Here is a 72089-nt window from a genome sequence, read left to right on the forward strand (position 1 = left end):
GCCGACTCTGCAGAATTTTTTTTTTTTGTTCCTTCTCCTGCGACGTGTCTGCTTCCAGCCGTTTGTCCGTTTGCTTTCCTGCTGTTACAAAAAAAAGAGGAGTAACCCCCTTTCCTTTACTCCCTCACTTAATAACCTTTATTAATATGTTATTATTTTAATTTTATTATTAATTAAATTAATTAACAATTAATTAATAAATTGATAAAAATCAAAATAATATAATTTCTTAAATCAGGCAGTAGCAGAAAATTAATAGATCAGCCAGGGGTCCTTGTGCAAATTTTAATCATAATTATTCACATGCATAATTATTTCATGAATTTTAATTAAAACAATTTTAAAAAATTCATAACAAATAATCTACACATCACAAAATTATGAAAAAAATATACCTAGATGATCTACAACACTTGTAGAACCCAGATCGGTAGTCAAGATCTTATGCAAAAATTATTTCGAATTAATTCATAATTAAATCTAAATAAAATTGCAAAAATCATAACAAATCCATACATGCATTAAAAAATCTGAATTTTTTTATATGAATCTCTATATGCAGAACCAAGCTCTGATGCCAATGAAGGAATTTACGGATGAGCGGAAGCGTGATATAACAATTATTCCGTAAAAAAAACCATGTATCGCACATATAGAAAAATGTATAAATCAGAAAAATGGAGGAATCGTAACCATACCTTGAAAATCGAAGCTTTATAATTATGGTTGCTAGCAGTTGCTCCTCAGTGTGTGAAGCACTCTACCAGTATCCACCAAGAATGATCTTCTTCGATGAAACTTTTTATAAAACCAAACTTCTATAAAAATAGAGTTTGGGGGGAGAGAGAGAGAGGAAGAAGATGGAGGCTAGGGTTTTCACAAAACCAAGTATATCTATTTTAGAATGAGCCATCTCATTCTATTTATAGGGCTCTCCTAGGGTTTTTCATGATATATCAATATATATATATATATATATATATTAGCCCCACAATTTATCTTTATAAAATGCTCTAATAATAATTAAAACTATTTTAATCATTATTTCTTTTTCTAAACTATTTAGAAAATAATTCTCTCTCTCATTATTTCATCAAAGAAAATATTCTTTTATGGTATGACCCTGTAGGTTCAATATTATGTCGGTTGTAGAAATAAATAATAATAAACTTTTATTAATTATTTACATGAATACTAAAATTCACTAAATATAATTAACTTATTAATTATATTTATTCTACATCGTGAGTGATGCTTCTCAACATATCGCGACTATCCGGATAATATGAATTCACTGCTTAGAATACCAAGAACCTGTCAGTGACTAGTTACCGTACAATGAATTCCTTCTACCCTTACAATATCCCGATTAAATACAAGGCATGGATCTCGTGTCAGGCCTATCAAATTTAATCATATGATTTCTTATTCATAATGCAAAGTTCATATTAATGCAAATTAGAAACTCCTTTCTAATTTCATACACTCTGGCCAGAGATTCCAGAACTCGCATATTAAGAATAACATAGGATATTCTCTTCCTATATTAGAAGGGGTAGATTCTCTATTGACGTTAACTATCTCTATACACAAATCCCTATGCCCAAAATAGACCTGATGGATGTCCTTGAGACTAAGGACTAAACCAAAGCACAGTTCATTATATATAAGATAACTTTAGCGATCTCAAGTCTAAGGACACTTGTACAACTATCACTCAGTGAATAACTATTGACACATGAGTAATCTCCATTAGTTAGTTCAACTTATCGAGTCATGTTCAGTGAACTTATTCCCTAATAAGCACCTACATATTAGCTATAGTATCACCACACAAATGCCTATGAGAACAGACATCCTCCTGAAGGGAGCAAGCATAGTATGTACCAATCTTTGCGGATCCACTAACATCTGATTAGTTATCCTATGACCAGGAACTGTTTAAGTCTAGAGTTATCATCTTCTAGATCTCACTATTATAATCTCATTATATTTCTAGAAGCTTTATTCTAAACTATGGAGCATCTTATTTAAAATACTTTAAATAGATAAAGCCCATAATAAAAACATAATAAGTCTTTTATTATTTCAATGAAATCAAATAGGAATACAAGAAAGTTCTTCCTAACTCATCATACATGTTTGGATTTAGGACAAACACATTCAGTCTTTTCTTGCTTCTTCTTTCTTCTCCCCTTTTCTTGTCACCATCCTTCTTCTCATCCTCCTTTTTCTCTTCCTGCTTCTTGTCCTTGCTGCCAGTTGCTTTAGAAGATTGTCTTGGATTTGAGCCAGAAGGTTTTTGTTTGTCATCCTTCTGCTCATCATCATACATGTCTTTCCTTAAATTGTATTGAGTGTTTGGCAACATGGTGTCAGCATTTACAAGGTATCTATCCAGCATTTGTATCATCTCCACATCCTCATGCTTCTTATTCTTTTTGTACTTTAGATCAGACTGTAAAGTCATGATCAACCTCATATTTGATCTGACACAATGTTTAGGAACAAGGAGGTGTTTGGCTTATTTGGTTGTTGGACAGACATAAACTACTCCTTTGTTTGGATATAGATAGGCTTCAGGAAAAGCTGTTATCTGTGCCTTTTTGAGCTCTTGGAGAAGTTGAGTGTCTTCTGGAATAACTGGATTCACTCTGTCAATCATTACATCCAGTTCAGATGCTCTTAAAGTTTGAAGATTTGCAAGAGTCACCTGAAGACACCTGTCCACACCACCATCATTGATGTTCACCACAATCATTTTCTCCAAAAAGTCATCAATTTTAACAACCACTGCCATGATGAAGTTGATGTTCTTGGACAAAGATTTCTTTTAGGTCACATAGTTGTTTTGAAGAGACACTCTTAGTGCTGCAAGAAGTTCACTGAATTCCTGATCCTGATTGGGTCCTTCTGCAGCCTTTAGAAGTATTTCTTTTTCAACATCAACATGACAAGAGCTTTGACCAACCTGAATAGGCTCTTTAGATTTAGATTTTGCTTTAACATCCCTAGATTATTAAATCCTAGCCTCAATCGCCCCCTAGTCTTGATGACAAACATAAGTAGCAGAGTTGAAATTTCTGGCCTTATTTGTTCAGGTAGTGAGGGTAGTGGTATGTTGAGTTTCCCCATGATGACACCCAAAACAACAGAGTTTTGCATTTGGAGATGCTTGTGAGAGTCCACCAGGGTTTTGATGTCTGATTGTTGACTATGTACTAGAGAAGTCAAAGCCTGAACTTGAGCATAAGAGAGGTATTTGAGGTCTCTAGAGAAGCCACTTGTGTCTTGAGGTCTTGAAAGTCTTGTGGAGAGGAGCTTAAAGTAGAGATAGCAGCAGATGGTCCAAATATAGCTTGCACATGTTTTTGAATTTCATCCATAACCAAGGGTGAAGGATTGTATCTTGCAGTATGCATTTGATCCAGCTTCCACCTTGTGTCATTGGAATTTGTGATGTATTCTTGAACTACCTTGTGCAAAGCTACAAAGGAGTCTTTCAATTGTGTGACACTCTTATCAATCCCACTGAGATCATACCTTGACATTTGTTCTGAGAAGGTTTTAAATTAGTTTTTGATCTCAGTCTGAGAGGTGATGTTTTGATCCATCTTTTCCCTTACCATTCTCATAATCTTGTCTTGATGTCCATTCAATGTGATTTGAAGTGCTTTTCTAAAATTGTGGATAGCCTTGATTTGAGCTTTGTAGACATCATTGATGACATCATACACCTCTTGGGGAGTTAGAGATCTAGCATTGCTTCCCATAATGGTGATGCACTCCTCCCTGAACTTAGTTAGCACAACATCCATTTTAATAGTAAATTCCTTATCCAGCCAAGCATCACAGTTAGCATCCAGACCAGCTTTATCAACAAATTTTGCTTGATTTTATTCAACATCAGCCTGGTAGGTGAGCATGATAGCTTGGTAGTCCTGATTTGACATGTTGGATGTGAGTAGCTGTTGTGATATTTGTGCAAGGCCTCCAAGCTGATAAACCCTAAGATCTTCAATGGTAGAAGGTTGATTTTCAGTGTCTTGAAGCCATTGGGAGATTAAGTGTGGTTGATATGTTGAGGGTTGAGGATCAGAACCGCCTGTGACAGAAGTCACAGTTTTACTCACAGATTGCTCTGTGGTTATGACAAGCTGTTGTTCCACACTAGTTGTGGGAACCTCCAATTGAATTGGAGGGGATTTGACTGGGTTACTGTCATGTGCATCAGTCTCAAACCTTTGTGCTTCTTGCAAAGCACTATCACATGAATGTGACAAGTTTGCCTCTCCCATAGCAGGGTCATTGGCAATTGTACTTCTAGCATCTATTGCTAAAGCAATTTCTGCTGGGGTTTTGAGGGGAGTTATGCCTGGAACAGGAACCTCTAATTGAATTGGAGAGGATTTAGATAGCTCCCCCTCAGGAGTACTACCCTCAAACCTAACAGCTTGTGAAGGCTGATTTGCACATGAAGGTACATTTATGACATCCATGGGCTCTTCAGTAAAAACTGATGAATCACCCATAGTTTTGATGGTGTCATCAAGGTCTACCCCAACTTGTAGCCTCTCACCATCTGATTGTAGTGTTTGGGTGGTGAGCAAGGTTTCTTGAACCAAGTCACTTGAATGAGCTTGCACTTGAGGAATGAATTCAAGTGTTGTATGTTAAAAAGAAATTTGAGTGATTAAGATTTATTATTTAGTAGTGAGTGTTGGTAGTTCCCCTTGAATGGATGAGGGAGCTTTAATAGATGTGCTCTCACTGTGTGTGCCATCCTTATTTCTTCTACCATACACCTGAATTTGTTCAAGTGTTGGCTGTGTAGACTCCTTACAAGGTGCATTGGGGAGAATACTCTTTTCAATAGAAACACCCTATTGAGAGGATGCTTCTAGAGTCTGTTTAGGCCCTATTTTTACAACTACATCCTTTTGGGAGGATACAGAGGTGGTTTGAGTGGTCAGCTCAGATTCTTACTCTTCTTTGTCCTCTTGACCAATGGTGACTCAGCTTCTGTTTATTCCTCACCACTCTCATTCATAACATGTAAGTTTATCTCATTTCTCTTCTTTTTACTCACTTCACTCTTTTGGGAGGATGAAATAGTTGGTTTTCTAGATGCTAATGGTTGTGAAGAAATAGGCTCAACATGGATAGGTTTTTATGGGTGTGCCTGTGTTTGTGCTTCCATAGGCTCAAAAACCATTGTTGCACTAGGTTGGCTTGCACTTGTTCTCATGTTTGGTATATAATAAGGGTAGGTCTTAAATCTTTCAATAATGAAAGGTGTTAACTTAAGACCTACTGGAACCTTATTCTTAGTAAGAAGTTATCCAAATAGAATTTTAGATACTTGCTTACAGTTTTTAATTAGTGACCTATTTACTCCTTCAAGCATATGTATGTCATTGACTTTATGGTTTAAAGCAGACATAATAAATCTAGGTAGAAAAATTTCCTTACCTCTTGACTCTAATGGCATTGTTAGCCTGGGGCTCAATCCCTCCAGTATGTAGTTTAATACATTGATCTGTTTGTTGTGAGCGATTGAGTAGACCAGCTTTCGAACAACACTTGATATGTTGTCAAACCCTGACTTCCTGCAGGTGAAGTCCCTTATCACTGAATCAAAAAAGGACCATTCCATCCTTAGATGCTTCTTGTTCATGATGGCCATGTTGATCTTCTCAGAATAATTGATGAAGTCCATGAATTCATACAGCTCATCCTGAGTTGGAGCCTCCACCAGCTTGTCAGTAGGAATGCCCAATGCCAGATTGACATCATTTTTAGAGATCTCCACCTGTTGTCCCTTGATTGTGCAGGTTATCACAATTGATGCAGCCTGGTTCTCATACACAATTGTTCTTGTTATTGTTGTGTTCCAAAAGTCTCCTAACACATCCAAGTAAAGCACTGGATTAGCAGTTAGAGCCCTTACAAAGTAGGTCTCAGGCAAGAACTTGACAAAGCATTGAAAAGTTTCAGGTGCCTGTTTTGCATCTAAGAATGCAAGAAAGTTAGTCTCCTTTGGGATGAGAGGTACAATATTATTTGTTGCCATTGATGTGAGTGTTAAGTTTAATGGGTAAGAGAAATTATTGAGAAAGGAGTGAAAACGAGAGAGAAATCGGTTTTGGATTGAAAAGCTAGGTCACTTGAGTTCTCGAAGGTGTAAGTATGTATATGCATCGAGATGTCTGGGTATTTATAATATAAGCAAATAACTTATCGAGAAATCAAAAATAGACATTTGGAGTATACTTATCGAGAAGTCAATTTGAAAATGAATTACCTATCGAGAAGTCATTTTAAATTACTCTTTTAGAGAACTAAAAATTAACTTATCGAGATGTCAAATAAATACTCAGTTTGTCCAAAATGGACTGAATTGTTTCCAATTTTTATTTGAATAAATAAAAATTTCCAAAATAATTTATTGAATTAAATTATTTTAGTTTTATCTATAAGTCTAAAAAATACTTGTAGAGAACTCTGTAAGTTAGTACTTATAGAGAACTCTATAATGACTTATCGATAACTCATAATAAAGCTTATCAAGAAGTCACTCGAGAAGTCAGAAAATTGACTTATCGAGAACTCACTCGAGAAGTCTTAAAATGACTTGTTGATAAGTCAATTAGACTTATCGAGAACTCAGTTCTTTATATACTTTTGATCAACCTGATTCTGACTTGTGTTAATTTTTACATATTGAAGATGTAAATTAACATCCAAACAGTTTACTTAGAATTAGAAAAATTCCAAGCTGAATTTTTGTTTTTGAAAAATAAATATGCAGAGATTTCTGAAATATTTATAATTTATATTTCAGTTAATTTCCAATTAAATCAAATTAATTTTGATTTACTAGAAGTTAATCTGCCGCAACACATTAGCCTAGTTCTTATTCCAGTTTCACCTACAAGTCTAGTCAAAGTTGCTTCATCCAAAGATTTAGTAAAAATGTCAGCTAATTGTTTTTCTGTTGGAACAAAAATAAGCTCAATGGTACCATTTGCTGCATGTTCTCTAATAAAATGGTACCTTACATCTATGTGCTTTGTTCTAGAATGATTAATTGGATTAGCCACAATAGATATAGCACTAGTATTGTCACACATAATAGGAATTTTATGCAACACTAGGCCATAGTCCATTAGCTGATTTCTAATCCAAAGCACTTGAGCACAACAACTTCCAGCAGCTATGTATTCAGCTTCAGTTGTGGAAGTTGACACAAATTGTTGTTTCTTGCTATACCAGGATACAAGTCTTTGTCCAAGAAACTGACAGCTTCCACTAGTGCTTTTTCTGTCCACCCCGCATCCAGCAAAATCTGCATCTGTGTATCCAATAACTTCAAAACCAGTTCCCTTAGGATACCATAGTCCCAAGTTTGGAGTCCCCTTCAACTATCTAAAAATCCTTTTCACAGCCATCAAATGTGAAACTTTTGGATTGGATTAAAATCTTGCACATAGACATGTAGCAAACATAATGTCTGGTCTACTTGCAGTTAAGTAAAGCAGTGATCCAATCATCTCTCTATAGCTTGTAATATCTACACTCTTGCCCTTTTTATATTCATCCAACTTTGTTGCTGTAGACATAGGTGTAGAAGCAGGTAAACAATCAACCATACCAAACTTTTCAATAAATCTTTAACATACTTAGTTTGGCTGATGAAGATTTCATCACTTCTTTGACTGACTTGAAGTCCAAGAAAGTAACTTAATTCCCCCATCATACTCATTTCATATTCACTTTGCATAAGCTTAGAGAATCTTTGATACAGCTTCTCATTAGTAGAACCAAAAATGATATCATCCACATAAATCTGAACTAGGATCATATCACCACCATGCAGCTTATAGAAAAGTGTCTTGTCTATTGTTCCTCTAGTGAAACCATGTTTAAGTAGAAAATCTGTCAATGTGTCATACCAAGCTCTAGGTACCTGCTTGAGTCCATATAGAGCCTTGAGCAGCTTGTACATAAAATCTGGAAATTCTGAATCTTCAAAGTCAGGTGGTTGTTACACATAAACTTCTTCTTCTAATTCACCATTTAGGAAGGCACTCTTAACATCCATTTGATATACTTTAAAATTTGAATGTGCATCAAATGCTAGAAAAATCCTTCTTGCTTCAAGTCTTGCAACTGGAGCAAAAATTTCATCATAATCAATTCCTTCTTCTTGTGAATAGCCTTTTGCGACCAACCTTGCCTTGTTTCTGGTGATTATACCATTTTCATCCATCTTGTTCCTGAACACCCATTTTGTTCAAATTACACTTATGTTCTTTGGTGTAGGAACTAGCTCCCAAACTTTGTTTCTTTCAAACTGATTGAGCTCTTCTTGCATGGCAGATATCCAATCAGGATCCATTAGAGCTTCTTCAGTTTTCTTTGGCTCTACTTGAGACAGAAAGCATGCATATAGGCACTTATTAGCAGTTGCACTTCTAGTCCTTACACCAGTATTTGAATCACCAATTATTGAATTTGGATTGTGACTATCCTATTTTCTGGTGTGAGTTTGTTGACTAGCGCCTTCATCATTTCCTTCATTATTGGTATAACTAGTAGATTATTATTCTCTTTCCCCCTTGAGTTTGTGCTATCAAATTCAGGTGTTTGAGATGAACTTCCATTTCCATGATTTTCCTGTTCAATAGACTCTTCATTCATTATTTATTGTGCATTGACTTCACCTTCTTCATCAGACTCACTATTTATGTTGAGATTTTCAAATGCCAAGACTTCAACTTCATTATCATCAAGGCATTCCAAGCCTGTACACTTGTCATCATCAAAAGTCACATCTGTGCTCTCCATAATTTTCTTTTGATCAATTACATAAACCTTGTATGAAGTTTTCTCCAATGAATATCCTAAAAAATTGCTTCAAAAACCTTTGAGTCAAATTTTCCCACATATTCAGAGTTGTCTTTTAAAATGTAACACTTGCTTCCAAACATATGAAGATGCTTTATAGTAGGCTTTATTTTAGACATGATTGAGTAAGGTGATTTGTCATGTATCTTGTTAATGAGATATCTGTTTTGAGTGTAGCATGCAGTGTTAACACCTTCATCCCAAAAACTAGTTGGCAACTTGGCATCTTGTAGCATTGTCCTTACAGCTTCTATTAATGTTCTATTCTTTCTCTCAACTATTCCATTTTGTTGAGGTGTTCTAGCAGCAAAGAATTCTTGGAAAATGCCTTTTGCTTTTGCAGAATTCATTAAATATTGCATTTCTGAATTCTGTCCCATTATCACTTCTCAATCTTTTCACACAGTTTTGATCTTCAGCCTGTTTTTCTATCTTCTTTATGTGCTCAATTATGATGTGTGGAGTTTCATCTTTAGAGTGCATAAATTCTACCCAAAGTATATCTTGAGAAATCATCCACCATCACAAGTGCATATTTGTTCCTTGAAATTGACAAGACATTTACTGGCCCAAACAGGTCCATGTGAATAAGTTGCAATGATGCACTTATGGAATTTACAGTTTTTGACTTGTGACTTGATCTTTTCATTTTTCCTTTCTGACAAGCTTCACAAAATTCAATTTGAGCAAACTCTAGTTTTGGCATGTCTCTCACTAACTCTTTCTTGACCAAGATGTTGATTGCCTTGATGTTCAGATGTGAGATTTTCTTATGCCATAAGTTGCTTTGCTCCATAGATACCTTGGTGTGAAAGCAACAAATACCATCCTCATTTATTGAGTCCAAGTCTGCAACAAACAAGCTTCCTTTCCTTGCTCCTTTTAGAGCAACTTCATTGGTTTTCTTGCTGATGAAAATACATTCTTCTTTGTCAAATAAAACTTTAAAACCTTTGTCTGAAAACTGGTTGACACTGAGAAGATTTACATCAAGACCAGCTACCAATGCTACATCATCAATGACAATATTTTCAAAAACAATCTTGCCATATCCCATTGTGAATCATTTGTTGTTGTCTCCAAAGGTCACCAAGGGGTCAGCTTTCTCCACAAATTGTGATAGCAGGGCCTTATCACCTGTCATATGTCTGGAACATCCACTGTCTATGATCCATATGACCTTCTTCATTTTTTCCTACACACAATGAGTTTTAAGTGTGTTTAGCAACCCAAGCAGTGTTGGGCACTTTCTTCTTGTTAACTGATTTAATAGAAGTAGAATGAGTTATTTTAGATAAAATAGAATTCGTTGACTGTTGTGCATTTTCATGTCTGTTGTAGACCCAATTTTTATTTCTTTGAGGTCTACTCTCATCTTGTGGCAACTTTTTATTACTTTCAAGTTGCAAGGGATGCAATCAAACATGTCACAGAATGAGTAGGGATCATTTGCATCTGCTTCATTATACTTGCAGGCTCCTTCAGCTGGCTTGCTAACCACCTTTTTACAAAGGTGAGTTAGGTGATTTACAGAGCCACATTTCTCACATTTCTTTCTTGGAGCATCTGCAATATAAGCAAAATTGTTGCTTTTGTTTATTTCAATCTTCTCATTTCTATTTTTCTTCTTCTTTCTTGCATCTTCAATTTTCAGTTCCTTGACAGGTGTCTTGGAATCTTGGTTGGCCATGGGATTCTTTTCAGTTTTAGAATTTGGAGTTGTTTCTGCATTTTTCTTCTCATTGTCCACATCAGCAATTTCTTGCTTTATTATCAACTCTTTTTCACTGAAATTTGCTTCACATGCTTTGAACATAGGTGAACCAACCTTTTTCAGCATAGCTGGAACATTTTCATTTCCTTTTCCTTTTTCACCTGCATCTTTCTTCTTGTTGTTCAAGGAATCATAATCAAGACAAATAGAAATATTAGCACATGGCTTGTTCTTCTCATGGTATTGTCCAACCAACTCAGATGCATTTCTGAAAGATTTCAACTTGACTTCATTATTTTCTAGCTTTTCCCTTAACACTGCTTCAATCTCAATTGCACACTTGAGTTTGTTCTTTAGATATGCATTTTCTTGTTTCACAGCTTCAAGCTCCAATATCAACAACTCAGTTTCTTGCTTCTCATTTTCAAGTTTCTCATTTATCTTTGTTAATCTGCTAACCTCTTCATTAGCAGCAACCATGCTTGTGTGAATGTGAAATATTTCTGTGCTCATCCTTTCAACAATTTCCTTATATTGACTCACATTTAAATCAATGGTGGTAAGAGTTGGTACCTGTGTTTTTTATGAGGATGACTCTCTTTGATCCAAGGCCATAAGTGCATAATTTCTAACTTTCTCATCTTCATCATTATCGGAATCATCCCAACTCTTTTCCTCTATAATATAAGCTTTGCTTTGCTATTTCTTCAGAAGAGCTTCATAATTTGCTTCCAATTCAAGATAAACTTTGTTTTTCTTTGCTTTTTTGGTTTCCCTTCATTCTGTAGCAAAATGGCCTAACTCATCACAGTTATAGCATCTTATCTTTGATCTGTCAACGAATCCAGTTTTGTAACCATTTTTGCTATCAGATGTGTACTTCCATTTTCCTTTCCAACTGTTGTCTTTGTTGAATGATTGTCCTTTACCCTTGAAGAATCTTGGCCTCTTTACTCTAATGTTAGAGAACTTTCTTTCCAGATAGGCCATTGACTGATCTAGCTCATCAATTCATCTAGGGTGTAGAACTCATCTTCTTCCAATTCTAGTATGACTTGTTCTTGTGAATCATTATTTCTTTGCTCACTTGTTGATGTAACTGGAGCCTGGGATCTTGGCTCATCATTAGAGGTCCGGCCATCATTGACAATTAGAGCACTTGAACCATCTACAACATGCCATTGACCAGATCTTAATGATTTCCTTTGAATCATTTCTAATTTATATGTTTTTAAGATTCCATATAGAACTTCCAGAGTTATTCAGCTTAAATTTCTCCCTTCTCTGATTGCTGAGATTTTCTGTTCCAAATGATCAGGGAGCGTGAGCAAAAACTTCAAGTTCACTTCTTCAGCTTCATAATATTTATCATGCAGCTGCAAGTCATTAATCAACTTGTTAAACCTTTCAAACACATCAGTAATACTTTTTTTTAGCCATGAAACCCTCATACTGTGAAATCAGTATCCTTCTTTGATAAGATCTAACTTCCTCAGTTCCTTCACAGAGTATTTCAATCTTTTCCCAGATCTGCTTAGCAGTGTCACAGTTGACAATGTTATTGTACATTATATTGTCAAGTGACTCTATCAGTTTTAGGTCACACAACACTGTAGAAGGGGGTTGAATACAGTGTATAATACAATTAAATCAATTTTGAACACAAGTAACAGTAAACAAATATATTCAATATAATAAACTCGGTTACAATGGAACTGTTCTCTCTCAGTGATGAACAAATATCACTAAGAGCTGCTAGGTTACAATGTATGATCTTCTCGATAATGATAACACATCTAGTGTAAACCTATGTCTGTGTTTATATAGTACACAGTTACAAGATAACTTCTAATTGATATGGAATATAATTTTGTCTCCTAAAATATATCAATCAGATATCTTATACAAGTCTTCTTATCTTCTAACTCTTTCCATGCATATCTTCTTTTGTTTTAGTCTCGATCTTCTATCCTGTAAATCAGCTTCCTTCCTTAACTGTAAGTCCTCCCGCACTTAAGTTCTGACATAACCTTAAGTTCTGATATGACCTTAAGTTCTGACTTTCAGTAAGTACTGATATTTCCTGTTTGTTAAGATCTGAAAACTAAATATGAAATATATTAGACATGACATTTCAAATATATCTAACAATCAGGATTAGCTGCAAGCCACTATCTAGATAAACTTTTTCTTTCTCACGCTCAGTGTACTCAGAAGGGTCTTTAGGAGCATAATGAGCTGGGATGACCATGTCTCCATATGTAGATTCCTCAACTCTAACCATAGGAGTGAAAGGCCCATTTTTGAGAATCTGAATGTATAATGGATTAGCCATCCTGATAAACAACAACATTTTCTTCTTCCATAAAGTGTAGTTAGTCTTATCAAACGTAGGAATTTTGATGCTACTGATTTTCTGTGTATTCATTCTTCCAAGATCTTGAATTTGTTTGCTTTCAGATTTTGCTCTGATACCACTTATTAAATAATAAATTACACACAGAATGGGGGGGTGAATCTGTTTTTTTTTGTGCTTTTCTTGAAATGTTTATGGTTATGAACAAAGTAAATTCAATCTTGTAGTAAGTTGTGTTAATACTGAATTTAAACAATCAATAACGGTAAACACAAATCTTTCAAAACTTATTTAATTTTGTATTAAAATTAAGAATGTTTTGCTACAAAATTTCTAGGCTCTTTGTTGCTAAAGAGCTTAGCTTCTTCCTTGAGAGAATACAAGATATTTCTTATCTTAATTGTTACTTCTAACAAAGGACCAGTGTTAACTTTATATGATAGTTAACTACTGGTTTACATAGTGTATAATAAGATATGTTATTCACTTTAGTAACCTATCACTAATCATTCCATTTTAGGAAAAGCATATCTTCCATTTCTGGCTTAACATATCTTTGCATATTGTGTTAACTTTGATCTTTCTTTGTCAGTTAATCTTCACCCTTGCATGCTGCAAGCTACCTTTTGTAGACTTGTCAATCTAACTGAGTGGATTGTTTGTTGATTGTTAATCTTGGATATTGAACCGGTCTGCATTTTATACTTTGGGTTTTATCTCGAGATCTCCAGTTTGATATATCGAGAACTTGATATCTCGATAAGTATATTGGCTTATCGAGATCTCTCATTACTCTATAGTTGCTTTGAGTTGTCGAGTTCTCTGAGTTCTCTATAAGAGAATTTAGCTTGTCGAGATCTCTTCACTTCATGTCTTCACTTTGGTTTGTCGATATCTCTGAGTTCTCTAGTGATATTTGACTTGTCGATATCTCAGAGTTCTCTAGTGATATTTGACTTGTCGATATCTTAGAGTTCTCTAGTGATATTTGACTTATCGATAACTCTGAGTTCTCTAGTGAAGAAATGACTTGTCGATATCTCCAATCTTCATGTCTTCAATTTGGCTTGTCGATATCTCTGAGTTCTCTAGTAGTTTTCCTGACTTCTCTATAAGTCACTCTGGACTTCTCGAATGACTTCTCTATAACACTAAATCTGTGACTTGTAGAGATCTTGACTTAAAACATTTTTCTCAAAACAGATTTATTTAACTCCAAACTTCTTCATAATTCTTCTGAGGCATGATCTTCTTGATCTTCTTGATCTTCTTACAGATAGAATTCTTAGGCTTGATACTGTGTACAGAAAAAGACTCAAGTCTGCTCTTTGACAATTTTACAGACTTTAAATATTACAATACAAAATGCAAACTAAGATTGCAATACAACTTACTCAGGATTGTCAATTTGACTTAGTTTTGTTATGGTACATGCATGTCTTGCACAACACGTTGTCCGATGATTCGGAGCCTCTATCAGAATAGGGTCCAGAAAATTCTCGATCCTCTGGGATAGAGGCCAAGTCACGTATGTATTGGGGCGTTCGCTCTTGTACTTTGCTCCGGTTAGAGTGTCCACTTTCTCCAACTTCGGGGTATAGGGGCATCCCGTAAGAGAGGTTAGTTGTTATACCAACGGGTTGAGGGTTTAGAGGTACATGTAACCGCTGAAATTGTAGATTCGTCCCTTGAGGAGTCGGGGGATTCGTCCCTTGTGGCTTAGCCTCGGTTGCCCCTTCCGGGGTTTCTCTTTGGGTGGAGGCATAGGCCGAGTGCGGTGGTACCTCTACCACTGCTGCGATTGTCCGCGATGGTACATAAGTGTCTAATCCACTGTTATTTATGCTTCGTGTGTTCACAATGGTTGTTTTTTTCCTACAGACGGCGGCAAATATTATAGGTAAAAAACTATGTTATAATTATTGCGATATTTAGGATTCGAGAGCTCAAGACCCTTAATGGCTGCACTTATGTTTCGTAGCTTAAATCTGCCTTCAAAAGATGCCTACGTATCTCTGTGAATTTAGAGAATTAAGCCAAAACGTAGTTCTTAGTGGAGGGGTGAGACCCTTTATATAGATATTGGATGTCCTTGAATTGGACTAGGGTTAGGAGACTTGATGAATAAGTTTCTGTTTTAGAATAGACTTTGGAGTCCTAATACGTAGGAAGCAGATTCTTTGTTGGTTTGGGTGCCTTGGAGGCTACTCAATGAAAAATTATATCCTCTATTGGATATATCTAATGAGTTGTTATTTCACCCTATTTATTAATTACGAAATTAATAAATAATCAATGCTTTGGGCATCATTAACTGGGCTTCGCTAGTGGACTGTATCGGGTTTAATTAATTCAACATTAATTATGCTTCTAGGCTAATTTCAGGTCCATATCAAAGGTATTCGAACCTGAAAACTTGGGGAGTACATATTTTTTTAGTATTTCGATCTAATGATCCTCATCACTTGATTAAAAATATCCGACAATCAAACCAACCAAAAAAATATATATCAAATTATACTACTTTTCGATAATAAATTATTATAGTATAATAAAGATTTTATTTGACTAAATATAACACTCTAGCCTAGAAGATGTTTATGATTTTAATAAATTATTAAAAACAGATTTTATCAGTGGATAAGGGGCGCAGATGGGGCGGTGCTGAACGGAGTAAGGTTGAATGAGGAAGAAAAAACCGATGGAGAGTTGGAGATTCCGGGAGAGGATGACAGCGAGAATCAGGCAGTAGATGAGGATAATCCCCGAAAATCAGGACAGATGGTTGTGTCGAACGTGATTAGTGGAGGGGATTTAAGTAAGGTGGTTAACTTGGAGCCAAACTATTTTGAAAGTTTGAATGAGAGGCGGGATACCGAGTTTAAGGGGATAGAGACAACTGGATTGTCTATTATTATGGACCCTAAAAGACGTAGAGTTGACGACCCATTAACGGAGAGGCCCAATAATAATTTAAATAATGAAGACGATATTATGATTGAGTCTCAGGCGGATGGTAACATTGGTCCAAAAAACGTGGAAAAGGCGGGCTCTGTAATGGGGGCTCGCCTAGCATTATGAGTACTCTAAGTTGGAATTGCCATGGGCTTGGGACCCCATGGGCCGTTCAATTCCTTAAGGAGTCTATACTCCAAAAGAATCCCAGTTATGTGTTTTTAAGTGAGACTTTATGTAAGAAAGATAGAACGGAGAAGGTTAGAGACATGATTGGCTTTGAAGGAGCGTATACAGTAGAGGCACAAGGACACAGTGGGGGCTTAGTTTTGTTTTGGAAGAATAAAGATGATGTTACAGTCCAGTCCCATAGTAAGAACCATATAGATGCCATAATTGAGGAGCACGGGAAGGTTAAATATAGGTTGACAGGTTTTTACGGGGAACCAGACAGAGCAAAGAGACACGAAACTTGGGATCTTATTCGTAGGCTGCACAGTCAGTCTTCTTTGCCTTGGTGTCTTATTGGTGACCTAAACAATATTTTAAAGCAGGAGGAAAAGCGTGGTGGGCGTTTATATCCGTCTTGGTTGATTCAAGGTTTTCAGCAGGTCATTGATGATTGTGACTTGAACGATATGGAGATTGTAGGTTATCCATTTACTTGGGAGAAAGGGCACGGTACGACAGATTGGATAGAAGTTAGATTGGACAGGGCTCTAGTGTCCAACAGTTTTATGCATCATTTTGCAGATGCCAAGCTTACAAATATGGAGATTTCTACCTCTGATCATAGCCCTATTCTTATGGAACCTTTGATAGTCTCTCAATCAGTTCTTGTGAAAAGCCTGAGGTTTGAAAATGCTTGGTTGAGGGATCCCATGTGCAAAAAGATTGTGGAAGACTCGTGGCAGCTGGCAGCGGGTAGGTCTTTTAAAGAGAAAATCGATTGTTGTTTGGCAGTGCTGGTTAAGTGGGGAAAAGAGATTACAGGCAGCTTTAAGACTCGCATCAATCAGTGTAAGAAAACGATGAGAGTTTTGAAAGGAAGGAGGGATTCAAATTCTATTCAGTTGTACAGAGAGGCAGCCAAAAGATTAACGGAAATTTACCATGATCAAGAGGTGTTCTGGAGGCAAAGATGTAAGCAGCTGTGGCTGCGGGAGGGCGACTCTAACAGTAAGTATTTTCATGTTGCAACTAAGACTCGTCGAAAGCTAAATAAAATCAGTACGTTGGCCAATAAAGAGGGTGTTCAGGTTGGTTGGGACGAGGGGCTCCAAGAAGTAATGATTGATTATTTTTCTGAGCTTTTTACAGAAACGGATACGGAGTGGACTGAGGTAGTGAGCAATGTTAGTTGTCGGGTCACTAACGAGCAGAATGCAGAGTTGTTACTCCCTATTGATCCTAGTGAGGTAAAAGTTGCTCTCTTTACTATGCATCCAGATAAATCTCCGGGCCCAGATGGGATGAGCCCGGGTTTTTACCAGAAGTATTGGAGTATCGTGGGGGGTGATTTAATTCAGCTAGTGCAACAATTCTTCTTGACAGAAAAGTTTGACAGGTACATCACTGACACTAATATAGTTTTGATTCCGAAGAGGCAAGACCCTTCTAATATGACTGAGCTCCGTCCAATATCTTTATGCAACGTATCGTATAAAATTGCTTCAAAAGTGATGGCTAACAGAGTCAAGAAAGTTCTTGATGGTGTGATTTCTGAAACTCAGAGCGCATTTATTCCTGGAAGATTAATTTCTGACAACACGATGATGGCTTATGAAGTTATGCATTACATGAAGAGGAAAGTGAATGGTAAAGCAGGGTGGATGGCTCTCAAGCTAGATATGAGCAAAGCGTATGATAGGGTGGAATGGAACTTCTTGCGTGCAATGCTTGATAAGCTTGGTTTCGATGGAAAAATGGTTAATTTACTGCTGGAATGTGTAACTTCAGCCAGATACAGAATTAACCACGCAGGTAGGCAGTTTGGTTTAATTGAGCCAGGGAGGGGAATTAGACAAGGAGACCCGCTTTCATCCTATATCTTTCTTATTTGTATGGAAGGTCTTACGGCCTTAATTCAAGACAACGAAAGGATGAAGAACATTAAGGGTATAAAGGTGGCTAGGGGTGCTCCGGCTTTAACTCATATGTTTTTTGCCGACGACAGTTATATCTACTGTCAGGCAAGTAATGAAGTGGCTACTAAGGTGATTAATATGCTGCAAGTGTATGAAAAAGCTTCGGGTCAGAAATTGAATGCAATGAAGTCCTCTGTCTTCTTTAGCTGCAATGTTGCTCAGGAGGAGAGGATTGAAATCTGTAGCATTTTGCAGTTTCAAGAAGCTGGTGCAAATACAACTTATCTAGGCCTTCCTAGTATTATAGGGAGAAACAAGAACGCCGTTCTTGGATATCTAAAAGAGAGAATGCAGAAGAGGACGGAAGGGTATGATAAGAAGATTCTTTCGAAGGGGGGCAAAGAAATTCTTTTAAAATCGGTGGTTCAGACACTACCTAGTTACGCTATGGGCATGTTCTTGCTTCCTAAGAAACTTTGTAGTGAAATGGAGAGCATTATGTGCAAGTTTTGGTGGCGAAATTCTACTAAGAAGGCGAAGGGCATTCACTGGATGAGTTGGGACCGTTTGTGTGTCAAAAAATCAAAAGGAGGTCTGGGTTTTCGAAGTCTGCACGAGTTTAATATGGCCTCCTTGGGAAGACAAGGGTGGAGGTTGATTACGCGACCAGATTGCTTAGTGAGTAAGATTTACAAAGCAAGATATTACTCGGGTGGTTCTTTTCTTACTGCCTCTCTTGGTAGTAATCCGAGTTTTGTTTGGCGTAGTATTTTTGAAACTCAGGAGATGCTAAAGAAATATACAGGTCGTCGTGTGGGGTCTGGGAACAATATTGATGTGATTCATGATCCTTGGTTACCTTGCGTAGATGATCCTTTCATTCATACTAGACATGAATCTATTGATGGTATAAAGGTAAGCTCTTTGTATGTGGCTGGTCAAGACAGGTGGGATTCTGAATTCATCAACAGCATTTTCACTGAGAGGGATGCTTCTTTAATTCTTTCAATTCCTATCCAGAGTGCAGTGGAGGACTCGTGGTACTGGAGAAGAGAAAAGATGGGACAATATTCAGTCAGAAGTGCTTATGCAGCCTTGAACGAAGTAAGGGGTGTGAGTCATGCTAGTGACAACTCTGGCTTTTGGCGAAAGATTTGGAATCTAAAAATCCCATTGAAGGTAAAACACTTTTTGTGGAGAGCTTTGACAGGGTGTTTGCCTACGAAAGAGCAGTTGTTGAGTCGAAAAGTGGCTGTCATAGAACAATGTCCAGTTTGTAATTTGGAATCGGAAACTGTTGGTCACATTTTAACAACCTGTCCGTTTGCTAAACTGTGTTGGAATAAGTTGGGGTGCCAGATTGGTACGCACATGGATCAAAGCTTTCAGGAATGGTTGAGTAGTGCAGCCCAGAAGTATAAGGGAGGGGAGTTTTTGAGAATCTGTATGGTTTGTTGGGCTATCTGGAAAAACCGAAATAGCATGGTTTGGAATCAGAAAGGTGCAGAGTTTGTAGAGGTGGTAGATTCAGCTACCCAGTTTCTTGATCACTGGAATAATGCACAAGATAGGTCGTATGACTCCTCCTTTGGGTTTATGACCCTAGATGACGGGGATGTGCATTGGAAACCACCACATGAAGGAACGATCAAGGTGAATACAGACGCCGCATTGTTTGAGGAATCCAACTGTTATGCTTACGCATTAGTAGCTCGTAACCATGAGGGAAAGCTAGTAGAGGCTGTTTCGAGTTGCAGACAAGGTCGACTGGATCCAGAGCTTGCAGAGGCAATCGGGATAAGGGAAGCTCTCAGCTGGATTAAAGCTAAAGCTTGGCCAAGCGTAGTACTGGAAACCGATTGCCTGACAGCAGCACAGGCTATTCGCTGCTCTTCGATCAACCTTTCCTACCTGGGAAGAGTGATAGATGAGTGCAAGCGAATTCTTTCTGAACTAGTTAACCGTAAAGTGGTTCTAAAATTTGTTAAACGTTCCGCGAACAATGTGGCTCACTTCATAGCGAGACATAGTAGTTCATTAGCTGATCGTGTGTGGAGAGGGGATGATGTCCCTCCCGATTTTATTCATGTACTGTTTAATGATTTGAGTGTTGAATGAAAAGTTCTATTCCCTTGGCAAAAAAAAAAAAACAGATTTTATTAATTAATATAGATTTTCAGGTCCATAAAGGTCATAGCCCCGTACTAATTGAGGTGTCAGTAATCCACCTAGACACCTGGTTAAAAAAAATACTAGCTAGGAGACGTTTATGTTCACTGTTTGGTGAACTTCTCCGGAGAGAGTGTGCGATACTGGAAGAATCTGTTCAACTTGTGAAATAGTTACAACCAATCGAGGTGGCATAAGTGAACAAGGCAAATAATCTTGCTAGGATTCCAACAAGTGACCGCTAGGAACTTGTTCACGATCTTGCTATCTTAAATATCCGAGACTGAATAATCAAAAATGCGAATACCATAACGTAAAATTCTATTTAATAATTGCATCATATTAAAAAGGGCCGAAGCCCGTTATTACAATATCTGTACTAGTACGCATCTCCTATGCTAAAACGAACTAGGTAATTATATATATATAAATCTGAACTAATAGAACATGATCACTGCAACCCAGGTGTGAAAGGCACTCCAGTAGCATTAAGCCATGAATCTTTATTCAAAAAATTCTGAACCGTAAATTTTTGAGCCTCCGCAGCACTTGTAATGATATGATAACCTGGCCATTTCACTCTGCTGGCAGTACTTGAGCCATTTCCACTATTCATATATTCACCATAGTACAGCGTGTTTATATACTCCGGATGGCCTGGCCACTCAACCCAGCCAGACGGGTCGATTAGATCTTCCATATAACTTTTCATCACAACGGTTGCTGAACAGCTCTCCCACGGCCTTCCAAGATAAGTCTTAAACATACTCTGCACTGGTTTTAAATCTGAGGCTGCTTTGATCGAACAATTATGTAACACGAAACCCGTTGTGTCATCAGGACATTTTCTGCCTTGTGCGGTTATGGTGTTGAACTGTTGCATCAATGGTTTTCTCACATAAATGTTACAGTTTTGCAGGACTGCTATAGCATTGCCAAATATGAAGTCTATGGTTCCGTAGATGTCACAATCTCGGTAGAATTGGCTGTTGGAATGAACATAAAGAGTGTCTTGATAACCTTTGAAACTGCACCTGTAGAAAACTGAATGATCCGAGTCAGACCGCATTGCAACAGCTTGGAAGTTTTCAGGTCCAGCTGTATTTTCGAAAGTCATGTCCCGAACAATCAATCCACTGCCGTCAGCACCTACATGAAATTTATATGATTATACATGATCAGTAATAGATTACTTATTTATACTTTCTAAGTATAATTAAAAAAAATGTCTTACCAAAAGTTGCTGTCCTAAAGGTTGTGATGTTGCCTGGAGAACCTCGAACACTTTTACTGCCAGTAACAACGGTAGCATCAATTCCATCTCCTACGAGCATCAAGTTCCGAAGATTTTCCCCTATCTCCACGTACTCTTTGTACACTCCTTTTTTCACGTGTATAACAAATCTGTTACTCCCGGTCTTCGCTGCAGCCAAGGCCTCAGAAATGGTCCTGAAATTACCCGACCCGTCCTGTGCTACCACTAGATCAGCTGCGGGTACTTCTGCTTGAAGAAACCTGCGATCACTTGCTGAAAGCCACTCCGGCCATCCTTCTGATATTTTACCAGATAGAGATGACATTTGCAAACCTGTCACATCTTTATTTATGGAAAGCGAGTGACAAATGTGTTTCGAGAAATTATTGGAGGGGAATAATTTTGAATAAGTAGTAAATAAGTCGAAATCTTCAAAACCATTTTGACATGTTTGATAGTCGGTAAGGGCTGAACTTAACAAAGTATGGACATGAACATTATCCTTCTTGGTGTTACTTAAGGACAAAGAACGATTAAGTTGCTGAATGCTATTCTCGTAAAGTTTTAAACAATCGGCCAGAGCAGACTTGACTCGATCTTCGAAAGAGCTTGTGTCCATGGAAGATATGAGATGGTGGAGTTGTATGACCTCAGCCATTGCTGCTGATATGACAAGATTACGTTGTGTAATCTTGTCTTGGTTGATTTTATTGGAATCAACCATGCGAATTGATGGTGTAGCACCATGCACGATGGTAGCAGGAACAAATACTAAGAGATGAATGAAAAGAAAAGTTGATAAAAGAGGAGCAGAAGCCATGCATGTATTCATAGGTTGTATATATTCGTTGTCAAGTACTAATTAATGATGTAATGACCCTATAACAAATGATGAGGTATTTATAGGCTATTAGTTTGGCAATCTAAACCTAGATAAGAACAAAGATAAAATGTTTGTACTTAAAATTTGAAAGTTATCTTAAAAAAATCTATTAAGATAGGATTAAATCATAAATTCGAGTGATAAAATGTTGAAACTTTCTTTAAATAAATTAGGTTAGGATTAAATTATATTTTAAGTAATAATTTTACGATTATCTTAAATAATTCAGATATTTAGATAAGATTAGGAGCTACAGATTACTAGGCAGATAATTTGCAGCAGAAGATAATTTCAAGGACAATAAGTACTAATGCACTATGCAGATAACTTCATACTTATAATAAAGATGGATAAATGAAATTTTGTATTAAAAAAATATGTAATAGCAGATAATATATCAATTGTGATAAGAATATAATAACTTGGAGAATGTATACAATGGTTAAAAGATTAGTATTCCCTCCGTCCCTAAAAAAGTTTCCTCTTTGTGTTGAACACTTTTGTCAATGCACATTTTGATCATTAATATCTTTAATATCATATTAGTATTAAATATAAAAAATTTATTGTATTAAAGTACTAATCCAGCAAAATCACTCATGATTATATTTGATCTTATTGGTTAGACGTAAATTAGTGGTCAATTGCTTACCATGAAAATTTAAAATGGGAAAAACAATTAGGGACGGAGGGAGTATTAAGTTGGCCAAGATATGATAACCTAGATAGAGAATAATGTGAGAATTATTAATATTAACATTAAATTAATTATATGTCAACTTTGGATAAAACTAATTATAATTGAAATACAGCTTATAATTTAGGGGGAATAAGTAGTTATTTCTAATTACAATTATCGAGGTAATTAAAAAATTAGTTATACTATGTAGGACGAGACATAATATCTAGTAGTTTAGATGGTAACCGAAGTGATAGTAAATATCTTATACTACTTTAAAACCCTTTCTTTTAAAAACATAATCCATATACATATGCATTAAGGATGAGGTTGATCATCGGGTCACAACTTAAACTTAGTAAGTGGATAAGTTAACTACCATATAATGAAATTACTTGAATTTTGAAAATTTAACCTAATTTATTTTCTAGTTTTATGAATATGCCTATTAACTTTCCCCAGATTAAAATTAGATTTTACAAAATCCTTTGGAAAGCCGCCCGTACATTTGACCTGTCAAGAGGCTTTGACCTCTACCCTTGTGGCTCAAGTATTTATTTAGCTGGGCCATTGTCTCATCGTCAGCTGGATTATAAATAAAAGGATTATATATGTCATATTTAACTATAAGTGATAGTAACCATCACTATTATTTTTTTAAAAAAAGTGATAGTAACTGACTAACTGTGTACTTAATAATTATAACTAGTATCATTAATTAATACTAATGATATCCATACTCGTTATTTTAAATTTTTTAATTATGTTCGTAATCAAGATTATTCATAAAAAAATTCTTATAATAGTCTACAATTAAATCACAAAAAATCAATTTTCTTTGTTATTTTGTTAAAAAAAGAGTGGTAGAAACGTTTAGATTAGGTATTTTGGGACAAAAAACATTTACCTTATTATATTTTTGTAAAGTAAATCATATTCTCCAAAAATAAATATTTAAATTTCAATTTACAAAATTTAAAACGTAGTTTCCAAAACCTCTATTTTTTCTTAATTCTTAGGAACATACAATCAAATCTCGATAAAATAATACTAGGTAAATAAATAATGTTTTGTAATCCCAATTTAAATATTTTAATATAAATTAAAAATTCGCTAAATTTACAAGATATTTTTTTATTAAAATATATAAATCTAGTATAATATATAAATTAATAATTTTATTTTACATAAAAATAATATGCTAGTTTTAAGATATACTTTTAAAATAAGATTTCTATTATAAACTTGTTTTTTTAAAATTGACCGGCCCCTTTAGTTCGTTGTACCATCTTATGGTGGAAGCTGCTCAATGTCATTGTCTCAACTTCAACTTCATGTTTTTTTCTCAATTTTCTTAATGGTATTAATTATTTTTTCACATTTAATTATTTGTTAATCATCCAACAATTCCATCATATTTCATCATTATAATCAATAACGCTTTTAGCAAACATTTCATCATAATAATTAATAATCTTTTCGACACACATAAATACACGGTTGTTCAAATATAAACTACCTTAAAATAAAAATTAAAAACTAATAACCACCTCATTAAAATTTAACTCTTCCAGCGTCCTCCTTTTATTAGCCATGTACTCCCCTGATATAATATATATAACATATATACACAAAATTAATCAGCTACCCCTCCAATTTTTATCACTTATTCAACATAAATAAACGCAAAATCATTAAAAATATATCATAAATCATCGATTTACACAAATTGTTCATAAACTCTTTTTAGATTAAACTGAGATCATTATTTTATATTAAACAAATTAGTGAAATATCAGGTAAACGCTAAAATTACTAATTTATATTACTGAATTCACTAATATGTGCTATAAAAATAACTAATTTATATTGTAAAAGTCAGTAAAAAATGATACATGGTTATTACATATTAAACAAAGCCATTATAACACTACAACCTATCTCACCGTGATTGTGTAAGTGATTAATATGTGTAGTAATCTGGGACAAAAAGATAAAGGTCATCAAAATAAAATTTAGAGAACATGAATTAAACAATATATGGGGTAAATAGAGAGTAAAATACATGGATGGGCAATGAGGGGGTGATGGTGGTGGTAGGGGTGGGATAATGATGCAGGTTGAAGTGGGGGATCTTGGGGAAGAGTCGAGGAAGTTGGGTATAATGAATTGATTGGTGAGTGTATAGACTAAATAAGGGTGTAGATTGTACTAAATAGGGGTGTATAAGAGTGTTTCTAGTTTTTATTTTAAGGTCGGTTTCTATTTTATTATTCTTATATATATTAAATAAATTTTATGGAGTCCACATTGAAGCCCTTGAACTCCATTTATATTCTGCAAATAAATTATATAGTAAATGTTATGTTTGTAAAAATATAATTCACAAATATCATTAATCCAATAAAATCACAAATCTCATGAATCTACAATTACAATATGTATGTTATGCAACTAAACTCAACAAATTTAAGCATATGCAATCTGCAAGATTTTCTAAAAAAATAGTGATATTTGTAGAATATCATTATAAAAATAATATGTTTTGCAAAATTTTAAACTATATTTTAAGCTATATATTTGTAAATCTATGTTACAAAATTAAAAGTGATATATATCGATAAATTAATAAATTATTAATTTATCAATTAACTAAAATTTGAATAACGAACGTATATATTTGAAATACTTTGGCTCGTTAACTTAATTTATTAATAATAGTTAACAAAATTTCTTTCCGGATAACATACCATAACCAAATTTATTAAATATGATCTGTTATTTGTAAAGAAATTTTTTGAACTTTAAAATATCGAAGTTCTTATTTGGATTTTCGGGTTTTCTGAAATATCCAAATTATTTGAATGGTATTTTATTTTAAAACAATATTTTTTACATATAATTGTTGAAAAACAAATAAACAAATCAAATAATTAGCCTTTTATTTTAATATTGAAAAAAAATAAAATTAAAAGATTTTCAATTGGTTTTCCACCAATTCAATCTACACAAACGTTGAAACTAGCACATAAATGCTATCATTAACTAAATATTCATATTTTTTTTGTTACATCGAATAAAATTGGGGAATAAATACCCCTAAATTATGAATAATTTTTTTTTTGAGAAAATTAAACTATTTTGATATTCACCATTATCTCAGTTTCGATTCAAGAAAAGAAATCAACATTAAAACACATGTATTTTAAACAAATTATACTAACATATAAATAATAGGACAACCTTGATAACAAAGTAAGAACAAAATCTCATAAAAAAGAATTAAATTTCAACCAAAAAGGAAATTTATTTAAAAATTTTAAAGAAACTAAAAAATAGTAGAGATGATGGAAGAGTGAAGAAGTTTAAATGGGAAAAGAAAATTGTACATGTGAATAATATAAGAGGTGATTAGAACCCTCTATCCACGAAGGATTAAACTATTAAACTAGAGTTTTAATGTATTGATTTTTTTTGTTAATTTACATGTAATTGTTATATCATATATATTTACTCATTTTTCATATTATGTTAGTCGAAAAGTTATTTAAATTTAGGTATATAGTAATTTGTAACTAGTAATCTTGTTTATTAATAAATTTTAAATGTCATATTTTTTTTATATTGATATTTATATTTAGTATAACATATTTGTAAGCAAGTAAAGTCAACGTTAAAAATTATAAATTAGTGTCATGTTTATTTACACCGATGTTCAAAATTAATATAACATTTTTATAAGTAAGTACAGTCAATATTAAAAATAGTAAAAGAGTAAGAATATAAACGAGAAAATGGTTATAAATTAGTACGAGACAATAAAATCTTATTTTTAGATATCTATTTTTAGACTTACATTTTAGTATGTAGAATTCATTGCAATAATAGTTTCAAGTTCTCTCAAAAAAATTATAAAATTGCTCACACTATTTACGTGAACAAAATTTTGTGATTTACAAAATTATATTATAATTTGATATGTTATTATTTGTTACATTCAATTGTCCAATTTAAACATGCTAATACAATAATAGTGTAATGATAAACTTTTTTAGATAATTAAAATGTTGTAAATTCCAGATTTATAGTTATTTAGGTAATGGAACTAAAAAATATTGTCTTGTAACTTATCTAAACTTTATTCGGTTCTATATTTGTATATAATTTTTTTATTTAAATATAAAAATAATTTCGATTCGGATTTCAAATATCCGAATTTTCACCCCTAATTATGACTTATCATACATATTTACTTAATTTATAGTTTCTATTAACATAAAAAATAAATAATAAAATATGATAGGTATTTATAATCATACTCGCCTAATTTATAAGTATGTTAACTCCCCCTATTTTGAAATATTTTTCCCAAAACAATAATATAATTTCGAGCTTAAACATCTAACAACAATTTAAATATTAAAATAAAAGATATTTTTCCTACTACTTAATAATGTTAGCAAACCAAAAATCAACCAAAGACTTATAATTAGACCTGCTACGAAAATTTAGTATTTGTGTTTGTTTTTTTAGTCGACTACACGAAAATACAAGAATAAGAAGGTACAAGACCGAGATTTAGTGTCGGTTTTGTGTTTTCCCATTCGAATACACAACACGAAGTATACTTACATAAATAAATATTATATTTAAATATTAGTATTTATAATGAATATATGTATATTTACAATAGATATATTCATATTCATTTTTAAAATAATTACTTAATTTTATAATATGTATATAAATGTGATCTAAATATATATCTTTAATATATTTTTACCTAAAAATCATATATTTTTATTTATTTGTTTGTTTGTTTATTTTAATTAATATTAATATTCAATTTTACACCAAAAATAGGACACGAAAGTACACAAAAACCAAAGTACACGAATCTAAACATGTCTATTTTGTATATCACCTTCAAATACAGAAAACACTAAATACATGACATTGAAATATATGACACGAACTAATTGTCATGGCTATTTATAATTGGCATAAATTTGTTTTGGCTTGCGTTCATATATTTGTCAAAAAATATTATATGCATAATTTTCATAGTGCAGCTGCCGCCACTATCAATAATCAATTACATTTTAATGATTAAAATTGAATTTGATTTTCTGACCTTTTCTTTCTTACCTGTATGGCCGTAACTAGATATATTTATGGCTTATATTCACATTATGATACGTGAATCAAAGTCAAATGATCATTTTAGAAAATCTGGTTCAAATCATACAAACGTTTACTTTTATAAATTAATCAAACCGAATGAAGAATAATCTTGGCTAATGCAAATGTGAATATGTGATACACGTCTGTTGATGCATCTAACATGTCCAAGTTTTTGGATTACTACCTACCCCTCGAATTTAAGTTTTATACATAAATGTAAACACAAAGTGTAGAGAAGAATTTGCAAAGCATCAATGAAATGCACTACTATTTTTCTGTTCAGTTCTTGTTTATACTCATTCTTGATCATCTGCTTTGCAAGAGATATCATAACTGCAGATGAAAGTCTCAGTGATGGACAAACGATTGTTTCAGCACAGGGCGAGTTTGAGATGGGATTTTTTAGCCCGGAAGGTCGACCTCAGAATCGATATTTTGGTATATGGTACAGGAAAATATCGAATGGCACAGTTATATGGTTGGCTAATAGAGAGACTCCAATAACTAATGCTTCAGGCATTGTAAGGGTCAGTAGCAGGGGAATTATGGTTAGCGCTAATGACAGTACTAACAGCATAATTTGGTCGTCTAACTATTTGAGATCAGTGAGGAATCCTGTGGCTCAGCTGTTAGATGATGGAAATCTTGTTTTCAGGGATAAAAATGAGAAAAGAATATTTGTGTGGCAAAGTTTTGATCATATTGTCGATACTCTTCTACCAGGCATGAAGTTTGGATATGATTTAGTTAGTGGTATAGACAGATACTTTGTGCCGTGGAAAACTGATAATGATCCATCTTCTGGTAACTATATTCATCGTGTGGATCGTAATGGTTATCCGCAGATAATACTGAGAAAAGATTCAGTTGTCCGGTTCAGAACTGGACCATGGGTTGGCTCAAAATTCAGTGGTGTTCCTGTTCCGACTGAGAATGGAATTTATAAACCAAGTTTTGTTATAAGTCAGACAGAGGTTTATTACATTTTTGATCTTGTCAATAATTCTGAATCCGCCCTTACAAGGTTGACGATGACGCCACGTGGTGAATTATTTCGTCTGGTATGGAATAGAGAAAAACAAGAATGGACGCGTTATCTGACCATACAAGTGACTGACTGTGATAGTTATGGATTGTGTGGTTCTTTTGGTGTTTGTGATGTTAACAAGTCTCCTAGGTGTGATTGCATGAAGGGGTTTGATCCAAAAAATCCCAGAGACTGGGCAGCAGCAGATTGGTCTAATGGTTGTTCGCGCAATGTTCAGCTAGAATGTGGAACCGGAGATGGTTTCTTGAAGTATTCTGGTTTGAAATTGCCAGACACACGCGAGTCATGGTATAACGCGAGCATGAGTGTCTTGGAATGTCAGGCCAAGTGCTTAAAGGACTGCAATTGTACAGCGTATTCCAATATGGATACGAGAAATGGTGGAAGTGGATGCTTCTTATGGTTTGGTGGCTTGAATGATATCCGGGGCTATTCAGAGGATGGACAAGACCTTTACGTGAGAATGGCTGCATCAGAATTAGGTATGTGATCATTGTCAAAGCTATTACTGGTTGGTATGTTTAAACATATTTATGTTATGCTCTTATTTACATTTTTTTTAATCATTGTCAATTTTGGCTACACAGAAGAAAACAAAGATTCAAAAAGAAAGAAGACATTGTGGATCTTAATGCTTCTGCTGCTTATAGTACCAGCAGTAATTCTAGGAACCTACCTCTTATATAAAGGCAGGAAAAGAAGACTTCACAATGCAGGTAACTTTCCTTTAAGGCCTCTTGATTAGTTAGCTCTGTAAGCAGTAACATTTTGAAAATTATCTATTCATTTTTAATCTTGGAAGCAACCGTAAAGTTGGTCTCACTTTTAGCATTGCCTTCTCACTTGTGCAGAAATACCAGAATCAAATGTAACGAGTGATACCGGCAGCAAAAATATGAGGCAAGATTTGGATTTACCTTTACTTGATTTCATACAAGTTGCAAATGCAACTGGTAATTTTTCCAACAAGCTTGGCAAAGGCGGTTTTGGCACTGTATATAAGGTGACTATTCACTCTCCTGGGATGTAATTATCTGCAGTGTGGCACCAGAAACAATATCAAATTCCTTATATCAGAAAAGTGTATATAACAGACACTGGTTTGCAGGGTATTTTGGAAGAGGGGCAGGAAGTGGCTGTGAAGAGGCTCTCGAAGAACTCGAGACAGGGAGTTGACGAGTTCATGAATGAGGTTTCATGCATTGCTAAACTTCAACACCGAAATCTTGTGAGACTTCTTGGATGCTGCATTGAGAATGACGAAAGGATGTTGATCTATGAATATATGCCTAACAAAGGTTTAGATTCCTTTATTTTCGGTATGATCCTAACTGAAGCTTCTATGCATTTTCTTACAAAATTGTAGTTACTAAAATCAAGTAATCTCTACAAGCAAGATGACTTAATCAAAATGAAACAAATTGACAGATACACAGAAGCGCGCTTTAGTTGATTGGCCAAAACGCTACAACATTATAAACGGCACTGCAAGGGGGCTACTCTACCTTCACCAGGATTCTAGACTACGAATTATTCATAGGGATCTCAAAACTAGTAACATTTTACTTGATAATGAGATGAACCCAAAAATATCAGACTTCGGATTAGCAAGAATTTTCGGAGGAAATGAAACCCAAGCCAGCACCACAAGAATAGTTGGGACATAGTAAGACTTCCTGCAACATTCAATCTGTAATTTATTCTTCATACCTCAACTCAGAAACTGATTTTGTTTTTCGATCTCTCTTTTTTTCATAGCGGATACATGCCCCCTGAGTATGCAATTGACGGACTATTCTCAACCAAATCAGATGTCTACAGCTTTGGCGTACTACTGCTAGAAATAATAAGTGGGAAGAAAAACAGAGGCTTTCGCCATCCAGATCACGACCGCAATCTTCTTGGTCATGTGAGTGACCATTCATATAATGTAACTTGTTGATCTGCTTGTTTAGCAAAGTTGTACAGACTGACATTAAACAAATTTTTAGGTATGGAAAAGCTACAAAGCAGATAAACTTCTGGACATAGCCGATAAGATGTTACTGGATTCGAGTAACGAGACTGAAGTGTTTCGAGTAATTATAATCGGTTTACTGTGCGTGCAAGAATTTCCAGAAGACAGGCCAAACATGTCATCAGTGGTTCTAATGCTGACTAGTAAAATCGCATTGCCTAATCCGAAGAAGCCAGGGTTTTGCTCAGAGAGGAGAGAACCTCATGAAACAAATTCTTCATCTTGGAACCATACAGACTCCTCTCCCATGAATAACTATAGTATGTCTTTGTTTGCACCAAGATAGTAGTTTGATTGATTATTTGTTTGCATCATAATCGTAATTATTTCTTAATGAATCATTATTCAAAAGTTGTTTGTTGGCTGAGTTTTCATTTGATACTGGAAGCTTGTAAAAGTTAGTTGATAGAGAAGTCCAAGATGTAGGTGCTCTTGATGTCATACAATACAAGAACAATTGTTGAATTAAAGAGAGGCAGTACAGGGACAATATTATAGTTTTTTACATATTGGTAAATTTTACACTACCTAGTATAACATCTATGTGATGAACTGCTAGTAACTCATGCTTTCATGTCTGTACTCCTTTACATTGCATATTTCTAATATCTGTGCGAAAACAGTGTATCATGTGGGGTACAAATTTAGTTTTCAAAATAATTATCAAATGACCTGTGTTATATTTTTGATATTTATAAAAATTCAAAATTTAATATTTTGATACTAAGAAGATACTAACCAATTTTATCCAAAATCTTTTACAGTGTCTTGATAACACAGTGAGATCATCGTCTATTCAATGTGAAATCATTTGACTGTAAGGTATGTACGACACGACTCGATGTCACCCTCAAATATATCAAAACTTAAATAGGGCGGAAAACCAAATCCCACTAGGTTTAAATTCAGATTCAATTTATTAATAACGAATATAATTTATATTGATATAAAAAAATGAGCGAATTCGAGTAATATTTTGAAATTTGACAAATATCGAGTCGAATCTCGTCATTCTAATATTCAGTCATATCTATATAAAGTAGTTCGAATAATTTCGGAGTACTTCATTATATATTTATTAAAGATATTTGATTCAAATTCGTTAGTTATGTTTATAATATATTACATATCAAACATATAAATTAAAATAAAATTCTACAAAATGATCACATTTTAGTTATGTTAATATTTAATCAAACATTCAAAATATTTTAGTGTTATTTTAGACGAATTCTAATTCGAATATATAAAAACGAGTAATTCGTCACTTAATCGAGGCGAACCGAATCAAATACGAGTACTCTTATTCGAATTCGAGTCGAATATCAGTAAAGTGTAAAAAAATTAATTCGAATCCGAACGAGTATTTATTGATTCAAGCTGAATTTGACCGTACTACTATTCGTACCTATTCGACTCATTTTTACCCATAATCTTAATTAACAAATCGTTAATTAAATTATTTTGGATTTAAATAGATAAGCTAGCAATGTAGAAGTAACTACAAAAGGTAACGCGTTTCTTTCCTCTGATTAAAAACATTCCTGAAAATCAATACAAACAATTAGCGGTCCTTTCCTTGTTTTCTTTCCTCATTACTGCATAATAACAAAATCAAAACTACAAATAAATTACAATAGTTTTTGCCATGCAAACTAATGTTTGACTAATAAAAATTACAAAATCAAATCGAATAACAAATTTGTACCTTAAAAACCTTTTGTTTATATAAATCACACCGAACATAAACTAAATCTCTGGCTTCGAAAATTTTGAGAAGGCAATTCCAATGTATGTTTGTCTATGCATAGAACTTGTCCAAGATCTTGAGTTAGTAGCTAGTGTTTTTTTACATGTTTACACATAATTTAGACAAGAATTAGCAAAGCATCAATGAAAGGCACTAGTATTACATTGTTCTGCTCATGTTTATTCTCAATCTTGATGATCTCCTCTGCAACAGACACCATTGTTGCAAACCAAAGTATTAGTGATGGACAAACCATTGTTTCAGCACGCGGTGAGTTTGAGATGGGATTTTTTAGCCCAGAAGGTGCATCTCAGAATCGATATTTTGGTATCTGGTACAAGAAAATATCGAATGGAACGGTTATATGGGTAGCTAATAGAGATGTTCCAATAACAGGTAATTTAGGTGTTGTAAGGTTTAGTAGTAGTGGAATTGTGGTTGGTACTAATGACAGTACTAACAACATTATTTGGACATCGAATTATTCGAGATCAGTGATGAATCCGGTGGCTCAGCTGTTGGATACTGGAAATCTTGTTTTGAGGGATGAGAGTGAGGAGGAAAATTATGTGTGGCAGAGTTTTGATTGTATTGTCGATAATCTTTTACCAGGCATGAAGTTGGGATATGATTTAGTCAGTGGCATAGACAGGTACTTTATGCCATGGAAAACTGATAATGATCCATCTTCTAGTGATTATATTCTTAGGATGGATCGGAATGGCTTTCCACAACTAATTTTGTGGGAAAATTCAGTTGTCCGGTTCAGAACTGGACCATGGGTTGGCTCAAAATTCAGTGGTGCCCCTATTCTGGATCAAAATCTAATCTACAGACCGAGATTTGTTATAACTCAGACGGAGGTTTATTATGCTTTTGATCTTATCAATGGTTCTGGACCCGCTATCACAAGGTTGACATTACCACCAGATGGTGACTTGCTTCGTTTAGTCTGGAATAGAGAGAAACAAGAATGGACACGTTATCTGACTGTACTAGTGAATGACTGTGATAGTTATGGATTGTGTGGAACAGATAGTGTTTGTAATGTTAACAAGTACCCCAGGTGTGAATGCATGAAGGGGTTTCGTCCAAAATCTCCAGCCGATTGGGCAGCAGCAGACTGGTCTAAAGGTTGTTTGCGCAATGTTCAGCTAGAATGCAGAACTGGAGATGGTTTCTTAAAGTATTCTGGTGTGAAATTGCCAGACACACGATCGTCATGGTATAACACGAGCATGAGCCTAGTTGAATGTCAGACCAAGTGCTTAAAGGACTGCAATTGTACAGCGTATTCTAATGTGGATATCAGAAATGGTGGAAGTGGATGCTTGCTATGGTTTGGCGGCTTGAATGATATCCGAGGCTTCTCAGAAGATGGTCAAGATCTTTACGTAAGGATGGCTGCATCCGAATTAGGTATGTGACCTTGGTTAAAGCTACTACTAGTTAGTAGAGTTTCAATATATTCCTTTTTGTGAGCTGATTTACTTATAATCATGATCAATTTTCTACACAGAGAGAAACAAAGATTCCAAGGGGAAGAAGCTCAACTGGATTATCATAATTCTTGTGTGTGAAGCACTAGCAGTGATACTAGGCCTGTACTTCTTTCTCAGGAAAAGAAGACTTCACAAAGCAGGTAATTTTCATACAGGAGAAAGTACTATATTCAAGCTTTCTTGATTAATTAGCTTACTAACTCATTAAAAATAGACTTAGAATTTTGAAAATTATCTTCACATTTTACTTTCGAATTAAAGGTAACCTTTGTTCACTGTTAGCTTTATCTTCTCACTTGTGCAGAACTAGAGCAACTAAATTCAACAAGTGATACTGCCAACAGAAATGAGAGACAAGATTTGGATTTGCCTTTACTTAATTTCGAACAAATTGCCAAAGCAACTGATGATTTCTCCTTCAATAACAAGCTTGGCGAAGGCGGTTTTGGTACAGTATACAAGGTGATTATTCTTTCACATTATGCATTCTCCTTGTCATTATATCAATATCTCATTGTCATTCAAAAGATTTATATTAATAGGGGTAAACTTAATTGTTTTTATGAGATGACAAGAGTCAGGGTCTTGTAACTCTTGCTACTCATTTTTTATATATGGGAGGAGTCATCTTGATATTATATCAACTCACTGAGTTTAAACTCACAAATAGTAGATTACATAGGAACTATATTATCTGCAGTATGTTTTTGGAAAATAAGAAGGAAGAGAAAAGAGAAAACAATTTGAAATTTCTTGTTTTAAACAACGTAGACATTACAACATTGATTTGCAGGGAATGCTGGAAGAGGGACAGGAAGTCGCTGTAAAGAGACTCTCCAAGGACTCGAGACAAGGAGTTGATGAGTTCATGAATGAAGTTTCATGCATTGCTAAACTTCAACACCGGAATCTTGTCAGGCTTCTCAACTGCTGCATTGACAGAGGCGAAAGAATGTTGATCTATGAATATATGCCTAATAAAAGTTTAGATTCCTTTATTTTCGGTATGATCCTAACTAAAGCTTTTGATCAGTTCCTTATAATTTGTTTACAGTTTTAGAAGTTACCACATTCATATAATTTTTACAAGCAATATATAAGATGATGAAAATAAAAATATATGACAGATAAAGAGAGGTGCAGAGAATTTGATTGGCCAAAGCGCTTCAATATTATAAATGGCATTGCAAGGGGGCTACTGTATCTTCACCAAGATTCCAGACTAAGAATTGTTCATAGAGACCTTAAAGCCAGCAATATATTACTTGATTATGAGATGAACCCAAAAATATCGGACTTTGGATTGGCTAGAATTTTTGGAGGAAGTGAAACTGAAGAAAGCACAACAAGAATTGTTGGGACATAGTAAGATATTCTTCAACATTCAATCTTTATTTTGTTTATATCCTTTGCTCAAAAACTGATATCGTTTTATGTATGTCTGTTCTGTTTTTGTATAGCGGATACATGCCACCTGAGTACGTGATTGATGGACTGTTCTCCATTAAATCCGATGTCTATAGCTTTGGTGTATTAATACTGGAGTTAATAAGTGGGAAGAAAAACAGAGGTTTTCATCATTCAGATCACAACCTTAATCTTGTTGGTCATGTAAGTGCATGTGTATGTTAAGTAACTTGTTCAGCTGCTTGTTTAACATGGTACATAAACTGACATTAATTAATTTCTTCAGACATGGAGAAGCTACAATGATGGCAAACTTCTGGACATAGCTGATCAGATGATGTTGGACTCAAGCAATCAACATGAAGTGTTTCGAGTAATTGAAATTGGTTTATTGTGCGTGCAAGAATATCCAGAAGATAGGCCAAACATGTCATCCGTGGTTTTGATGCTAACTAGTGAAATTGCATTACCAACTCCGAAAAAGCCAGGGTTTTACTCAGAGAGAAGAGAATCTATGGATGTAAATTCTTCAGTTAGGAAACATACATCCTCCTCTCCTTCGAATAGCTATACTGTCTCATTCTCTTGGCCTCGATAATAGTTTGCATCGGATTTTAAAATTTTCCACAAGTTCCACGTCCTGATATACGATTGTTATAGCCTATGATTGTTTCATTATGTTGTCTGCAAATTTCCCAGGGCTATATACTTAACCAAGAAGTAAATGTAATGTGTTAAAACTTAAAACTCTTGTAGTAAAATAGAAAAAATGTGGTACATAAGTTCAGTTAAAGAATGCAGTCCAACGTTATAAACACAGTAATGGAGATGAGACACTTTTCTTACAAAACATCATCTTATCGAGCTCTGGTTTGAAAATGTAACTACCTGGAAACGAATGTCAACTTCGTACAACTGTAACTGTACCAATGTTGACCCAGAAATGGCCCAGTATGTTACACAACAAGTTAAATCTTATTTTGTAGAAAATAAAAAGATAAATAAATTTAGTTCTTCTGAGTCTCTGACAAATCCAGAGTAGCTGTTCTTCTCGCGAGTCTAGTATTTGTTTTTTCTATTTAATTAGTGGTTGATGGTTTAATTGTTTTTTTAGCAATTAAACATTAATGAATGTTTATTATCAAACACGATCTTAGCTAGTAAGAGCTGATCTCTTGTTGTCAGATGTTCATGAAAATATTTTAATAACAGATAGATAAGTGACTCTCGAAAATCTGGATAACAATTTTTAAAATGAAAATATTAGACCGTTGAGTTACATGCATTTGCAGTATTGTTGGGTGATGGATGGTTTTCAAGATTCCAGTTAGAATTATGTAGCTTTGCAATCTTGTTCGGTGATTCAAGACTTTGCCCGTGATGAGTTCAATCCCATGCGAAGGTAGAAAAGAAAAAGAAAAAACATATAATACATTTTCCATTCTCATCATAATTACAACAAAAATATCTTAACCCCTTAAAACGGTTTAACTTGCAATTCAAGTGGGAACTGGAGAATATAAAATGCTGCTAGCTTTACCGGTCTAGTGGACCTTTAGTAATTTATGTAAATTTCGCCATGTTATCCGGATTATCCCCTTCACTATAAATTCCTAGTTACCCCCATCAGTACTCTCATTCCAAGCAACAAAATGTCAAGCTTAGCTTTCTCATTCATCCTCTTGTGTTTCCTCTCAACTCTGTTTCTACTTGCTTCATGTTCACCATTTCAAGACCCTGAACTTGTAGTAGAAGATGTCCACAGGTAATTTATGCTATTACATTTGTCGTAAATCGAAAGTAAATGTGTGTTTGTAAGTTAGTAATGCTTCTTATAGTGTTTACATGGCTAAATTTGTGTCACAATGTTGCTCTGTAGGAGCATTAACAATGCCTCGAGGAGGAAGCTAGGATACCTTTCGTGTGCAACAGGCAACCCTATCGACGATTGTTGGCGCTGCGATCACAACTGGGAACAGAACCGTTATCGTTTAGCAGATTGTGCTATTGGCTTCGGGAAGAATGCGATTGGAGGAAAAGATGGCAAGATTTATGTGGTCACCGACTCGGGCAACGATGATCCGGTGAACCCGAGGCCAGGCACGCTAAGACATGCAGTGATACAAGATGAGCCATTGTGGATCATATTCAAAAGAGACATGGTAATTAAGTTGAAGCAGGAGCTTGTTATGAACTCGTTCAAGACAATTGATGGCAGGGGAGCTAGTGTCCACATTGCTAATGGACCATGCATTAAGATTCACTATGTTACTAATATTATTATCCACGGCATTCATATTCATGATTGTAAGCAAGGAGGGAGTGCCATGATAAGAGACTCACCGCACCATTCTGGACGGTGGACTGTATCGGATGGTGATGCAGTGTCGATTTTAGGAGGGAGTCATATTTGGGTAGATCATTGTTCATTGTCGAATTGTGAAGATGGACTCGTGGATGCGATTCATGGATCCACGGCTATTACGATTTCTAACAACTATATGACACATCATGACAAGGTTATGTTGCTGGGGCACAGCGATTCGTATACAGAAGACAAAAAAATGCAGGTTACCATTGCTTTTAATCATTTTGGTGAAGGCCTTATCCAGAGGATGCCTAGGTAAGATGATGAAGCTAATAATCTCCATCTTTGTCTGTAATCAGTTTACATGATGATTTAAATCACTAAACATATGTTTGTTTCATTTACCATGTAGATAATATGGATATAGTAGTATTTACAATGACATTAATGCGTTTGGGATTGAAAATGCAGGTGCAGACATGGTTACTTCCATGTGGTGAATAATGACTACACTCATTGGGAAATGTATGCGATTGGGGGGAGTGCAGCCCCTACCATAAATAGCCAAGGAAATAGATTTCTGGCACCCAATCTCAGATCTAATAAAGAGGTATGCACTGTGTAAATGTGACCATGTATGGTTTTATGTAAAATTCTGGGTATAAAGAGTTTCTAGAAACCGAAATAAGTGAGAGCACATATTAGAAAAACGGATGTTAATATATAGAGGTCGGACCATGTTTTCCACTACAAATACCACAATTACGGAGCGGTCTTAGTTAAATATAATTTTTTTGTTTAGGTGACAAAGCATGAAGATGCAGGGGAGGGAGAATGGAGACACTGGAATTGGAGGTCAGAAGGGGATTTAATGCTGAATGGGGCATACTTCAGGCAGTCAGGGGCATCGTCTCACTCGTTTGCAAGAGCGTCAAGCTTAAATGCAAGACCATCGTCCCTCGTGGCTTCTATTACTACTTCCTCTGGTGCACTTAATTGCAGAAAGGGTTCTCACTGCTAGCAATACATAACCACTTGATGCAATTTACTTGGCCTAGCGGGAGCTACTATTTTATAAGCAGTACACAACACTTTGTCCTAATTTTCGACCTTAATCTTGCTTAAATTACTCCAGGATTTTCTTGTTAGTGTTTCAACATTGTCAACCTTGGTAGTGTTGAGGAAAGCTTATAATGCAGAAGACTAGACTTACATACTGTCTACTTGTGAATCAAAACCAAATGTCTGGTGCCATGTTTTTACATATAATTAACTACAGTTTACTGTCGGTCTGCCGACACCAGTGAGTGTATCCTGTTACTGTTAGTCCTGTGTTTTGGCTAATGCGTGTACATGCACAAGCAGCTCAGCTCTCCTACTAAAGCAATACAGGGGCCTTGATAAATACTTTAGTGTATTCTATTAAACTTTAATCACATTTTCTACGTTCCCAGCTAAGAGTTACCGTTACCCCATATTTTTTTGTCAAAAGTAAATAATTAAGGCAGCATATTAAAAAACAAGCGGCCAATCTGAAATCTAATTTATTATATACTGGGTGATATACTCATAGTCCTCTGTAGTCAACAAATCAGGTATTGACTATTGTGATCTTTTTGTAAAATTTTAAAATTAAACTACCTCTGATTGCGGATGAAAGTTAAACAAAAAAATAAAAATTAGTGTGCTGGGCATCAGATACTCTCACACCCCCTGAATTCGTTCCCAAAATATTTACCGAATTATATCGAATAATATATGTCACATTTTAATTTGTGGGCACACGTGTATGCACGTGTGACATATCATTATCAGGAAATTATCAAATATGCATTTTACACATCAACATTTGAAAATGGTTTTGAAAATCATTTTGACAACTCTATCGTTTCTCTATTATTTTTGACTTAAAATTAAAATGATTCTAGCAGGTCTAAAAACCGAAATTAGCTAAAACTAGCAAAACCCTTCAGATAGAGGAAATGGGAAAACATCCCATCCATCATTTTATTAAAAAATAGTTTCAATTGAATTACAACATGCATGCATGCTTGTTCAAGCCCTTTCTCATAAAACCAATTTTAAAACAACAATGCACCAGCAACAGCAGCAACACCAGCGGCAGCAGACATCTTCATGACGCCAGCGCCACTGTGTTCGGGTGCATCAGCAGCAGGTGCATCAGCTGGTCCATCAGCAACCGGGGAATCCGCGTCGGGAGAGTCAGCCACGGGTGCTGGGGGAGATGAAAGCTCAGGGGCAGGGACATCAGCTTCTTCATCATCAGACGGAGCCTCAGCCGATGGTGCTGGTGCAGATGCCTCGGGGGCAGGGGCCGATGATTTGGAGGGGGCAGAGGACGGCGAATGAGATGTCCTGGGAGATGCAGCTGGTGAGCTGGTGGGGGCTTTGCTTGCGGAAACCATGCCACTGATGGCAAGGATGACAAGGGCTAGAACAACCAATTGACGAGCCATTTTTGATGATTAGGAGTGTTTGTACTTCTTGATAAATTGTTAATTTATGAAGAAGTACAAATGCAAATCTCGGACAATAAGAAAATGGTGTTGGGGATAATGGAGTTTATATACATGAGGAAGTTGCGAGAATTTAGCATGCTTGCATGGACAAGGTTGGCTATACAGCTAAATTTGATTGTCTTGGCTTCAAACCGGCTTGTTCGGCGTTCGAGAGGTTGAGAATCAACGTTTATTTTTGGAGTGATCATATGCATACATTTTGTTTTACAAAAACGAAAGGTGAAAAATAGTGAACGTTGTTCGATTGACCCGATTAGGGTAATAAATTAAACTAACCCAATAAGTTCGATTTTAAAAAAATGAACCCCTTAACTAAAAAAATTATTTTCAACCCAAACCTACCTTTTAAATATTGGGTCGGGTTGGATATGTTTGGTTTGAATTAAAACTCAAATAAAATTATTTAAATATTTCTTTAGAGTCAAAATTTCAAATAAATTTAACCGAAAGTTGAAGTAAACTAGTAGTATCTCATAATTTTAACGGAAAATAAATATTATTGGATACTATACGTATCATGTACTCTGCATTTTAAAGTAAATAACTTATAGTGTTTTATCCGTAAAATAATAATATTATTTTGAATATATTAATTAATACAATAAATATATAAATTAAAATTTCAAATAATACTATAATTATAAAATTGGGTTGGGTAGGGTTAGTAAGTGTCTAAATTTTTTAAACCTTGACTCAACCCATTATATTCGGGTTGACAAAAAATTAAGCCAATTAAATTTCGTGTTTTGGATAATTCGGTTCCGTCAGCCGAAATAAGGGGCGGGTTGGGTCGGTTTTGTGATTTGGTCGGTTTTGTGATTTGGTCGGTTTTTTGTTCACCCCTAAAAACAGGTCATGTTATGGTCAAAATAGAAATGGAAAAAATTAACATTCTTAAATCAGCTTGGTAAAAGGTGAAAATCGAACATGTGACGATTAATGAAAATTATAATCAGAGTATATAATTTATGTGTGTTCTATTATTATGCACAAGCAAAGTATATATAGTTACAAGGGTGACAAGAATCCCTAAATATAAGGTCAATCAATCGCTACAAATATGTCCCAGAGATATGATTGACCCAGACTATGTAATAATAATATTTGCACACTAATACAGTATCAATCAAAATGTGATAATACCCCCAACAAGCTCAAGTACGGGACCGAACTTGAAGCTTGGACTGTAAAGTATGAAATGAAGATGAGCTTAATGGCTTCGTGAAGATGTCTGCCACTTGATCAGCAGCAATTATATGACTGATTTTAAGTAGACCAGCATTTACACGCTCTCTGACAAAATAATAATCCAGGTGAATGTGTTTAGAGTGGGAGCAAATAATCGGATTGACTGACATGAAAGTTGTGCTAATATTATCACCTAATAGTTGCGGTGGTTCAGACAGAGAAATGTCAAGTTCATTTAGAAGCTGTTGTAACCAAATCAATTCAGCAGTTGTGTAAGCAAGAGCACGAAATTCAGCTTCAGTGCTATTGCGAGCCATCACACGCTGTTTACGTGAGGTCCAACTGATCAAATTCGGACCAAAATAGATAGCAAAACCATATGGAGAACGACAATCATCAGGATCGGATAACCAGCCAGCATCAGAGTAAGCACGAAGCTGAGGTTGAGTACAACGACGAATAAGAAGACCATGATCAATTGTGCCTTTTAGATACCTGAGAATGCGCTTGGCTTCCTTCCAATGCTCTTGCGTTGGAGAGTGCATGAGCTGACGTAATCCATTGACAGCATATGCAATCTCAGGGCGAGTTATAGTAGCATATTATAAAGCTCTAACAACCTGACGGTACAACCGTCCATCATCAGCAGGAATGACATTCTTGTGAAGTCGGGTATTTGAGTCGTCATGAGTTGGTAAAGGCTTCGCATTAATCATATTCCAGCGAGAAAGAATGTCCATTATGTACTTGGACTGGGACAAAAATAAACCCGAATCATGATTGATCACTTCAACACCTAAAAATAAATGGAGGGGTCCCAAATCCTTTAAAGAAAATGTTTTGTTAAAAGCCTCAATAAATCGAGAAATGTAAGATGGATCACTTCCTGTAATAATAATATCATCAACATAGGAAAGCAAATAAATAGTCATTGTGGGTGATTGATGGACAAATAATGAAGTATCAGAATAACAGGAGCCAAACCCATTAGAGAGTAGAAAACTCTTAAGCTTATCAAACCAATCGCGAGGTGCTTGCCGTAATCCATATATAGATTTATTGAGTTTACATACATGAAGCGAGAAAGCAGGATCAACGAAACATTTTGGTTGTTCCATGTAGATAGTTTCATGCAAGTCACCATTGAGAATGGCGTTGTTGATGTCAAGTTGGCGAATTAACCATCCTTTGGAGAGGGATATAGAAAGCACAAGTTGGACTGTGGTTGGCTTCACTACGGGACTGAATGTATGAAAGTAATCAACCCCTTCTTCCTGATTGAACCCCTTCGCAACAAGATAAGCTTTGTAACGCTCTATTAAACCATCTGCTTTCCTTTTAATCCTATAAATCCACTTACAACTGACCAAATTAATATGAGGAGGACGTGGTACAAGGGACCAAGTATTATTATGAATTAAAGCACTATATTCAGCATGCACAGCTTCTTGCCAACAAGAATGTTTATGTGCTTGATGATAGGTTGTGGGTACTTTGTCAGAATCCAGGGTGATTGGGTGTCGGGTTAAGTTAAAAGTTTTAGGTTTCAAGGTTTATGTTTGAGCTCTAGTGGTTCTGATATGAGAGTTGGTATCTGAGGCACGAAAGTAGGAGGGTGCATTAGGGTAAGGCGAGTAGATGATTGTGGGGAATCATGAATTAGAGGAGATGGTGAAGAGTTTGGCTAGAGGAAGGTGATAGAGGAGGAGTTAGCATGTCATCAGATATAGGTGGTTGTAAATTACCGGTATTGATTAAGGACTTGTCAACTTGTGGAGATGTAGGTGGGATGTTTTCAAGGATAAAATTAGGAGCGGGTTTTGATTGAGAGTTCATGTTTGGGGTGGCACCACAGATGAGCTAGACTGATTAGCATAAGGAAAAATATCCTCATCAAATACAACATGACGAGCAATATAAAGACGAGAAGATGGCACATAAAGACATAAATAACCCATGTGCTTAGAGTTAAAACCTAGAAATACACACGGAAGAGACCGAAATTCGAGTTTAAGTTTATTGTATGGTCGTAATAGTAGATAACAGAGGCACCCAAATGTCTTAATAAAATTATAATCTGGAATTTTCAAGAATAATATTTGATAAGGTGATTCATAATATAGTTAGGCTGTTGGTGAGACTGCGTAGCTGTATGAACAGTTACGTGATAACTCAACACAATAACAACACTAGAACATGATAGGTTAATAATACTAAGTCTACACAATAAATCAGGAAGAATGAAGACAAGGCAAATATAAGATTTCAAAAGATTCTAAGAAAGCTTGAAGTCTGTTTACAGGTCACTGAAAGAAGTTCATTAATATGATCATGCCTCAGTGAAGAATAAAGGTTAAATACTTTCAGGGTTTCACAAATGATGAAAACTCACTGTATAAGTGCTACCAGAAGATTTCAGTGTATCAACATTTATTGAAGATAGACAGTGTTTGAAGCATAGGAATCTGAAGAATTGAAGATATGGTATGGACAGAGGTTAAAGAAGACAACTGCAGTCTTGAAGCTATACTCACTGACAGGAGTTCATTTATATGTTCAAGCGTCGGTGAAGAACAGTGAATGAAGTATTCAAGATTGTAGTACAATGAAGACGTTGTCTACAGTACCAGAAAGGATTCCAGTGAAAGTATAGTTGTTTATTGACAGTCAGTGTTCGAAGCAGTAAAGTTGTTGCAAGCTTAACAATGTAATCAAGGCTATAACACGAAGACCTGAATCAGAGCTAGTCGTCTGTGAACCAGACCAGTTGCACTAGGTGTCAGCATTTCATGAAAGGAATCTGAGTATTATCATTAGAAGGATTGTTAAGTGAGAATTCGTATCAGGGAATACAGGTTTTATGATTCAGACGAAGACTCAAGAGAGAAGACTTGAAGATAGGACAGCTCAGGGAATGCAATGCTCTACAAAAACTAAGTCAAGGTGATCACTACCTTGTAGTATGAGTCATCCTGATCAGTATATTGGTCTTCGGAAGTAATATCCTGGAAGTACGGTTCAATATTTCAGTACATGAACTGATCTTGACTTAGTGTGATACATAGAGAAGTGGAGTGAATTTTTTTCAAAGGCAAGAACACCCTCTGCTCCCTTCTGGTCACCATAGAGAAGTGGAGTAAATTTTTTCTAGGCAAAAACACCCTCTGCTCCCCTCTGGTCTCCATAGAGAAGTTGAGTGAATTTTTTCTAAGGCAAAAAACCTTTTGTTCCCCTCTGGTCGCCATAGAGAAGTGGGGTGAATTTTTTCTAAGGCAAAAACACCCTCTGCTCCCCTCTGGTCGCCATAGAGAAGTGGAGTGAATTTTTTCTAAGGAAAAAACACCCTCTGCTCCCCTCTGGTCGCCATAGAGAAGTGGAATGAATTTTTTTCTAAGGCAAAAACACCCTCTGCTCCCCTCAGGCCACCATAGAGAAGTGGAGTGAATTTTTTTAAGGCAAAACACCCTCTATTCCCCTCTGGTCACCATAGAGAAAAGGGATGAATTTTTCAAAGGCAAAATTTACCCTCTATACACTCTAGTCACCACAAAGAATTGAGTTGAATTTTTCTAAGGCAAAATTCACTCTTGGTCGCCACAGAACAATTACCTTGGTCGCCACAGAAACCTCAGCCACAATATTATTGATTAATTATTAATTAATTTATGTGATTTATTCAGAGCCACATATTTCAATTGAATTAAAGTCTACACGTCTGAAGCAGAAGAGATCAGTTGTATAATTCTAAGTTTTCATCTTTTTCTCCGACGAGAGGAGATAAAACAAGCAGCAAAGAAAATACAGAGAAGCTCCAGGCACTTTGTAAATCCATTTAACTTCTCACCGGAGTAACGTTATAATGCCCGATTTAATTCTTCTATATTCATAGGGGCATTATAATCGTTACCCGGTAATTAAATCCTAGACAAACAAAAACTAAATCATTGTATAGGATTTAATTTGTATATCTTTGTAGATGCAAAAACATTGTTGTTCTTGGATTGTAGCCGGTTAATTTATTTACCTGAGTGTAGCAACACCCCTCGCGGATTATTATATGAATATATATTTCCCCGAATATCTTGTGTTCCTCGTTTTATATTCCCAAACACTATTCATCTCAAGAACACAGAATCACTAACCGAGCACTAAATCTACATCCGCTAAAGATTCGAAAGAATTTTTAATTTAGTGATTATCATATTCAACCCCCCCCCCTTCTATGATAATTCGGGACCTAACAAAGGCAGTGATAGTACAATTATGGAGAAAGCTGGTTGTGTGAAAAGCTTGTTCCCAGAATTGAAATGGTAATGAAGAATGAACAAGAAGGGTTAAACCTTTTTCAATAATAATTATATTTCTACGTTCAGCAACACCATTTTGTTTTTGAGCGTGAAGACATGATGCACAATGAGAGATACTATGATTAGATAAAAAAGTTGATATATTACGAAACTCACCACCCCAATCTGTTTGAAGAGACTTGATGTTACATCCGAATTGTGTCTGAATCATTTCTTAAAATTGAACAAAAATGTTAAAGACTTGAGATTTGTCGGTTAGAAAATAAATCCAAATAAACTTGGTAGCATCATCAATAAAGAACAAAAAATAACGATTTCCATTAAAAGATAAAACCGGGGAAGGACCCCAAACATCTGAGTACATAATATCAAAAGATTTATTTGAACTAACATGAGAACTCGGAAGGTGAAAATGATGACTTTTTCCTAACTGAAAAGCATCACAAACAGTAGGAAATTTATTAGAACTAATGGGAAGACTAAATTGAGAAACAAGACGACGAAGAATATGTTCATGAGGATGAGCTAAGCGGCGATGCCAACCATGTAGAGTTGTGCGGGCTCCAAAAAGTGCAGTGGGTGGAGGCCTAGCAGATTGGAATGGTGGCTGAAGATGGTAAATTCCGTGATCAATGACCCCCCGAAGAAGAGGTTTTTCCTGTAGAGTTTTCAGAACACAATGGCCAGGATAAAATTCCATGTAAGTGGGATTATCACGAGTTATTTTAGAGATACTAAGAAGACTTTTTGTGAGTTTAGGAACAATGAGAATGTCTTTGAGACACACAGAATTAGGCATAACAGGATTAGACATAACAGGTAAAGTAGTAGAGCCAAAATGCGAAATAATTAATTAGTTACCGTTGCTCACGGAGAGTTTGTCATTACCACGATATTCATCTGATATGGTTAATTTATTGAGATACGGAGTGACATGATCAGTAGCTCCAATGTCAAAATACCAAGAGGGGTCAATGATATATGATGGAGATGCATAGTTGGCTGGCCGCTCAGAAGAACAAGGTGGAAACTGGTGAGCTGGATAATCGTTGTGATTGTTGCGATTGAAGCAATTAATGGCGGAATGACCCATCTTTCCACAAATATGACATTGAGTGCGATGACGAGGAGGTCCATAAAGTGTGTCAGGTGAGCGGTTATTGTCACGTTGACGGTTGGTGTCACGGCTACGAGAATCACCAGAGGACGGCAGTGAGCGGTTGTTGCACGAGAAATTTTGATTGTAAGAAACATTAGTCGAGGGAGCAGTAATCAAGGACGCTGGTGGTGAGGGCAAAATGGCAGGTTGGGCTTGTCTCTTTACTTCAAAAGCAAGACGCTCTTCCTCTTGAAGAAGGAGCCCAATGAATTCGTCCACGTGAACATCCTCTGTCTTCATCATAAATGCAGTGACAAAAGGGCCATAAGAGCTATCAAGGCCATTAAGAATATTACCAACTAGATCTTCATTCGAAACATGGTGTAGATTTTCTAACAAATCGTCAGGGATACTTCTTTTCTGCTAAACGTACTCTTGTATTGATGTAAGAACCCTAATTTTTGTAATATTTTAAAACTTCAGTGAATAGTAACTGGAACTAGTTATGTAATACGTATGGAGTTCATCACAAATATGAATAGTGGAATTTGGAAATCCGAGATCATATTCTTGTTTATCAAGGAAAATAAGTGAATGTAAAAGCCGTCGGAATTCGAAGATTCACGATTATACTACGTGTTTTCGTATTCGTAAGGAATGGCGTAGAACCGGGAATACTACGTGGAATAAACATTATATCAAGATGTTTCTATGATCAAGAGAAAGGAATAGAATTGGTTAAAGGATTATAAGCGATAAAAGAATTCACTACGAAACGAAATGTTATACGATTAAACTATCGGGATGGAACGACAATCGCGTGTACGATAAATAATCGAATGAGAAATTAATTCCATGCAAGTTGGCCATGCAAAACCAAGCTAACTAGTGGTTAGGAGATGTAACTAGGGAATTAGAAGCTAACTAGAATGGTTAGTGGAATAGTAGTAGAATAGTAAGTGAATAGTAAGTGAATAGTAATGGGGAGACAAGGAAGTACAAGGCCATACCTCCTCATTTCTACTCATCTAAATTGTCAACCAAGCCATTTCTTTTGCTGATTATTATGCTCATATATACACACTATCAAACCCATCTTATACACTCCCACACTTTAACAAAAATCAAGCCAAACCCCCCCCACCTCTCTCTTGCTCTCGGCTGTGCATGCAGAAAAGGTGGAAGAACCCTCTTCTTCACTTCACTTCTCCATCCTTCCCTCTATTAAAAACTCTATAAAAATTCACAAAGCTTCCTTACATCCTAGTAAAGGTATGTCTATGATTTCATGGCTAAATTCTTAATGGTTTGTGAGAAACAAATTCTTGAAGTTCAAGAACTTTATGGACTATCTTGACTAACATGGTTTCTTGGTTTTGTTTCTTAAGGATCTAGCCCTTATAAGTGTTTTTCAAGCAAACCAAGCCCTAATCATCTTATTACTAACCCTCCTAGTTCTCAAGAAGGTATAACTTCCAACTCTTTAAAGTTTTAAGGGTGGGTTTAAGAGTTATTTATGATGTAGTGTCAAGATCCAAAAGTTTGTGTATGTGTGAGGTTGTTTTGCTCATATTCTTGCTAAGTACTTGAGTTTTTGAGTTGTGATGTTTGTATGTGATACTAGATAAAGTATATAAGGTGTATGTGGGTGGATCTTGAGAAGTAAAGAGTGTTGTGTTGGTCATAAGTAGTGATTGTGTCAAGAACAAGTAATAGAAATGGAATGTTGAGCCTATTGCACTTGGTCTGCCTTCTGCAGTGTATTCGGCCATGTAAATATTTGAAACTTGTGAGTCACTAGCCATTACTGGTTAGATCTTGATTTGTAGTTTCTGTACATGTGTGGATCGTTGTGAGGGGATTTACGATTTAGGAGTTATGACCATTTTAGTGTAGAGCGTTCATACGAAAAGCCAACTGCACATAGGCCACTTGCTTGATGATTTTGAAAGGCTAAAAATGATTTCGAAATCTTGGAAAAATCATGATAATTAAATAATGCAGCAAGGAAGACTGTCCTAAAAAATTTTAAGAAAATATTAATTTTTTGATTTTATAAAAATGTTTTAGTGAATCGAATCGATAATCGTGTACTAACTAAGATCGTTGGTTATTGATTTTCGATCGCCAACAAAAGCCCCGAGACCATACCACTCCTAGCACTCGAGGCAAGTTTACGAAACCCTATCACAAATTATCCATGCTATATATACTTTTGTGATATTGATGCCATGATTTACAGTTTGAAAATATATGCTTGTCCGTGATATCAATACATTCAAATCATGCGATTGTTTACGAAAACAAACTTCGTTTTATACGAGCATGAGAAATTGAAACGTAATTTTAATATAATACAAGATAGTGGGAGTCGGAGATATTTTAAATCGATTTAATTCTGGAACGAGCTGGACGTGAAGGATTTCTATTTCAATCAACAAAGTACTTTCGCGTGACATACATATTAAGCGAACGATTGAGATTGATTTATAACTATAAGAGACAATCAAATATTCACTCAAGGGATATCCTATTTGATTATTTATTTATAAGTAATACCTAAAGAGTTATTAAAAAATCCGGAAAATACTTAAAGAGATATTGAAAAGTTTTTAAATCAATTCACTCTATCTAAAACGTATGTAACCATTCGAAGGATAATTATAAGATGTCAAATCCTGTCTTAAGTATTTAATTAAGATTTTTATCAATTCATTGAACCTTATTGGGAAGCATTTAGTACTTAAGGTTTTATCAATTCATTGAACCCTTCATAAAAATATTATGAGACCGTAAATATTTAATATTACGTACCTCTAAAAATCATTTAAAAATAGACATAGTTCCCAAGGATACTTTCTAAATTATTCCAAATTTCCCGGGAGAGATAAATCATCTAAAACTTATCAAAACCTTAGGGAACTTAGTCTAGAAGCATAAGGGTTTTGCTTCCTCGCTCAATGAAAAAACAAGTGAACAATATATGTTAAACTCTACTACAATTAAGGGTTTGAAAATGATTTTAAACTCAAAACTCCGACAACTCCCAAGGATCAATTGGATTAAAAGTGATGAATAAATCATCTTATTTAAAGGTCAATTCAGAACGGTCTATTCCTTCGATAAAGGATTTTATGTAAATGATATAATTGTTTTGGGACTGGAATGTGGCCTACCCGGCAGGAGAGGTATCGGGTAGTGACCAAGCACGGAGTGGCGCAGTATACAGTTATATGGTCTCTGTGACCATTGACTTTCGGACTTGCACGGAAATGGGCAACCATCGTGTAATGTCTTGATAAGCCCAAAGGCGGCTAGGTTTGTATTCCTTCTACTAGTAGAGAAAATTTCGTATTCGGCTGATCATCGGTACGTGGTTTATTCCAGTATAGTCCCTTTCCTCCACTTTGGATAAATTGTTGTGAAACCTACAGCAGAAGGCCGACAAGGCTAAGTTTTAATAAGGATGTCGATGAATATATATCACATCCATTTGAGAATCTTGGTTCAAGCATCATATTGAGATTTTGAGATGAAATGAGTACGAGAATAAAACTGATTAAACTGATACATTTAAAGTTGAGTTTATCATAAAATTGACAAGCATATAAACTCTTAGAAACCTTGGCTATACAATGCTTAATGGTTGTTTTTCCCTAAATGATCACATTTAAATAATGGATTTCTATCTCTTGCTGAGCATTAGTGCTCACTCTTGCTTTTATAAATATCATATCACAACAGATTACCAGCATGGCCCGAACTAGGACGACTGCCCGCAAGCGGGTAGGGGACACACGTGAGTACCGTAGACTGTTCGTCCGCCAGCCACCTCAGGTAGACGAGTAGAGATAGTTTCCTTTTGAGTAATTGATCCAAGACTATTTGTGACCCGAGCCAGTCTCATGTAGAGCTGTTCTCGGCGTTCAACCTTTTGAGATAATTTCCTTTGGTCTGTAATAACTTAAATACTTTAACGTTAATTTAGTAATATCTCTGAGCATATAACATGTGTGTGTGTGAGTTTGGTTAAAAGGTCGAGTAATGAGGTGACAAGAGGATTAATTATTTATTAGACAATATTAAGTGATCGTAACAACCCGAATTCCCGACCTTGAATTTGGGGGTGTTACAGAAATGGTATCAGAGCCCTAGGTTATAAGTCTCAGAAACGTTAGGTGAATCAACTGAATCAATGAACTAGAACTCACATAGAGTTCATAGTCGAGCTACGAGGGTAGCACTGACATTAAGAACCCTTAGGGGTGATTTAAGTATCCAAGGATAGTAATGCGTGTGTTAAATGACTTGTAGGTACCCGATGTGTTAGACCCTGAGGTTGTAGAGGCATACGAGAGAGAGCATGATGAGGCCCTTTTAGCTGAGGCCGAGGTAGCTGACCCTGCCGCCACTGTGGGCTTGGAGGTATTCAAGTACCCGGAGACTGACCCTGAGGAGGATCCAGAGGAGGACCCTGAAGGATTTTTATCTATCACGGAAGCATGGTAAAATAATTTTACACATATAAAATCCATATAATATGCATACAGATCGTAAATAAAATCGAGGGATCGATTTCTAACCTTTAAAAGCGATCCAAGAACAACGAGCGGAGATTCTTACCAGCTGCTCCTCAAGTGTGAAGCACTCCACCGGTATCCACCAAAAAAACGATGTAATGAAGGAGGAGGAGGTGGAGAGAATTAGGGTTTTGTAAATATTTTGGGTTGAGGCAAAAATAGGATTTATAATGGTATATTTATAGGCAAAATTTTCACCTGAAAATTTTTCCATAAAATATTATTATTATTAACCCTTTATTATTCTCACTAATAATTAAAACACCTTTTAATTATTAATTCTTTTTCTAAACACTTTAGAAATAATTCTCTCTCTTGATTTAATTTCCAAAAATTAAATTCTTAATTAATAATATTAAGAACTTTTCTTAATTAATTTATAATCAATTAAATCTCATTTAATCAATTATTAAATTTGTCAATCAATTATTTATTTCATAAATAAATAATTATTAGCCATTATTAATTAATTCCTCCACCATTAAATCATTCTCTTTTATGGTGTGACCCTATAGGTTCAATATTAAGCCGATAGTACAAATAAATAATAATAAAACTATTTTATCATTATTTATATAAATTCTCTAATTCATTAAATATGATTAATTAATTAATCATATTTATTCTACATCGTGAGGGATACTTCTCAGCATATCGCGACTATTCGGATAATACGAATTCACTGCTTAGAATACCAAGAACCTATTCAGTGAGTAGTTACCGTATAATTAATTCCTTCTACCCTGCAATGTCATGATTAAATACAAGGCATGGAACTTGTGTCAAGCCTATCTTATTTAATCATTTGCTTTCCCATTCACTATGCTTAGTTCTATTTAATGTAAATTAGAAACTCCTTTCTAATTTCATTCACTCTGGCTAGAGATTCCTGAACTAGCATAAGTGGATCAGTATTGAACATTCTCTTCCTTCACTGGAAGGAGTAGATCCTTTATTGATCATACACTATCTTCGTGTACAAATTCCTATACCCAGTAGAGCCCTTATAATTATCCCTGGAGACTAAGAACTAAACCAAAGCATAGTTCAGTGTACACAAGATGACTATGATGACCTCAAGTCTAAGGATACTTGTACAACTATCACTATGTGAACAACTGCTGACACGTGAGTGAACTCCATCAGTTGTTCAGCTGTGTGAGTCATGTTCAGTGAACTTATTCTATAATAAGCACCTACATACTAGCTATTGTGTCACCACACAAATGTCTATGAGAACAGACATCCTTCATAATGAAGCAAGCATAGTATGTACCGATCTTTACGGATTATTAATTACCAGTTAGTAATCCTACGACCAAGAACTATTTAAGTTTAGGAGTTATCATCTTTTAGGTCTCATTATTATGATCTCATCACAATCCATAAAAAGCTTTACTCTAAACTGTGGTATATCTTATTTAAACACTTAAAATAGATAGAGCCCGCAATAAAAAACAAAACAAGTCTTTTATTAATATCAATGAAATCAAAACAGATTACATAAAAGTTATTCCTAAATCCTCATACATGATTGGACTTAGGACATATCTCTTTCAATCTCCTACTTATAGTAAAGCCAATCACTCTGATATCTAATACCCATCTTATTTTTATGACGATCAAAGTGACTTTGAAAAAGTGGCTTTGTTAAAGGGTCTGCTATGTTGTTATGTGTGTCAACTCTCTCGCGTTGACATCTCCTCTTTCAACAATCTCCCTAATCAGATGAAAGCGCTGCAGGATATGTTTGGAACTTTTATGAGACCTAGGTTCCTTGGCTTGTGCTATTGCTGCGTTGTTATCACAATACAACACAATAGGCTCTTCAACGCTAGGAACAACTCCCAACTCAGAAACAAATTTCCTCATCCAAACGGCTTCTTTTGCAGCCTCACTTGCAGCTATATATTCTGCTTTCGCTGTGGAGTCAGCCGTTGTAGACTGTTTGGAACTCTTCCAACTTATCGCACCACCATTCAGAGTAAACACGTACCCTGACATGGATTTGCTATCACTTTCTGATTGAAAACTAGAGTCAGTATAACCCTCTATTTTCAACTCAGATTCACCACCAAAAACAAGAAAAATGTCCTGAGTCCTTCGCAAGTACTTAAGGATGTTTTTCACTCCTTTCCAGTGGTTTTCACCTGGATTGGACTGATATCTGCTTGTCACACTAATTGAATAAGCAATATCAGGCATTGTACATAATATCGCATACATGATAGACCCTATTGCTGAAGCATAAGGAATCTTACTCATACGCTCTCTTTCCTCAGGTGTCTTAGGAGACATTTTTTCATAAAGGGACACTCCATGGCTCATCGGTATGATACCTCTTTTGGAGTTTTCCATGCTAAACCTTTTAAGCACTTTCTGGATGTATGTACCCTGGGTAAGACCTATCATTCTTCTAGATCTATCTCTATAGATCTTCATACCGAGAATGTAGGATGTTTCTCCCAAGTCCTTCATGGTGAAGTTCTTTGATAGCCATATTTTGACTGATTGCAGCATCGATATATCATTTCCTATAAGAAGTATGTCATCTACATACAATACAAGAAATGTTACCGCGCTCCCACTAACCTTCTTGTAGACACATGGTTCATCTATGTTTTTGATAAAACCAAACTCTTTGATTGTCTCATCAAAACGGATGTTCCATCTACGAGAAGCTTGCCTTAAACCATATATGGTTCGCAGCAGCTTACACACTAGGTGTTCATTTCACTAGATTCCATTTCGGATTTCATGGCACTATGCCATTTCTCTGAGTCAACACTACTCATAGCCTCATTATAGGTCACAGGGTCGTCATCATTAATGTTTGACAACTCATTGTCATTCTCAATGACAAGGCCATAATACCTCTCAGGTTGGCGAGACACTCTCCCTGAATTATGAATGGGCTGTTCCACAGAAGGTTGTTCAGTCTAAACAGGTGTTTTCACTTGATCCGTAGTAGTTTGTGCTTCTTGAACTTCATCAAGTTCAATTTTGCTCCCACTGTTTCCTTCAAGGATAAACTCCTTTTCCAAGAAGGTAGCATGTCTGGAGATAAACACCCGATGATCGGTGTAAAAGTAATACCCCAAAGTCTCTTTAGGATATCCCACAAAATTACATTTTACGGATCGAGATTCCAACTTATCTGGGTCAACTTTATTGACATAAGCTGGACATCTCCAAATCTTAACGTGTTTAAGACTCGGTTTCCTTTCTTTCCATATCTCATATGGTGTTTGAGGAACAGATTTGGAAGGCACCTTATTTAGTAAATATGCTGAGGTTTCCAATGCATAACCCCAGAGGAATACTGGAAGATTCGCATAGCTCATCATGGACCGAACCATGTCTAACAAAGTTTGATTTCTCCTTTCAGATACCCCATTTAACCGTGGAGTAACACCTATTGTGTATGCTGCTGTGAACCATATATGGTTTAAGGCAAGCTTCTCGTAGATGGAACATCCATTTTGATGAGACAATCAAAGAGTTTGGTTTTATCAAAAACATAGATGAACCATGTGTCTACAAGAAGGTTAGTAGGAGCGCGGTAACATTTCTTGTATTGTATGTGGATGACATACTTCTTATAGGAAATGATATACCGATGCTACAATCAGTCAAAGTATGGCTATCAAAGAACTTCACCATGAAGGACTTGGGAGAAGCATCCTACATTCTCGGTATAAAGATCTATAGAGATAGATCTAGAAGAATGATAGGTCTTACCCAGGGTACATACATCCAGAAAGTGCTTAAAAGGTTTAGCATGGAAAACTCCAAAAGAGGTCTCATACCGATGAGCCATGGAGTGTCCCTTTCTGAAAAAATGTCTCCTAAGACACCTGAGGAAAGATAGCGTATGAGTAAGATTCCTTATGCTTCAGCAATAGGATTTATCATGTACGCGATGTTGTGTACAAGGCCTGATGTTGCTTATTCAATTAGTGTGACGAGTAGATATCAGTCCAATCCAGGTGAAGACCACTGGAAAGCAGTGAAAAACATCCTTAAGTACTTGCGAAGGACTCAGGACATTTTTCTTGTTTTTGGTGGTGAATCTGAGTTGAAAATAGAGGGTTATACTGACTCTAGTTTTTAATCAGAAAGTGATAGCAAATCCATGTCAGGGTACGTGTTTACTCTGAATGGTGGTGCAATTCAGATTATTGAAAGAGGAGATGTCAACGTCAAGAGAGTTGACACACATAACAACGTAGCGACCCACTCATAAAGCCACTTTCTCAGAGTCACTTTGATCGTCATAAAGACAAGATGGGTATTAGATACCAAAGTGATTGGCTTTAGTACAAGTGGGAGATTGAAAGAGATATGTCCTAATTCCAATCATGTATGAGGATTTAGGAATAACTTTTATGTAATCTGTTTTGATTTCATTGATATTAATAAAAGGCTTATTTTGTTTTTATTACGGGCTTTATCTATTTAAGTGTTTAAATAAGATATACTATAGTTTAGAGTAAAGCTTTTTATGGATTATGATGAGATCATAATAATGAGACCTAAAAGATGATAACTCTAAACTTAAATATTTCCTGGTCATAGGATTACTAACTGGTAATTAGTAATCCGCAAAGATCGGTACATACTATGCTTGCTTCATTATGAAGGATGTCTGTTCTCATAGACATTTGTGTGGTGACACTATAGCTAGTATGTAGGTGCTTATTATAGAATAAGTTCACTGAACATGACTCACACAGCTGAACAACTGATGAAGTTCACTCACGTGTCAGCAGTTGTTGACATAGTGATAGTTGTACAAGTATCCTTAGACTTGAGGTCATCATAGTCATCTTGTGTACACTGAACTATGCTTTGGTTTAGTTCTTAGTCTCCAGGGACAATTATAAGGGCTCTACTGGGTATAGGAATTTGTACACGAAGATAGTGTATGATCAATAAAGGATCTACCCCTTCCAGTGAAGGAAGAGAATGTTCAATGCTGATCCACTTATGCTAGTTCAGGAATCTCTGGCCAGAGTGAATGAAATTAGAAAGGAGTTTCTAATTTACATTAAATAGAACTAAGCACAGTGAATGGGAAAGCAAATGATTAAATAAGATAGGCTTGATACAAGTTCCATGCCTTGTATTTAATCGTGATATTGCAGGATAGAAGGAATTAATTATACGGTAACTACTCACTGAATAGGTTCTTGGTATTTTAAGCAGTGAATTCGTATTATCCGGATAGTCGCGATATGCTGAGAAGTATCCCTCACGATGTAGAATAAATATGATTAATTAATTAATCATATTTAATGAATTAGAGAATTTATATAAATAATGATAAAATAATTTTATTATTATTTATTTCTACTACCGGCTTAATATTGAACCTACAGGGTCACACCATAAAAGAGAATGATTTAATGGTGGAGGAATTAATTAATAATGGCTGATAATTATTTATTTATGAAATAAATAATTAATTGGAAAATTTAATAATTGATTAAATGAGATTTAATTGATTATAAATTAATTAAGAAAAGGTTCTTAATATTATTAATTAAGAATTTAATTTTTGGAAATTAAATCAAGTGAGAGAATTATTTCTAAAGAGTTTAGAAAAAGGATTAATAATTAAAAGGTGTTTTAATTATTAGTGAGAATAATAAAAGGGTTAATAATAATAATAATATTTTATCGGAAAATTTTCAGGTGAAAATTTTGCCTATAAATATACTATTATAAAGCCTATTTTTGCCTCAACCAAAAAGATATACAAAACCCTAATTCTCTCCATCTCCTCCTCCTCCATCACATTGTACTCTTGGTGGATACCGGTGGAGTGCTTCACACTTGAGGAGCAGCTGCTAAGGATCTCCGCTCATCGTTCTTGGATCGCTATTAAAGACCTCCATCTTCCATTAACGTAAAGCTTCTTAAGGTAAACATATTGAACTACGAATTAAATATTATTTTTTCGCATGGATCCTGCGGAGGGTTTCATTTTTTTTTAAGATTAAATTTACGTTTTCGCTGCATTTATGTGCTAAAACCCCTTCAAAAGTCTCTTTAGGATATCCCACAAAATTACATTTTACGGATCGAGATTCTAGCTTATCTGGGTCAACTTTCTTGACATAAGCTGGACATCCCCAAATCTTAACGTGTTTAAGACTCGGTTTCCTTTCTTTCCATATCTCATATGGAACTTGAGGAACAGATTTGGAAGGCACCTTATTCAGTAAATATGCTGAGGTTTCCAATGCATAACCCCATAGGAATACTGGAAGATTCGCATAGCTCATCATGGACCGAACCATGTCTAACAAAGTTCGATTTCTCCTTTCAGATACCCCATTTAACTGTGGATTATATGGAGGAGTCCACTGGGAGACTATACCATTTTCTTTGAGATAATCTAGAAACTCTCCATTCGATTATTCACCACCTCGATCTGATCGAAGAGTTATAATACTGTGTTTGGTTTGTTTCTCCACTTCATGTTTATATTCTTTGAACTTTTCAAAGGCTTTAGACTTGTGTTTCATCAAATACACATATCTGAATCTAGATTTATCATCTATGAAAGTAATGAAGTATGAAAATCCACCCATGGCTTGCGTAGACATTGGTCCACATACATCTGTGTGTACCAATCCTAGCAAATCTGCAGCCCTCTCTCCATGTCCACTAAATGGAGATTTGGTCATTTTACCCAATAGACAAGACTCGCATGTAGGATATAATTCAAAATCAAATGGGTCAAGTAACCCTTCCTTATGCAATGTCCGCAGTCTATTTTCACTAATATGACCTAGCCTACAATGCCATAAATAGGTCAGATTTTCATCATCTCGTTTTCTTTTGTGAGTTTGTCCAATCTGAAGTAAATCATGCTCTACGTCACATACATACTGACCATTATTTAAAATACCACGTCCATAAAGAACATTATCTCTAAGAATGGAACATTCATTATTCTTAATAATAAATGAAAAACCATCCAAATCCAACATAGGAATAGAAACAATATTCCTCACAATAGAGGGAACGTAATAACAATTATTCAAAATAATAGTCTTGCCCGTAGGCATATGTAAACTAAATTATCCTACAGATATGGCCGCAACCCTTGCTCCATTACCCATACGTAGAATCACCTCATCTTTTTCAAGAGTCGTACTTCCCTTTAGTCCTTGCAACGAATTGCAAATATGAGAACCACAGGCGGTATCTATTACCCAAGTAGAAATTTGACCTAGTGACATATTAACTTCGATCATGAACATGCCTGAATCAGAAGCGGTAGTCTCACTACCCTTCTTCTTCAATTCTGCAAGGTAAACCTTGCAGTTCCTCTTCCAGTGCCCCAACTTGTTACAGTGAAAACAAAAAGCTAAATTAGGACCAGTCAACTTGTGAGCATCTAGTATGCTCCGGAGTGATAGTGCAGAAGACATGACGAATATAGTAAATCTGTAAATGATAAACACATAACAACACTTAGCAAATATTCAATTTCATTTCAAAACACTATATGAATCGGGTCTTTATTCATAAGTGGTTCCCACTAGTTTATCTAATTTATACAACCCCCTAAGTGAAAATTAAGCATTCATAATGCTAGTGGGAATAGGGATCCTACATTCCATCACACAACCTCGGATGTAGCACGAAACGTCATGTGATGTTCAATAGGCAGACAACTCTTGCCAATTACATCTTATGTTATTCCCTAATATAACTTTAGCCTCTTGAATAATTGAATCACGGTTGTGGCACGACAAACTCAATATTCTAAGTCAAGTCTAACCCAACATTTCGTACAATTGAATCAGTCTCCAACGGCCCACGGCTGTAGCATGTAACGACCTTTAGATTCTAATTCAATGTACACATCTCTATGTAACATACAAGTATTTCTTATTTCAAAATCAAAGCCCTCGGCTGTAGCACGAAACGATAATGATTTAAAAAAAAGAACCACTTTCTATCATGTTGGAAGGCTATGACCAACACAAGCCCGTTGTGTCATTGGCCAATTACTACTTGATATTATTTAATCTTAGAGGGATTATATTACGTTACAATCATAATTATATTATAAAGATATTCTTCCTTTTAAATTAAATATTTCAAGTCAATAATCGATAATCAGATGATTCCCAGATCGGGTGGAGCATTGTCAAGAGGTGTCACTTAATAACCCTTTCTTACAAATAGAAATTTGTTGTTGACAGAATCATCCTTTCTCTCAATATTAAAAATTTATATTCAATTACGTGTTTCATAAACACAAGAATCTCATGATTGTATTCATAATATTATTGTTAAGGCAAGAAATGATTCATATTCTAGATTTTCTAGAGCACGCCTTATATTGATTTAAGTTCACCTAAATCTATCATCGCATGGTAAACATAGGCATATATCTCATATATAAAAATAAATAAACAAGTAAGCATGCAAGCACTTATCATGTCACACATTGATATAATGATGTATGAATTTATTATAGCATTTAAAAGCAATTAAAATAATTAAAACATGCTTTAAAACACTTCCGGGAATATAAACAGTTCAAAACTATTATATAAAACATATTTGACAACTTTATTAGATCAGTCTCGGAAAAACGAATCCAACGATATATTGTACGCCCAAAACGGAGTTACGAAACTCCCAGAAATCAAATTTAAAAAATAACAGATGGGCTGTAACGCATTACAGGAACGCGTTACAAGCCCTGTAACGCATTCCGGTAATGCGTTACAACCCTTTTAAGCCATTAAAAGGTGTAACACATTCCGTGAATGCGCCACAGGGTGTAACGCATTTCCGGAATGCGCAACACCCTTTCTTCTGCGTTTCTCAGCCTGTCAGAATAGCCGCCGTACTTTTTACTTTGCACAGAAAAATGTGCCGCTCCTCAAACGATGTGCCAACATCAACATACAGCTGGTGACTTTAATTACCAGCAGAATATATAATATATATATACAATAGATTGTATATATATACATATATTTTATTACGAATTTAATTAAAGCAACTTCAAAAATTCATAACAATTAATCCATACATCATAAAATTATGAAAAAAATACCCAGACGATCTACAACACTTGTAGAACCCAGATCTACAGTCAAAATTATTCTGAGAAACGATTTCTAATCAGTCATATTTAATCCATGATATAACTTGTAAAAATCATAATTAATTCATACAAGCACATAATGTTAGGTCACACACACTGTAGAGGGGGTGAATACAGTGTAAAGTACAATCAAATCGAACTTTAATATCTCAAGTAACAGAAAACAAACTTTATTGAAACAATAAACTATGTTACAGTATGAAACTGTTACCTCTCAGTGATGAACAAATATCACGAGAGCTGTTAGGGTTACTACGAATAATCTTCTCGAATATGATAACACTTATAGTGTAAACCCTATGTCTGTGTTTATATACTACACAGTTACAAGATAATCACTAATTGATATGCAATATAATTCTGCTTCCTAAAATATATCAATCAGATATCTTTTCTTCCAAGTATTGCATTCTTCACGGAACTCCTTCTTCATGCATATCTCTTCTTATGTTTATCTCGATCTTCTTTCCTTTAATCAGCTACTATCCTTTTCTGAACATACTCCAGCACTTAAGTTCTGATATCCATCTTCTGATGATTATCTCCTGATAATATAAGTACTGATATCCTTAAGTCCTGACTTCCCGTAAGTACTGATTTATCCTGTTTAAGTAAGATCTGAAAATTAAACATAAATCATATTAGCCATGACATTATCAAATATATCTGACAATCTCCCCAAACTTGTAAATTAGCATAATATACAAGTTTAACAGATATTTGATGATGTCAAAAATATTAAGTACAAATGCATGAGAATTAGACTAGATAACTACAACTTACAGTCCTTAAAGCTTTACCAATATTTAACTTCTGATAATAGCTTCAGTCTGTACAAATATCAGAATTTAATCAGTTGTAGATCTTGACTTGGCTTCATCTTCTGATCTCTCTGATGTCAGGAGTTGTTCTGAGATAGTTCTTCAACAAACATCTCTCAGCATATCTAAGTTCATCAATCATCCTCCTTTTAGCATCTTTAAGCTCTGCATTATCTTCACCAATTTGAAAGATTGCAGCCCTGAGATCATTAATCTTTGCTTTTCTTATATCCTGATCCAGTCTGATCAAATAAGCTTTATCAGACTCAAGATTGAATTCCACAGCCCTGTAACCTAGAAAGGTAGTTATAATTTTAGCAGTGTTGGGCTTCATTTCAACTATATTACCCTTGTGATCTCTGTACTTTGGAACATATATGTTGTCAGACTTAACAGAATAAAGTCTTTTCTGTCTCTGAATCTGATCCTTCAAATAGTTTGCAGCACTTCCTGTCAATCTGTCATCCACTTGAAGTAAGAATAGTACATGCTCCAGTTCTTCAAAATACTTCAATGGAATGGTATTTTGCCTTCTATGATAAACCCTACCATCTGTCATGAAGTACAACAAGATGTGTTCTTTCAAGTAGGTATGGTAAACCATTTGTACAGATTCTAGTTGATTCAATCTCTCAGGAGTTGCTCCAATACCTGGTTCACTCAAGGAATTTGGATCATTGGTAGTGTTCTGTATTCTTCTTTCATCAGCACTTCCCAATCCAGTTTTATCTCTTGCTTCCTTTCCAGTAACTACTCTTGCTTCAAAACCACTTGCAGCAGTCTTCAGAGGTTGAGTCTGTTTTGCTTTAGTGAATCCTGGTAGGAGTGTCTTTGGTCTATCTTCTGATATCAAGTTAACTTGAGCTGTGTCAGAGGTTGCTTGCTTCTTTGGAATATCAGAACTTAATGTATCTTGACTCTGAACAACTTGAGCCATGTCAGAGATTATTTTAAGAACTTTTCTTGAAGTCAGAGCAAGATCATCCTTTTCATCAGTGATTTCTTCATTCTCAGGAGGCACATAAACCTTGATAGGTTCACCAACCTTTTCTTTACCCTTGGATCTTGGATCTATCTGCGGTTGTGATTTAGCCAATGTTGCTTCATAATTTGTCCTTTCTTTTATCACAATGCCTTTGAGTTTTGGAAATGGCTTTTTACCAGAAGCTTCAGATTTATATATGGCTTTTTCTGATTTAAGTCTGGCTTCTTCTTCCATTAAACTCTCCAAGTCCATTCCTGGATTTTTCTGAAGAAATAAATGTCTTGACATTTCTTCATCAAGATCTAAAAGTTCATCAGAACTTGTCCTTTTACCAGTAGCAGAACTAATTCTTTTCCCAGTATCAGAACTTGTCCTGTGACTTGTGATTTCAGCTTTTCTTAATGTGAAACCTCTACCTTGACTATGACCTCTACCCATTCCAGAGCTTCCTTGATCATCCTTTTCATCATCCTTTCCTTTCAGTGTCTTGTCAGGCTTGCATTTGGACTTAATTACTTTCTCCCCCTTTTTGGCATCAGCAGGTAGTAGAAGAGAGACAAGCAATTCCACTGAGGCTTGGATTTCAGTAAGTTGAGATTGCTGAGAAGCTTGATTTTTCAGAATATCATCAATCTGAGCTTGTTGTTTCTCCTGAGTCTTCTCAATATAAGCAATCCTGTCAAAGGTAGGTTGGAAGAACTTTTTCTTATCAATCTTTTGAAATTGTTCCTGTTTGATGAATTCTTCCTGAATCTTGTGTAGCTCTGCATGAGTAGTTGAATGGAGACCTTGAAGATGTTTAGTACTCAATGCAGTGACTCTAAGCTGGGTTTTGAAATCATCAGTATTTAATATCTCATCAGCTTTTGTCAATTGCTCAGCCAGATTCTTTGCAGATGAAACACAAGTAATTGAGTTCCATTCCTTAGTCCACTCCTGACCAGCAGGAGTTTCACTCCAAGGCACTGGTGCTTCTCTGGTAACAAACTTCTTAACAAGTTCAGATTTAAGAACTGTTTGTTGAGGGGCATGTCCTGAAGGACCTGCTTCATCAGTATCTGCTTGTAGAGCAGCATCACCAGTATCTCCAGCATTTGCAGCATCAGAACTTACAGAATCAGTATCTTCTGATAGAACAACAGTGTGAGTAGCAATGGAGGCTTCAGCATCCTCTAATTGCTGATCTGGTTCTAAGTTCTGATCAACAGCCATATCCTGATGCTCACCTATATTCTGATCATTAGCATCTAGATGCAGAGAAGGTGTAGTAGATAACTCTGGAGTGTGAACAGCATCAGTAACATGTGTTGTTGATGGATTAGTTGCTGTTGGAGCTTCTAAGAGAATTACTTCAGGCACAACCAAGTTTTGAACATCAATATCAGCACTTGTGCCTGGATCAACAGGAAATACAGATGGTGTGTTGACCTTTTCAGAAACAGCTTCCTGAGATGGAGTTGATGAAGAAGAAGTGACTTTAGCAAATTCCTTTTCTTGTGAGATCAGAGATTCCTGATCCCCTTCCTTAGCTGCTGATTCTTCATCATCTGAAACTGGCCTTTTTGCCCTCTGTTTCTTGTATCTCTTTGTAGGTATGGATTCCTTGGGAGTTTCAGGAATAGTCATTCTTCTAAGCCTCTTGAGAAGTCTAGATCCCCCAATGCCAGAATCCTTCTGAGAAGTCACTTTCTCAGCTTCTTTGACAACATGTTCTGAAGAAGGAACCTGTTCCTCAGTATCAGATTCATCTCTCAAAGCAATCCTCCTTCTCTTTTGAGGTGTTTGAGGAACAGTCTTTGTCCTCTTAGGCTTGGAAGATGAAGGCTTCACAGTAGGTGCTGAGGATGAGGGTTGAACTGTCTGTGAAGTGGAGAGATAGGATTTGATATATTGCATGAGGGTTGGTTGAGTAGAATGAGTGGTAGGTGCTGATGGTTGTTGTGGTATTTGGGAGGTTTTTGTTGGTTGGACATCAGAATAAACAGATCTATAAGTATCAGGATCAGCATTTACTAAGATCTGTTTTACAGACTGAGGAATCTGTAAAGGTCTAACCACTGATTTCTTAGTGTCAGCATTTATCAGGTCATTAAAGTAGCGTTTTACAACCTTAAAAGGTGGAGTTGAGGAACTGACTAATTGAGGTTCATCTGTATAAAAAGTATATATAAGTTGACAGAATCTAGCAAAGTAAACAACATTCCTATCCTCTGTCATCCTATCCCCAATAAAACCAATTATTGCAGTTGCAAAATCAAAATGAGTTTGGTTTATAATAGCATACCCGATGTGCTGACTCATTATAGGAATAGCATCAAAATTCGAACACTTGTTCCCAAAAGCTTTAGTGATGCAGTCGAAGAAGAAGCTCCATTCCCTCCTGATATGAGCCCGTTTCAACTGCCCAAGCTTTGCCAAACTCTGTTCATACCCCAAACTGGTCATTAACTCCTGAAGAGCTGATTCCTCTGGAATTGAAAAGGTACATCCTTCTGGGAGATGTAGATCCTTGCGTATTGTACCAGGAGTGACTGCATATGAAGAATCACCCACTTCGAAAACAATACTGGGAGTGCCATGTGTACCACCATTATCAAAGTGCCCAGTCCGCCAAAATGTCAGAACTTGTTGTCTCGAAAAGACTGAAGGTTGGGTCAATGCATACCCAATCTCACTGTGTGCAAGAAGATCTTGCATAAAATGCAATTCAGATGGAGCTTCAGCATGATCAAGAATTGCAGCATAGTTGTTTGGAACAAATTTAGCTCCATCAATGATTAAATCCTTTGGTGCCATGAGAAAAATTGAGATTTAAGAGTGCCTGTTAGGTGTTTGATAAAATGTCTGTATGAAAAACCAACGTGAGAAGAAGAAAGAAAGTAAAATCAAGTAAAGAGAAAAAGTATGAAAGGAAATAAAAGATTAAAAAATCCTCTCTCTGTCTTACTTATACTCTTAAAAAAAATGTTACCGTTGGACACCTGTCAGACATGCAGTAATAACGGATAGTTACTGGGCGCGAGAAAACAGTAATCATTACTTACCCACTTGGAGTTTTTCAAGGAGAAACCGTTCCACTTACCCATTTATTCCATTAATCAAGGTGAAATAGTTTTAATTCAGAATTGAAACCGTTCCCACTTATTTAATTATTGTTCACTACAACATCAATATTCTGAAAATAAATCGAGTGAAAATGACCAAGATAAATCAGATGAGTAAGTACTGATAAAGAAAAATCAGAACTTAAATTAAAATAGAATTTATATGGTCATCAGAATATGAATATGTATCAGGATTTAACAATGCATTAAAATATCTCAGAGACAAGATCTTGAAACAAAAACAAATTTCATTAATATATCAAGAGAATATATTCATGAAATTTAAATTACATCAGAACTTGTACAAGATTTCCCTAAGCTTCTAAACCTAACGTCAACAGCCTTTGTCCTAGCTCAAGAAGCAGGGCAAGGCTGATGATGAAGAAAAACAGGAAGAAGAAAATAAATCATTTCTTCTTCCTACTCTCGACAAACAGAATGGCGAGTCGAATGATTCGCTCTTGCTGGCGGAGAGCTTCCAGCCTTTCCTCCTCCAATCGCTCCAGATGGCGATGGTAATCCATATAGAAGAACAGGAGGTGGGTGAGTACCTCCTGGGGAACAGAGTCCCATATCTCATCAGGAATGGCAGTGACGTGCCATTCCTGCTGCCAATCAGCACAGCTCAGCTCCATGTTGAAAGTTTCGTAGTTCAAAAACATATTGTATCTGACCATGGTGTTTTTGATATAAAAAGTATGAAGGTGAGTTTGTGAGAAGAGATTTGATGGGAAGGCTGATGTGAAGTGGTTGCTTATATAGGCAAGAGAATGCCAGGAGACGTAAAGAAATTTAATGCTTACAGGTGGAATTAATTCTACCTCGTCTCCCCAGACTTGGAAAAAGAAAAACATTCATTGGAAAGAGAAAACATGGTTTAATGCGCACAAGAAGCAAGTAAAAGTTGACTGTTCAAGTACGAGTACCACTATCCCTAACCATAGTGACTATTAATCTTCCACTTCAACATATTCAGGTTTAAACTGAGACTGTTAGGTCAAATTTTATCCACAAATAAGTCAAGTAAAGAATCAGACGTGAATATCAGAACTTAGACTTATATCAGAACTTAAAAGTCATCAGAACATAATCTCTTAACTCGAAAAATGAATGCCTATCTTAGTAAATCCTCACACAAATTTTGATATATATTCTTCAGAACATAATCATCAGAACATGCAATCAGAACTTGTCTTCAGAATTTGTGCAATGTGACACAATGACTGTTCATCTAAAACAACATAGATCACCACAGTGATTTTCATCATTCATATGGAGTGGTTAGTGTGTGCATTAAGCTAAATATCAGACAAAGAGTAAAGTTTGATTCACTTCAGTACATCTTAGAAATAAGGCATAACTAAAACTTTGCTAAAGAGCTGTCATTATCCTGAAACCTACTGGTGAATGAGTCCATGCTTGAGTCCACCTCAACTATTGTGTGCTAATTTTGTGCATCTTTTTAAATTCCTTTTAATAGTGGCTTCTCAGTGTAAGTGAGTCACGACTGCTTATCAGAATTTATGCTATTATTAGAGTATTTCTCCAGTAATCATAGAGTGTGAAAAGTCACCAAAAAAATATTTTATTTGCTTTTCTGATGCATATTACTTAATACCAGCAATGCACTTGGGTCTTCCCTTCCATATTTTTACTCTAGATCTCAAAGGAGTACCTGATTTTTAATCCTTGTTTCATTTATTTTTTTTTATTTTTTTTCTTTTGATAAGTGAGGTTTATGAGCACTTAGTTCATTCAACAGGTTTACTAGCATCAGAACTTAACAGATGAGCAGCATTATTCTAGTTTGTGACTTAGTAATAAGATAGACAAAGTAAACTCAACTAAGCTCAATTATCAGAATTTGCTTGTGTCAATAGATTTCCACAGAAATAATTACTTTTTACATGGGATCCCTTGTTTATTGAAGACTGCTAGGTCAACATCTAGTACAGTTATCCTCATAGGATTGAATAGTTACCTAAACAGACATATCACTATCAGAGTTTAGAAACATTGATCAGACAACAGTCAGTACTTAAACATATTTTTCATTTAAGCACAGAATATACAAAGAGATTGAATTTTGTAAATACTGATCATAAAATCTGATGTAACAGAATAAAACTAAGCAGATTTAGAGAAAGAACCTGAAACCATTCCAAGTTCATTTACCAATCTTGTAAAAGTAGCTTCACACAATGGTTTTGTGAAGATATCTGCTAGTTATTGATCTGTTGGAACAAAGTGCAATTCCACTGTACCTTCATCTACATGTTCCCTGATTAAGTGGTACCTGATGCTGATGTGCTTTGTCATAGAGTGTTGAACTGGATTACCTGTCATAGCAATAACACTTTGATTATCACAGTAAATAAGGATTTTGAAATATGTTAACCCATAATCCAGTAACTGATTCTTCATCCAAAGAATCTGTGCACAACAACTTCCTGCAGAAATATATTCTTCTTCTGCAGTTGATGTAGAAATTGACTTTTGTTTCTTGCTAAACCAAGAAACCAATCTGCCTCGAAGAAATTGGCAGCTTCCACTTGTGCTTTTCCTTGTCAATTTTGCAACCTGCAAAATCTGCATCTGAGTAACCTATTAGTTTAAAATCTGATTCTCTGGGATACCATAATCCCAGATCAGCTGTTCCCTTAAGATATTTAAAAATTCTTTTCACAGCTGTTAAGTGAGGTTCTCTTGGATCTGCTTGAAATCTTGCACAAAGACAGGTAGCATACATGATATCAGGTCTACTAGCAGTTAGATAGAGTAGAGAGCCAATCATACCTCTGTAATCAGTAATATCTACTGATTTACCAGTATCCTTATCCAGTTTTGTTGCAGTGGCCATGGGAGTGGATGCATTTAAACAATCTTGCATTCCAAATTTCTTCAGCAAGTTTCTGGTGTACTTAGTTTGACAAATAAAAGTGCCTTCTTCATTTTGCTTGACTTGAAGGCCCAGAAAATAGCTAAGTTCTCCCATCATACTCATCTGATACCTTGACTGCATCAGTTTGGCAAACTTCTTGCAAAGTCTGTCATTTGTAGATCCAAAAATGATATCATCAACATAAATCTGGACCAGAAGTAAGTCCTTTCCATGGTTGAGGTAGAACAGTGTTTTATTTATTATTCCTCTGTTGAATCCACTTTCCAGAAGAAACTGAGCTAAAGTCTCATACCATGCTCTAGGAGCTTGCTTAAGTCCATAAAGTGCTTTATCAAGCCTGTAGACATTATCTGGATGTTTAGAATCTATAAATCCTGGAGGTTGTTCAACATATACTTCCTCCTCCAATTCTCTATTGAGAAAAGCACTTTTCACATCCATTTGAAAGACAGTAAACTTTTTGTGAGCAGCATAAGCCAAAAATATCCTTATGGCTTCTAACCTAGCAACTGGTGGAAATGTTTCATCATAATCAATTCCCTCTTGTTGAGAATATCCTTTTGCAACCAGTCTTGCCTTATTCCTTGTAATTATGCCATCACTGTTAGTTTTGTTTCTGAACACCCACTTTGTACCAACAACAGATCTATTCTTTGGTCTTGGCACTAGGGTCCAGACTTTGTTTCTTTCAAATTCATTTAACTCTTCCTGCATTGCTTGCACCCAATCAGCATCTTGAAGAGCTTCTTCCACTTTTTTTGGCTCAGTCTGAGAGAGAAAAAAATTGTAAAGACATTCGTTTGAAGTACCTGTTCTAGTTCTGACACCTGCATCAGGATTTCCAATTATCAAATCAGGTGTATGTGATTTAGTCCACTTCCTTGCAGATGGAAGGTTTTCTCTAGAACTGGATGCTCCCCCATGATCCATGTTGTCTTCATTTTCATTTTATGATGCTCCCCCTGAAACTATGCTCTCTGAGTTGGATTCTTCAGAATTTAGATTTTCAGCACTATCAGAACTTGGCTTATCAGAACTTGACGAATCAGAACTTGAAGAGCCAGATGTGTGTTCTGATGCTTCTTGAGATGTGGTATGTTCTTGAGTATGCTCCCCCTGCATAGGTGCATCTTCCTTTGGCGTAGTCACCACAGTTTCAATAACATCAGAGTTTAATCCATCAGAGTTTACAGTATCAGGACTTAGACTGTCAGGATTTTCAGTATCAGTACTTGAGTCTTCATTTTCAAATCTCAGCTGATCATGATCAATAAAATCTTCAAGACCAGTAATATTCTTGTCATCAAAAGAGACATTGATAGATTCCATGACCACTCTTGTTCTCAAATTATAGACTCTGAAGGCTTTTGTGGAAAGTGGATATCCAACAAAGATTCCTTCATCAGCTTTTAGATCAAATTTAGATAGCTGTTCAGGATGAGTCTTGAGAACAAAACACTTGCATCCAAATACATGAAAGTACTTCAGATTTGGCTTCTTTTTCTTCACCATCTCATATGGTGTTTTTCCTTGCTTGTTAATGAGTGTTGCATTTTGAGTAAAACAAGCGGTCTACACAGCTTCAGCCCTGAAATAGGTTGGAAGCTTTGCTTCTTCAAGCATTGTACGTGCAGCTTCAATGAGAGTTCTATTCTTTCTTTCAATAACTCCATTTTGCTGTGGAGTTCCAGGAGCAGAAAATTCCTGCTTAATTCCATGATTTTTGCAGAACTCTTCCATTATCAAATTCTTGAACTCGGTGCCATTATCACTCCTTATGGTTTTCACAGAATCTTTGACCAATTTATACAAATGTTTGACATGATCAATCAAGATAGATGCAGTTTCACTTTTTGTGTGCAAGAAATACACCCATGTGTATCTGATGAACTCATCCACTATGACCAACGCATATTTCTTCTTTGCAATAGACATGACATTCACTGGACCAAATAGATCAACATGTAGTAGATGATAAGGCTCAAGAATTGATGATTCAGTCTTGCTCTTGAATGAAGATTTTCTTTGTTTGGCCTTCTGACAAGAATCACAAAGGCCATCAGGAGCAAATACTGACTTTGGCAGTCCTCTCACAAGATCTTTCTTGACTAGTTCATTTATATTGTTGAAATTTAAATGAGAGAGTTTCTTGTGCCAATTCCAGCTTTCTTCAATTGATGCTCTACTCATCAGACAGATTGCAGAACCATCAGTACTTGTTAAAAGCTTAGCTTCATAAATGTTACCACGCCTGTATCCTTTTAGAACAACTTTGCCTTTGGATTTACTCACAACTTCACAGTCTTCTTCAAAGAAATCAACATGATAACCTCTGTCACAGATTTGACTTATACTCATCAGATTGTGTTTAAGTCCTGAGACCAGAGCTACATCTTTAATGATGACATTCCTAAGATTGATATTTCCATATCCCAATGTTTTTCCAATGTTGCCATCTCCATAAGAAACACTTGGGCCAACTTTCTCCACAAAATCTGATAGCAGGGCTTTATTTCCAGTCATATGTCCTGAACATCCACTGTCCAGAACTAGAATATTTTTCCTGTTGCCCTGCAATCACAAAGACCACTAATGATTAGTTTTAAGGATCCAGACTTGCTTGGATCCTTTGGCCTTATCAAGTTTGTTAACATTTGCAGCGGATTTAGCATCAGAGTTTATGTTAACATTTTTCTTATCAGAACTTACACTATCAGACTTTGAATCAGAATTTACACTAGAAGGAACAATAGAAACTTTCTTCAAAGAAGGTTTTAATTGATAATAATCATAGTACAAACTATGATATTCCTTACAAGTATAAATGGAATGCCATAAACTACCACAATGAAAACAAGGATTTTGTGGTTTATATCTAACAGACTGACTCTTAACTCCTGATTTTGAAGGTAAGGAGTTTATGTTCTTATTCTTCCTGCAAAAAGAGGCCAGATGGTTAGAACTTCCACAGTTATGACATGTTTTCCTAGGAGCATCAGGAACAGGTTTATAATCATTGCTTTTATTTACACCTTCCTTTCCATTCCTATTTTTCCTAGGTGATTTTACCTTGTTTGCATTCTTAACATCTTTCAGTTTATGCTTAAGCTGCTTCTTAGTCATTAAGCCTATGTTTACTTCAACTGTCTTTTCCTATTTTAGTTTGTCAAAAGTTAATCCCTCTCTAACTTCTGATT

At 35.5% G+C, this 72089-nt stretch overlaps 6 protein-coding genes across 6 annotated transcripts; 4 read left to right on the forward strand and 2 right to left on the reverse strand.

Annotated features, from left to right (window-relative positions):
• The first annotated feature begins 16204 nt into the window (after nt 1-16204).
• On the forward strand, nt 16205-20140 carry LOC141698013 (uncharacterized). Its single transcript, XM_074502605.1, has one exon. It carries the CDS (start codon nt 16205-16207, stop codon nt 20138-20140), a length of 3936 nt encoding a protein of 1311 aa, XP_074358706.1.
• Nucleotides 20141-20587: 447 nt separating this feature from the next.
• LOC141698021 (pectinesterase-like) lies at nt 20588-22266 on the reverse strand. Its single transcript, XM_074502617.1, has 2 exons — nt 21426-22266; nt 20588-21340 (listed from the first exon to the last, which is right to left on the reverse strand). Exons 1-2 carry the CDS (start codon nt 22264-22266, stop codon nt 20643-20645), a joined length of 1539 nt encoding a protein of 512 aa, XP_074358718.1. The 3' UTR covers nt 20588-20642.
• A 6072-nt stretch (nt 22267-28338) lies between these two features.
• Nucleotides 28339-31736, forward strand: LOC141708196 (G-type lectin S-receptor-like serine/threonine-protein kinase At4g27290). Its single transcript, XM_074511697.1, has 7 exons — nt 28339-29722; nt 29828-29956; nt 30092-30243; nt 30349-30559; nt 30669-30906; nt 30999-31149; nt 31232-31736. The coding sequence occupies exons 1-7, from the start codon at nt 28447-28449 to the stop codon at nt 31541-31543; spliced, it is 2469 nt and encodes an 822-aa protein (XP_074367798.1). The 5' UTR covers nt 28339-28446; the 3' UTR covers nt 31544-31736.
• Nucleotides 31737-33387: 1651 nt separating this feature from the next.
• On the forward strand, nt 33388-36671 carry LOC141708197 (G-type lectin S-receptor-like serine/threonine-protein kinase At4g27290). Its single transcript, XM_074511698.1, has 7 exons — nt 33388-34426; nt 34527-34649; nt 34814-34971; nt 35303-35513; nt 35637-35874; nt 35970-36120; nt 36203-36671. The coding sequence occupies exons 1-7, from the start codon at nt 33505-33507 to the stop codon at nt 36512-36514; spliced, it is 2115 nt and encodes a 704-aa protein (XP_074367799.1). The 5' UTR covers nt 33388-33504; the 3' UTR covers nt 36515-36671.
• A 749-nt stretch (nt 36672-37420) lies between these two features.
• LOC141708198 (putative pectate lyase 11) lies at nt 37421-39623 on the forward strand. The gene is made up of 4 exons (XM_074511699.1): nt 37421-37681; nt 37796-38539; nt 38696-38834; nt 39027-39623. Exons 1-4 carry the CDS (start codon nt 37569-37571, stop codon nt 39243-39245), a joined length of 1215 nt encoding a protein of 404 aa, XP_074367800.1. The 5' UTR covers nt 37421-37568; the 3' UTR covers nt 39246-39623.
• A 575-nt stretch (nt 39624-40198) lies between these two features.
• Nucleotides 40199-40790, reverse strand: LOC141708199 (uncharacterized). The gene has a single exon (XM_074511700.1). It carries the CDS (start codon nt 40699-40701, stop codon nt 40306-40308), a length of 396 nt encoding a protein of 131 aa, XP_074367801.1. The 5' UTR covers nt 40702-40790; the 3' UTR covers nt 40199-40305.
• Nucleotides 40791-72089: the final 31299 nt, after the last annotated feature.

This window comes from Apium graveolens, chromosome 2 (assembly GCF_009905375.1).
Source record: "Apium graveolens cultivar Ventura chromosome 2, ASM990537v1, whole genome shotgun sequence".
NCBI lineage: Eukaryota > Viridiplantae > Streptophyta > Magnoliopsida > Apiales > Apiaceae > Apium > Apium graveolens.

Coding starts and splice junctions, on each gene's coding strand:
- LOC141708199 (XM_074511700.1), bottom strand. CDS start 40,701: ATGGCTCGTCAATTGGTTGTTCTAGCCCTTGTCATCCTTGCCATCAGT.
- LOC141698013 (XM_074502605.1), top strand. CDS start 16,205: ATGATTGGCTTTGAAGGAGCGTATACAGTAGAGGCACAAGGACACAGT.
- LOC141708198 (XM_074511699.1), top strand. CDS start 37,569: ATGTCAAGCTTAGCTTTCTCATTCATCCTCTTGTGTTTCCTCTCAACT. Junction 37,682..37,795: donor GTAGTAGAAGATGTCCACAG/GTAATTTATGCT, acceptor GTTGCTCTGTAG/GAGCATTAACAATGCCTCGA. Junction 38,835..39,026: donor ATCTCAGATCTAATAAAGAG/GTATGCACTGTG, acceptor TTTTTTGTTTAG/GTGACAAAGCATGAAGATGC.
- LOC141698021 (XM_074502617.1), bottom strand. CDS start 22,266: ATGGCTTCTGCTCCTCTTTTATCAACTTTTCTTTTCATTCATCTCTTA. Junction 21,341..21,425: donor CTTTAGGACAGCAACTTTTG/GTAAGACATTTT, acceptor AATTTCATGTAG/GTGCTGACGGCAGTGGATTG.
- LOC141708196 (XM_074511697.1), top strand. CDS start 28,447: ATGAAATGCACTACTATTTTTCTGTTCAGTTCTTGTTTATACTCATTC. Junction 29,723..29,827: donor AATGGCTGCATCAGAATTAG/GTATGTGATCAT, acceptor TTGGCTACACAG/AAGAAAACAAAGATTCAAAA. Junction 30,244..30,348: donor GTTTTGGCACTGTATATAAG/GTGACTATTCAC, acceptor ACTGGTTTGCAG/GGTATTTTGGAAGAGGGGCA.
- LOC141708197 (XM_074511698.1), top strand. CDS start 33,505: ATGAATCCGGTGGCTCAGCTGTTGGATACTGGAAATCTTGTTTTGAGG. Junction 34,650..34,813: donor AAGAAGACTTCACAAAGCAG/GTAATTTTCATA, acceptor TCACTTGTGCAG/AACTAGAGCAACTAAATTCA. Junction 35,875..35,969: donor ACAAGAATTGTTGGGACATA/GTAAGATATTCT, acceptor GTTTTTGTATAG/CGGATACATGCCACCTGAGT.